General features: G+C 43.3%; 1 protein-coding gene across 3 annotated transcripts; it reads right to left on the bottom strand.

Annotated features, from left to right (window-relative positions):
- Nucleotides 1-12,095: 12,095 nt before the first annotated feature.
- Nucleotides 12,096-44,069, bottom strand: LOC147604793 (putative CoA ligase CCL12). 3 transcript variants are annotated; one of them, XM_086794939.1, is made up of 14 exons: nt 43,576-44,069; nt 35,154-35,283; nt 34,816-35,069; nt 34,505-34,709; nt 34,335-34,375; nt 34,117-34,245; nt 33,807-33,880; nt 33,505-33,725; nt 33,182-33,276; nt 32,696-32,912; nt 13,159-13,281; nt 12,952-13,050; nt 12,559-12,771; nt 12,096-12,462 (listed from the first exon to the last, which is right to left on the bottom strand). In XM_086794939.1, the coding sequence occupies exons 1-14, from the start codon at nt 43,848-43,850 to the stop codon at nt 12,349-12,351; spliced, it is 2,190 nt and encodes a 729-aa protein (XP_086651065.1). In that variant the 5' UTR covers nt 43,851-44,069; the 3' UTR covers nt 12,096-12,348. The 3 variants fall into 3 exon arrangements, with proteins under 3 accessions (XP_086651065.1, XP_086651066.1, XP_086651067.1); XM_086794940.1 differs by having other exon boundaries at nt 35,154-35,288; nt 43,576-44,067; XM_086794941.1 differs by lacking the exon at nt 43,576-44,069 and adding an exon at nt 35,430-35,544.
- Nucleotides 44,070-72,089: the final 28,020 nt, after the last annotated feature.

The raw sequence follows: 72,089 nt of genomic DNA, 5'->3' as shown, positions 1-72,089 counted from the left end.
TAGTGTGATAGCCTAATCACCCAAGCAAGACGGAGAGAAGAAGCAAGAAGGAAGCATGAGAGAACAAGTGATTAGCACTAATCACTCCCAAACCCTAACCCTAGGCACACCACACATGCTAGATTAGAGGCAAGAGAGAGGGAGAGAGAACACTCCACTTCTGTTGCACAAATGGGAGAATAATAAGAGAAATTGGCTTTTATAGTTCCAAGCCTTTTTCCACTAGGTCACCCGAGAGTAAGTGACCTCGAGGCGCCCAAAACATAGTTACAATGCTTTTCTCTATGGTTTGGCCAACTAATCAAGATTCTCTTGTCTTTCCTTCGAAGCTCTATACTTGGTAGCATCTCTAGGGCATTTCCCTCATCAAGTGACAGAAGTTACAATATATTGTGGGTGCCCACCATTACATAAGTGTGCGGACATAGTTGTCGTAGGAATGTATTAACCAATATGTGGTTAACAACAACAGGGAAGGCCACTCCTGTGGCTCAAACCTCATGCCCCTCCATTAATCCAATCTTAGCTCTCCAATCTGATAAGCCCGAGGTCAACAATTCCATTGGTTCACTGTATGTTACCTTTCCAAGGGAGTTGCATGCTGACGTATTTCAAGAAGCATGCCAATACATAGGCCATTGTGCATTCCAACTATGCCCAGAATGCTCACTACCCATTTGCAAGGACTCCATTGGGGTGACACCACATTGGAGGCAAGGTTGAGGACCCTAGACTCTCCATAAGAGAGAGTTGTCTTCTCCAAGGTGGATAAGAGTGTAAACTGGTTAAGACCCTTGTATTTATTTTCTTCTTCCCCTAATGCTTCCCTTGGTAAGATCCCATTTTGGTGAACACCCTTTCATTACATAGAATGATGGATCTTAGCGATTTTGGACGTTAAGGTTTTGTCCATTTAGGAAATCTAACTAAGTCATTACCCCACCAACATCTTGTCAACTCCATCTCATAAGGAAGTGTGCCATTCTACCCGCGATCAATTCCAGACACATATTGTCACTCAATAAGATTGGAATCTATGTAATTAACTTCTCCTGCATGGTTCTTTCTTGAGCCTATTGTTCCTTCTCGGATGTCTTGGCATGGAACCAGTTTACAACATGTAAACATGTGGTCCATGTTTACAACACTAAGTGCTTTCAATGGAATGAGATGGAATTATAGCCACCAAAACCTTCATCTTGCCACTATGAAATTGAGCCAAAGTGGATTGCTTTTGCTTCTTCCCGATGATATCCAAAGATGTCATTGTTCGAGCAAGAAAGCTACATGTGAGAACACAAAGGTAACTCATCATCATGTGAGCCTCAATACATGTATAGTAGTTCAAGAGAATGATAATATAGTACGTATCGTTTGAAGATGTCCACAAAGCCGACGTACATGGTGCTCTAGAGTGCTTATCGAGCATGAATTTCTCCAACTCCCTCTTGTCCTACATTGTGCAAACCTTAGTGTCCATGTTTACATACATATGTCCAAGTTCACGGCATGTGAACATGAGGTGTATGTTTACATCACTAGTCCATGTTTACATACATATTTCCAAGTTCACAACATGTGAACATAAGGTCCATGTTTACAACACTAGTCCATGTTTACATGTTTTAAACATCTACTTTAATGTGAGAAGAGAGAATGTGTAAACCTTATCATCAATAAGGCATTCGGGCTATCGCATTTTTCTTCTTAAATTCCTTTGTCAAAACGATTAGCCTTAACAAAGTATGTTTGTAATCTATAGATAGTGTATGTCAAAGTATGTAGTGGACTTGATCTAAAGGGGGCATTGGGCAGCGTGTGGGTTTTATGCATACATTATACGATCAAGAGTGTACTTGGATTTGAAGCAAGCTTTATCATACTTGGCACATTTGTATGCGAATACACAAATGAAAAGAATACTTGCAACTTGGTTCTTTAGATAACGTATATTAAATGAAGTATGTAGTATGTATTGGACTTTATCTAAAGTGGGCATTTTGACACTATGCGTGGGTTTTATACATGCATTAAATTTGAAGCAACCTTACCATACTGGTATGTGAATGCACAAATGCAAAGAATGCTTGCAAATATGGTTCACATGGCCTTGGTTTTTTGCATTTTGAGATGTGCAACCAGCCTTATGAAGTATGCTTCTAATCTTTAGATATTGTATGTTGAGGTATCATGTAGTATGTATTAGACTTTATCTAAAGTTTTATGCATACATTATAGCAGCAAGAATGTCTTGTTTTTTAATATTTGTGATGTATGACCAGCCCTATGAAGAGGTGGTTGTGGATGATGGGAGAGTAGCGCATCAATGTCGTGCAGATGCATATTGTGCTCATAGAAACAAGAACTTTTGGAAGAGGAAGCACATGCATCCTCAAATGGAGAACCATTTGAGGATGCATGGTATACACATGCAGGTTCCATATCTCAAAACCGGGCGTCCAAACAAAGGTGAAGAGAGGCAAAAGAGGAATGATGTTGACCTATATCTAGATCAATGACGTAGACGATTTTACATGAAGGACCATAAGCTCAGGCTTGCAAAAGAAGCAAAAGAAGAGCGATTAGAGATCAAAGTTGAGCACATGTGGGACAAAGTGGTTACCTTGGAACAAAAGGTAAAGGAACCTTCAAGAGAGGAGTACATAGAAAGGTGTGTCAAGATGGCAATGGCTATGTACGAGATTAATGCATCTCTTTGCGAGCAACAAACTGAATTAAGGATAGCTAAAGGATATGAGAAACAAGTAAGTGTTTGCAAAAGCCTTTTATTGAGTTCATAAAGATTTATTTTCTTTCTCATGGGTGTTTACATTAATCTCTAACTCATTGTGGTTGCTTTTGTAGAGCCATAAGCAGCCATGCATAAAGGATTTTAATCATGCTATTGATACTCGTATCCCGGATGCCAAAAAGGAAGACAAGTTTGAAGTCCCTATAGAAGATTTCATCATACAAGAACCAAGGCACAAAAATCTAGCCATCCAACGTGGTCCCATTGCCACAAAGGAAGGAACTCCGACTGCCCCTATATCTATATGTTCGTCCACTGGAAATACCCCACCTATTTTTGAGTGGACATTCAATGTCCATAATGGCTTTGTGGAGGTCATTCAAGTAGGGGTTAGCCCAAATAGTTAAGACAATCGTAAGCTGTCTGACGTGATCCTCAAGAGTACGACTATATATCAAAATATCTGATCAGCAAGAGTGCTCGTAATAGCTGAATTCCTTCATATTTTTAAAGCATGACAAGCCTCACTCAATCCTCTGTTTTGTGTTCAGATTGCAGTCGAAGGGATGCTTGCACTTTAATTCTACCATCTCTAAGCTCGTGGGCCACATTGGAGAAACAAATAGTTGATGGTATTGTTGCAAGTGTCGAGGCGTGCACCAAAACTTGATGTTCTACGTGCATTGACTTACTTTTATAGAGCTTCTTTAGATAATACATTTTCTTCTCCTAATGGCCTCCATGAACATCTTGTCCCAATCATTGGGTGTACATTTTCTTTCACTATGCATTTGATACGCAACCATTTGCACCTCTTTTGGAATCATGAAGAACCTAGAAATCACACGGTCAAGTGGTGAGGCTTGTTCAATCTGAAAGCACTCCTTTGATGTCGACAACTTTGCAACATGCCAACTTGTACCGATGTCAAACAAGTCAACCATGCAAGAAGCAATGACTTGTGGGTGCACCGGCAAATGATATAGATTAGCTCGTGTGCCTGACTCATGGCCCTCATGAACATTATTGCAAGGAAATGGAAACTTTGTTGCTACCATCAGAATATTCCACTGCCACCCTAAATGGACATCCCACTTTCTTTGACTTCTGCAATCGTCGTGCATCCAAACCCCTACACCTAACTTTCCTATCGTGATGGAAAATCTATTCCACTAATGTCTTTGAAGGCACCTGGTTCTTGTTAGACCGTTTCAACACTAGCCTGACTTTGTGCTCGATCAGTATGTTAACTCTTCTTGCACATGATCCCTCTCCATCACCATCATGACAGATCTTGTCCTACATCAGTCATTACATGGGGGCAAGATAGAAACAACACCAGCGGCTTGCGTGTCATGGCGCATGTGCAACCACAAGATGTGATCCAATCCTTGACATAGGCAATAGGGATGCTATGTTTTCTCACATCAATGCACCAACCCATCTTAATTGCATTCATAGTAGCTTTCGCGCACCGATGTTGTCCTACCTCTCCATGTAATGGTTTGCATGTACAATATATCCCCAATCCTCTACGCACGCAATCTTCAAGTGAGGCGTTGATTTGAGTGCTATAATGGATTGAGCACTATCATCGCTGGTTATCAGACATAGATCTTCTTTCATTTGTTTCCACCTCTTCAAATCTAGAAAGCCTTGAGCATTTGTACACTTTGAGCATCTCAAGCGTCACAGCCAATCGCCCTTGCAGGTCAAGTGCCATCAACATGTAAGTGTTCCTATCAAAGGAGAAGTATCAGGAAGAAACATAGAGGTGAGGATCTAGTAAATCTTTGAACCCTTGGCTGCCACTCCTTGGCTACCACTGCCATTAATTTGACAAGCATCTTTGAACCCTTGGCTGGCGACAGCTTGACAAGCATCTTCAACAAGCTCATCCTCATCCATGTCACCACTTAATGCAAAACCACTTGATGCATGGTCTAAAAACTCATCCATGTGCAAATCATTCACATCACCTATTTCAAATCCCCAATTTGGTTGGTCCATAACCTAGTACATTCTATCAGGAGTTGCTAATCACTTCACACCTCTTATAAGTAATCTGCCCCACTGTAGATCCCTTCCCTTTAGCCCATTAAAGGATACTTGCCCTTCTATCCAGAGGGTGCATTGCAATGTGGGTGCAAAGAAATATAGCTTGATAGCTATATTACTCTATTGCACAGTATGCAACTCTGTCCCCACATTACCTATGTTGCAAATAAAATAAATAGACATGTTGCACAAGCAGCTTGAGCCACATTACCCATGGTGCAAACAAATGGACAGAGAGAGACCTCTTGGATAGACATGTTGCACAAGCAGCCTGAGCCACATTACCCATGTTGCGAACAAATGGACAGAGAGAGACCTCTTAGATAGGGAAATGCATATATGAACTTCCATTTTAATTGCTCTGTCTCAACGTAGATTTGTTGTTGCAAAATTATAGAGAGAGAGAGAGAGAGAGAGAGAGAGAGAGAGAGAGGACCTGATTGCTTTTCCATGGGCTGCAGCGCAAGGATGTAATTTTTCTTGGAGCCCCTTGTAGCCCATTTCAGGTCCGTGTTTACACGATTGGCATGGTTTACCTGCATTGAAAGCTGCATGTGTACCCGGTAATGGAGACGGCAAGCCACATCTCTTCAATTTCAAATTGCCACAATTGTCGCATATTCCGCCTTGCCACATTAGTGCCCCATCACCCCCGCCAGAGCCATGTCGGCCTAAAAAGGCCCGGATTTATAAAAGTGGCTTGGTTTACAAAACCAGGCCATCTGACGGCTCACAGTCCCTCAACAATCATGCGCCACTTCTCCATCGTGGATCCCCTCGCTTAAGTTTGGGATGGACGTGTGTCATATAGTGTCAAGGGTACACTAGCAGGAGGTAGGGGGCATCTGCAGGCATGTGATTTTTATATTATTTTTTAAAAAAATTAACTTGGAAATGACAAGGCAAGGACGGATTAATTTGGAAAATAAGTAGGTTTTTACTCAATTTAACCTTTGCTAGGAGGGGAAGTTAGAGGGAGGGGGGGGATATTAACGCAGGGGAATTAAAATGAAGGGGGGAAAGTTTTATGTTTACAAAGGGGCCTTTGATTTTTTGAAAAGATGTGCATGCACGCAAATGCATGTACGCCGAGGTGCATGAGTGTGGGGTACATGTGCACATGAGTGACTGTGGATACACATGTTGTGTAAGGGTATGGGGTGCATGTGTGAAAGGGGGAGCGTACGTGCACTTGCCGGATGATCGGATGTGGGTGAATGCGGGTCTATGCACATGCGCAAGGGTGTGTGTATGTGTGTAAGGGTGCATGCACTTGTACAAATGGGTGCACATGCAGGTGTAAAACATGTGGGTTTAGATGCATTGAATGTGTGCACGTTTGCTTATGAGCAAAATGGTCGAGTGATACTGTGTTTGCAAGAGCATATGTGAAACAGTAGGTGTGTGTAGGTGGAGGCTCAAATATGTGTGCAAATGAGGTGCACATGAATGTGCGCGCATGTCTGCAAGGTGCAAATTGGTGTGTGTGGTGAAAATGTGTGTGCATGTGCATGCAAGTGGCTGGTTGCGGTGCACGTGCGACTGGGCGTGCATGTGCGATGTAGGTGGGTGTGCGAATTGGGGCGTCTGGTGAAAATGTGTGTGCATGTGCATGCAAGTAGCTGGTTGTGGGTGCACGTGCAACTGAGCATGCACGTGTGTGTGTAGGTGGGTGTGCACATGCAAATGTGAATGCGGGTGCACATGTGCATGTGTGTGCGGATAAATGTGAATGTATCCATGCAAATGTGCAAATCTGTGGGTACACATACATGAATGTGTGTGCACATGTAAATGTGTAAATATGTGTGTGCACATGCATGTTCGGCTATATATGCACATGTGTGCATGAAGTGCAAAGGTGTGTGCACGTGCAAATGAGAATGTGTGGTGAAAAAATGTGGCTAGGTGTGGTGCACGTGTAAATGTGCATGCATGTGCAGCGTAAATGGGTAAGAGTTTGTGCACATGCAAAGGTGAGTGTGTGTAAATGGATAAGAGTTTGTGCTCATGCAAAGGTGAATGAGTGTGCACGCAGGTGCAATGTAATTGTGTGAAGGTGTGCATACATGTGTGTGCATGTGCACATGCATGAAAATATGCATGCACGTGGTGCAAATGTGTTTTTTGATGTTTCTTGTTATGTTTTTTTGTTTTTTGTTTTTTTTTTCCATTCTCGGTGAAGGTGGTGAGTGGGGGGGACTATGTTACATATGTACACATCAGCTTTTTTGTATTTTTTATCATTCCTAGTGAAGGTAGTAACTGTACACTTGAGTGGGGGGAGGGCTATGCTACATATGTACACATGGGCTTAGGGTTTGGGCTTACCATGCGTATGCTTAATAGAAAGGGCAGAGAATCATTTGTCCATCCATGACAAAATCTTGGATGCCATTGTTGCCAGCTTTGCCAACATGCTTTATTGAGCTATGCCTTTTCAGTTCCAGCTTGCGGGTTGTTATAGCAACGTGGTGCACACATGCATTGTGGGTCATGGTGGTGATCATTTTGAGCCGTGGGGGTAGTGCCATAGAAGTATGTGCACGGTTCTTGGCACCATGGGCGGCTCTTTTCTTCGATGGGAATAGGGATGAGAAGGGAAATAGGCAAGGTGTTGCCTCTTGCTACTCGGAGTCCACGTGCTCTTATGCCTTTTTTGAAGGTGGTGTCAACAATATGAGCCGAGGTGGAAGCCATTGCTCTCCATTTCTACTTAAGCTTTGGAGTTGGGGTTAGACAAATGGCTTTGGGTCTCCATACCCATTTGGATTTGGCATTCGAGGGTGTGTTTGTAGGGGTCCGAGGAACGAATTTCTTTGATCTCGAGACCTAGATCTGGGGGTTCCCTTTGTAGAATCCTTGTGCTTCTAGAAATTTTGTTAAGATCCAATGAATGTATTGGGTACATTGAAGCCATCACTTGGATCTTTTTCTCTTGGGGTTATGTGGAAGGCAAGGTTTTTGGGACCCAAATGGACGTATTCTCTTCATAGAAGCCGTGGGCTTTTAGCAGCTTTGACGAGGATCTAGGTTTGGGTAATATCCTCTTGCTTAGGGTGCTTGCTTGGCAGATCTCCACTCATAGCCTTCCGGCCAACTAGTGGCGCTAGGTTCGTGCATGGGCATCGTACTTTCCCTGGCAAGTTAGGGTACTCTAAGGTACCCATTTCTTTGTGACCTCATTGAATGGTCGTTGAGGTTAAGATTTGGGGGCTTCGTCTTCATTGAATACCTACTCGTAAACGGAGGTTTAGAATTTCCATAATGGTTTGAGGGGGTGGTCGTCGACGACGCGGCAAGGTGAGAGTATTATAGTGTTAGAGGCTGCCTAAGAACAATTAGTGTCAACAAGTTTACATTAAAGGTCCTTAGTGCTTCTACATATTTGAAAATGATTTTAGATACCTTTTTAAAAAAAATGTGCGACAAGGCTCACGTCTACAGGTTCACTTCTCTTGGCTCATGTGTGTAGGTTCAGGCCTCCTCTAGAATTACATCTATAGGCTCATGCATCTAGGCTCACGTGTCTAGGCTCATAGTTCACGCCTCTAGACTCACATATCTAGGATCACATCTTTAGGTTCACCTGATTAGGTTCATGCCTCTAAAATCACATTTAAAGCTCACATCTGTAGGTTCAAGTTTTTTTTTTTTGGTATGAACTCGGCTCACGTACTTCCCTTTTATGAAATAAGCCTAGCTAGGATACATAAATCTAGGAACTATGCCTATGATAGTGTTGTGTGTAATTATTATACTTTAATTCTCCAATAACTGCGAAGGACAACAATTTTCCTTGGATAGAAAAATTTTCCAAAGACATGAGTAGGTATCTCCGTACGAGTCTTTATGGCAGTAATAATTGGTCTATTTAACGTAAGGTATACCTACCTCTAGACTCACGTCTCTAAGCTCACGTTTGTAGGCTTACGTGTCTAATCTCATGGCTCACGTGTCCATGCTCACATCTCACGTATTTAGGCTTACAACTCACATCTGGAGGCTCACGTTTACATGCTCACATGTCTAGACTTACATCTTTTTGTGCGGTAGATTGGGCTTAGTCCCCTACCCGAGAGCTAGTTTGGCCTAGTTTTTGGTGGTTTTTGACTTGATGAGGTGTGATTAATGGTCCTAATCCTAGTGAATGGTTGTTATGCAAGTAATTAAGTGTTCTTTGATGGATTTTCAAGCTTCTAACCAACCAAAACAATGCATGAAAATTTTATAAAAATATGTGAAATGCATGAACAAAATTAATAATCCCATTCTAATGGAGCTCAATGTTCATATGTTTTTGGAATGGATTTCACTCCTAATCACAATTGCTAAGATATTTCTTGGCTTAAAGTAATGAAATCTAAGCCTCTTGGGCTCCAATTTCATGCAAATCACCAATGAACCAAGGTTTTTCCCTTTAAATAGGTGAAACTAGAATTCCCTAATGCAATCAAACTTCAAATCAAAATTAAAAGCAAAAAACAACCACATCCAATGACTCCAAAACCGTACGTATCTTGGAGTGCAACCTCCTAATCAACACCACTGAGAGTGATATTGGGTAATCCCAATAGCTTGGGATGGATGGATAAACGAAGCTAAGCCCTAGGCTAGTCCCCCGCAACAACAATGCTAAATAAGTTCAATTCAAGAGCTTACATTAGCCTTGCCAAAGCATGTGCCATTAGGTGTCTTATCGTAGAGCCACGAATCTACAACTTTCCTATGTTGGTGCACTAGCTCATCCGTCGTGTCCTCACTCTCTCGTCTCACCAGAATGCTCCTTTGCTAAAGAGGTGAAGGGAGAGCTCTCTATGCCTAGATGGAGGCAAAAAGAGGTGGTCCTTTGTGAAGGTTCTCTCTCATAAAATGCAAGGAATGAAGGGAAAGCTAATGCAAGAAGACAACCTACAATCAAACCTGTCTAGCATGTATCTATCAAGCAAGCAAGATTCAATAGCATCCAAGCAAGCAAGAAGAGGGAAGAGGAGAAGTAAAAAATTTCAAGGGAATGATTATGTCTTGCCTATTGCCAAAAATGACTTATATACAATTGACTATTATTCACATGAGGCCAGCCAAACTAAAAAATGATCTAGCCTCTATTACTAGTCTTAAGCAACTATGTATATGGAATCTGTAGACTTTTCCTATTTTGACATTAAGCACACAAGGTAAGTCCGCTTTATATGTTCTAGCATTGTCATACAAAGGTAAGTATACGTTTGTGCGGGTAAGATGGCAAAGGGCCTTACGGTAGGTCGAGCGGGTGAAATCATGTTAACCTACGAAGTAGTTAACAAACAAGATCATAACAAGGTTGACCATAAGACAATGGACATACGATAGGTCTCATGAACAACAAATGTATTCCATGGCCACAATTGGACGAAATCTATTATCTCCAATGTAATCCCCTCTTGTGGATGGTGTTAAGTGGCCCTAAATTAAACACATGCTGCAATAACCATGCTTTATGTGGAGATAGCCAAGTAGTCTTGTTTGGTATTTCTCCACACAATCTGTCCCATTGTGGACAAACATGATAATTTGTACATAACTTGGTCTCTTTGTTCAAGTCCAGGGACGGCTCTAACCGCCCCTAACCCCGGCTCAAAAAAACCTTCGAGCCGACGCCCAATGTGGGTAAGGCAATTCCTTATCGAAAATCTGCCGGGCATAACAGAGTTTTTAGTAGGTGGCACCCATACAAGTCCTACACTACCTGGGCTCCTCACAAGGGAGTACTTGGTGGCTATCATGCTTAGGTAACTAGGTCTCCCGGGGCTATGTCTCAAGGGAGCAACGAAACCGCTTTCGACGAAGTTAATGACAAAAGCATTTCTCTGTTCAGGTCTAGGGATGGCTCCGGCCGCCCCTAACCCCGCCCCTAACCCCGGCTCAAAAAACAAAAACAAAAAAAAAACCTTCAGCTTTTGATCTCCACGTTTGCCTTGGAAGACCGGCTTCTTGTTTCAAAAAGTCGATTTTCTTCTATGAAGGAAGGTAGTGGAGGCGAGATACTAATATGGATATCACGCCCTATGAATGGTAGCTTGATACACCCACAACTGTAGAGCTTAGTGCCTCATGGTTAAGAAGACCTACTAATCAACCTATTCATTTGGCCTTAAACAAACACAATGAGACCATGGAACTCTAACTTACAAATAATGCTATGTTCAAGTGGAGGACCTAGCCTCTTGCTAGGTCCAACAAACTTAGCTCTCATTTGATATCATTGGCCAGTCTCCATTGGGGAAAAATATGTTATATGACTTCTTCCTTTGGTTTCAAATATACCTTGGGCCTTACAAACACTCACAATCCATGTGTGCTCAAATGCTCGGATGAGGACTCGTCTTTGATTGCACGTCAGAGAGCGTTACTTGTAACTCCTCTTTCATGCCATATTTCATCTCCCACCTATAATTGAAAGAGCCATAATAGTCAAACTAGCAGGTGAAGGTTACCATGTCCAATGTGGAGGCCCTGTATTAATTCTTCTTAATTATAGCTGAGTTGTAGGGTTTGTGCGGGGAAGGATCTAGGCTTACTAGATCAATAGGAGTATTAAGAGATAATCTTGTAACCGTTACAGCTTAAGGGAGAGCATAACCCTTTGTTTGTATGGTTGATCAAAGGTTATTTCGTGAAAAGTTGCTTACTAGATTGGTAAACGGATAGAAACATGGAATGCCTCAGTCAAGGCTATAAAGCATTTACTTGCAAGGCTATTGCCATCATTGCTGAAATTTGATGTTCTTTTCTGATTAACTTTTGTGATGTGCATGTACCTCATGACATGGAGATACATGTTCCTAAGTGGCAACTATCAACTATGTTGGGAAGCAAGCAAGAAAGAAAGAAACAACCCAATGTTGACTCCAAGTTCTAGATGGCATTACAATGCCGAGATCATCCAGCATCATCACTACTGGTATGAGGAGTCATTTACACTCCACTGGAAATAAGTTGCTCCATCCAACTCTGAGGATGGTTTGGTAGAGTCTAGAATGTGAAGTTTTGTGTTACACATGCTAGATGATTCCCCTCAAAACACTAAATAGGTAGGCATACTAAACTAGCAAGCTCTCTGGACATACCCATTCATCAAGCTTAGTGGCCTGGCCAGCTTTTGTGATCAACAGTTAAATAGTAAACCTTACTCTACCCATGTCTTCCATTCTGATGGAGAATTTGTATAACCATGATACTAGCTAAGTTGTGCGGATAGAAATTGACCCATATACCATTTCACATACCACCCACAACAAATGTATTTAGCATTACATCTTATGAAATTAGAATGATGAGCTAGGGTATGTATATTGGACATGTTGTGTTGACTTAGGATCTTGGAAATGCGAAACCAAAAATGTTATATGGCCTTTTTTTCCATGTCCATGTCCACAATATGCATGCACATGTCCATATCCATGTCCAGAACATACATTCCATATTCCCTTTTTGCCTTGTGTCCAGCATACTTGCATATGCCCCAGTAGTAAATCTAGAATGGTTCCACAGGACACTCATAATTTGCTTCTCAATTTTTGTGCTTCCATAACCTGGGACCTCAAGACTCTTCTCATCACTTTGTTAGTTGCCGTGCGAGGAAAGTCCGAAACAATCATCACCAAACTCACCTGTTATGGTTTCATTCAAGAAAGAAGTAAATTGTTTTAGCAGAGACTTTCTTCAAAACCTTTTCTAGTACAAGATGGATTTCCACTTGGGGTTACCTTGAAATAGGGGTTCAAGTGAGTTTGCAAAGCTTTTGTAAAAACTCCCTTCAGGTGAAGGGAAGTGATGTTTGGCCCACCGGCATCATCAATGACAGCAAACATGACCAGCTGCTCTGGCCCACCACCATAAGATGGGACTGCAACGGCAGCTGTCTCAATGATATGGTCACTGGCTTTGTTGCATACCCTCTCAATCTCAACTGCACTTGTCTGAAAATTCCCACACATGTACAAGCCATCAGTGTGAGCTAGAACCACTGCAAATTGCTATGCATTTCTCTCGCTCTACACACACACACACACACAATAAGTCTATAAATGATTTTATAGAAGGAAAGTATAGGTTGCTTAACAAGGACACAAGTAGCTACAATAGACTTAGGAGGAAACCTTAATGCCTCCAAGGTTCATAGTGTCATCACTTCGACCATGTGATTTGTAGAATCCCCCAACTGTTCGCTCAAATACATCTCCGTGTCTTCGTAATATCTGTGAACAGATCTGGAATTTAATTCCTCAAACTCTTTACTTTGGATCTTCTGATTTCACACAGTCAAAAGCAATATTCTGAAGAAGAAAAGTGTGTCCCACGCATACCATTCCCTTGTGTGTTGGCATGCCCCCGTAATATATCATGTTATGATCAGCATTCAGTAGGGTGTGTGACGCTCCCAGCATCGGCATCAAGGCAAGCTCTCCAATACAAGGTTGATCGTCTGACTTTTGAAGGAAAAAAGAAAAAAATATGTTCTTATCAATTCTCTCTCTCTTTCTCTCCCTCTCCAAATAGAACACATCAAATACCCAAAGCTCAGCAGAAGAGACCACCCTCCATGTGACACCACACCCGGACACACACTCCTTGGGAACAGAGGACCATTTTCAATCTTATACGAGTTCTGACCCCTAGTGTCTATCACCCGGACGAGGCCTTGAGACGGCTCCACAACCCTATCACACTTTTGACATATTGTGCTTAATTGTCCATCTTTCTTGGCATACCTCACAGTTTCCATCTATTTTTCATTTTGCATAGATTATAGGTGGGTGCCCTCTACATCTCCCACCACAGCACTCACACATATTGTCTCATCATTGGTTTCATGGAGTTTCAACCCCAAAGACTTTAGTAAACCTCTCTCTTGTCCTTTTTTTGTCTGGACATCCAGAGGACATTGACAGTTGTACATTGATTTGTCTCATAGGTCGAGTTCGGCCTCTAGTAGACGTTAATACAGCTTTCTTTCTCTCTCTCTCTCTCTCTCTCTCTCTCTCTCTCTCTCTCTCTCAAACAGGGAGAGACACCTACAGAGGCAGATTACAGACTTCTTTCGACTAGAGATTGAGCAGTCAGGCCAGCAGGCATTGCAGCTAACCCCAGAGTATAGCCGCACCAGAGGTACAGTGATTGATCGGGCTATAGAGCTGGGGCGGTCCAGGCGCCCCAAGATGAGAGGCCCATCTCGACACCGGCAGAGACTACAACAGAGGATCAGGACCATACTAGCACGACATGGGAGACGTCCAGTCAGAGTACTCACCATGGAGGACATTGAGGATATCCGCCATCGACCGATGAGAGACATCTTTGGATAGTGATGTATATGATGCTTACCTTTGTTGCTGGAGTTTTCCTCCCAGATGTTATCCATTAGGAGCTTCTAGTACCTTACTTTTCCTCATAGTTGTTTCAGTTTTAGTTAGTTGTTTAGTTGTTTTTAGCTTTTCTTACACAGACATTGTATCAGATCCACCAATTGTTGTAACCTTTTTGGTCTCATAGGTCATTTTGGCCTTCTGAAGACGTTAATATATCATTTCATTTCATTTCTCTCTCTCACACACACACACACATGTAGATAAGAGGCCCAACGCTGTGGGACACTTTTTCTGCATAAGATACAAAGACATTCAGACTGACTCATGAAGCGACAGAGGAGGCAAAAAAGAATAGAACCAATGTTACCCTTTGAAAAAAACAATAACTACCCAACTTATAATTGAAACCTACGAGAACCTCAATCTTCATTGATCGTTGGCTGCTAGCAGAAGGGAATGATCATGATGCTGATAGATGCTGTTTTGCTGAGAGAGAAAGAAAGAAAGAAAGGAAATTATGTTAACGTCTGCAAAAGACCAGAATGACCTATGAAACACCATAAACACCACGAAGATCTTGAGCCAAATTTGTGGTCCAATAACAGGAAAAATCCTAGTGATCAGCTAGTAGAGTTATGATGCCAAGCATCGGATACATTCACCTCAACTAAAGCTTACTAATTTTGTTTTGGATTTTGGTTTGATGTGAAAATCCTCAATAAAGGCTCTACCCTCACGAAAAACTGCCCATTTTTCTTTGGGAGCTGCTCGAACCTTGTGTAATTTTCGAGGTCGATTCCTCTGCGATGCATATCTTTGTGTCTTTGAACTGCAAAGTTAAGGTTGAGAGAAGTACACATGATCACAGGACTGGGAATCCACCCTCTCAAGGGCCCCCACCTTATAGGTGTACTTGCTTTGTTGCTTGCAAGAGAATGAGTACAAGATTGACTTACTTTCCTGTCCCACGGGGACTGAGCTTGACTGAGACTTGACGGGAGATATGGACCTGATTTGGACTGATTTCCACCACCCCTTGGCTGTGTATTTTGCTGACCTGGTTGCCCCTTGTAGAGGGCTGACTGGCCGGCCTGTTTTGCCTCTGTTTGGGCCTGATCTGGGCGCCTTCAAGCCGCTGAAAACTGCTGTGAACTGGCCACCCTGGAGCTGCTTTGCTGGCTGCCCTTCTCCTGTGCGTTATGCTGAGATGCATAGATGTTCAGTTTGGCTGCAAATCAGCACCTGGGTGATGTGTGTTATGCTCCAAATTGACACCTTCTTCACCTTGGTCCTGGCCACCCCTTTAAGTGTGTATCTTGTGTGAGTTGAATGGATGAGAGTGTCACAAGTTGCCACATGGAGTATAAGGTGGTCAAGAGATTAAGATGCTACCTGGATGAATACATGTAAAGTAAGTGGGGCTAGAGGCTATCTATATTAGACGTCTCTCATTGTATGGTTTACAACACATTGCAATAGAGATTGAGTTGGGTGTGCCTATTCTCTTGCATTAGTGTGCTAATTATAATTATGGATTTTCTTGATTATTTTGAGCCTCCTTAAGCATATGCTAATCATGTGATTAGACTAGGCTTAGTATGATTCCACATTCTTGATATGGTATCAGAGCATAGATTAGCTAAGCCTAATTGGTGTGTTTATTTAAGAGTGTTGGTTTATCATGGTTTGTATATAGAGAAGAAATTATGGCACACTCATTATCATTAGGATACAAAAAGTTCGATTCGGTACAGTACGTTCAAATACGGTCTCAGAATGCACCGCTAAATTTTGAAAATAAAAATATGGTGGAGGTATGGTCCATTTAAAAAATACTTAAAAATATAAATATATATTGTTGATGGAGAGAGAGGCTTGAGGAAGAGGAAGAGAGAGAGAGAGAGGGAGGGAGGGGCTTGAGGAAGAGGAAGAGAGGAAGAGGGAGATACTTGAGAGAGCCTAGAGGGGAGAGAGGCTTGAGCCTTGAAGGAGAGCTTGAGAGAGAGGATTGATCTTAAGCAATGAGCACTTGTGAGGATGTTGGGGGAGGGACTATTTTATAGGATGCATCACAAGCAAAGGGCCAAAGGCTAAAGCCTAAAACTATCCCAAAAAACGCCCAAGAAACAGGGAGAAAAATGGAAAAAAAAGGCCAAAAATGGCCAAAAAAAAAAACGAGAAAAAAAATGGTCGACTGGATCATCGAACCGCCACCGTACCGCCCGTAATGAACCGAACCATCCATATCAAACCAAACTGCTTGGGCGGTGCGCAAACCAGGTGCCACTGTGGAAGCCGCCCATGGAGTCTACAATGGAAATTGTAGCCATGTGAAGATTTTGGAAGTCTACATTATCAACAAGGAGTTACCAAGAAGGATTATGCATCAAGATACGATTGGTTTATTGTAATTTTGCCTCCTAAAGTTTGGTTTGGGCATGGGAGAATGCTCAATTTTGGAAGGGTTGCCACTTGATGGGAAATATGGATCCCATGGTTCTTTGCAAATTAGCAAGGAGCACAAAGAGGTGCAAGCGTGTCCAAGCAAGGGATAAGCGATTTTGGGCTGAGGATGGAGCCCATGTTTGAGCACACTAGAAAAGTGGTGCTGGTTAAATTGCTCATGGAAGATGGGCAAGTTGTGTGGAAGCCTTTGAAGGCCATCATGTTGGTTTTGCACCTTTGGTTTCTTGAAAGAAACCTATGAGAGCACCCTTAAACATGCTCCATGGTGAGCCACAGTAGCCAAAATGACAGCTATGTAAACCTCATGAAGGAGGTCTAGTAATTGAGGTAAGAAATGAGGGTAGCAGGGACAGTTAGACCTTGAGAATGCCAACCAAAAAGAAGAAAGGGTTGCATATGCAAGTGTATATATAGAAGAAGAACACTAGCACACGGGCAACATCATAAAGATCATGAAGAAGAGTTGGAGTGACAAAAGGGACTGCCACTAAGGCAGCAAACAGCAGGGCTGTCAACGATGCATACAGGAACCTGTGAAGCTCAAGAAGCAGCACAAGCCAGAGGAGCAGGCTCGCTCGATTTGCATGTATGCTGAATTGTGTGAAGATAAAGAGACAGAAAAAGAGTTTGAGAAAGGAAGTGTTTCAGACAGTGCACATTCTGGTGCTCGGGAGGTCAGGCGTAGGCGAAACCACTCTTATCCGGCTGATTATCGGGGAAGGTTGGCCTCCAGGGCGTTGCTGGAGTGCAAGACATCAATCAGGAGTGGGAGTACTTGTCTGAACATGGCCTGCCCCTCATCATTCACGACAGCAACGGCATCGACATCTTGGGGAAGGAGCGTGTGGACAGCATCAGGGGATTCCTAGACAAGCATCAGAAAAGCGATGATTTTTCCCAGCATGTCCATCTGGTGTGGTATGTCATTAGCGCAGCGGACACAAGGTTCCTCATCGATGGGGATGTCATGCAGCTGGTGAGTAGTTATGTCAGAATATGCAGCGGAAATGACAACCAAACTTGGGTAGACAAGAGCAAGTAGACTGCAGAAAATAATCAGCACAAGAAACACAGAGAGATAGGTGTGTAAACTCTTCTCTATACACAAGATCCCAAAAAACTGAATGAGAAAGTGGTGGGGGCTGAGGGGCAATATATACATCTCCATGTGAGCAGTTGGCCAGCTACAGATGGTGCCCACGACTGAGAAAATACCCCACGACTGAGAAAATACCAGTCGGCCAGCAGCCTGATGCCCACGACTGGTCAAGAGCAGTCGGCCAGCAGCCCAGATGCACACGACTGAAGAAAGTCCAGTTGGCCAGCATTGGGATGCTCCTGGCATCACCTGGCAGCCCTCCAGCCACTAGGAAAAAATGGGAAAAATAGGGAAAAAATACGGGGAGTGTGGAAAAATGATATACGGGCGGGCACACCCACAACAGAGGCCCTGGTGTATACAAATGGACAGGAGATGACTTCTAACACCCCCTCTCAGCTCCTGGCTGTGAAACCAACCCAAGGGAGCTGGAGTGCCGCCTGAGCGTAGCCTGAGGTAGAGACTTCGTGAAGAGGTCCGCCGCATTGTCCTCCGTCGAACAATAAAGTAGCAAGATGTCACCCGCCAAGATCTTCTCACGTACAAAGTGATACTGTATCTCTATATGCTTGGTCCGGGCATGGAAAACCGGATTCCGAGCAATAGCTATACAACTCTGGTTATCACACTGGATGACTGTGGGCTCCCTCTGTGGAAACCCCATCTCGCCTAGCAGCCTCCGCAGCCATACAACCTCACAAGCAGCACCACAAGCAGCCCGATACTCTGCCTCTGTCGAAGAAAGGGCAATAGTTGGCTGCTTCTTGCTGCTCCAAGAAACTGCTCCTGAGCCGAGGGAAAAAGTGTAACCTGAAGTAGATCTCCTCGTGTTTGGATCTCCTCCCCAATCTGAGTCACTCCAACCTTGGAGCTTGACTCCATTCCCTCCTGTGTAAAAGAGTCCCACATCCTTCGTACTCTGCAGATACCGCAAGATCCGCAATCCTGCGTCCAATGAGTCTTCAATGGCGTCTGCATAAACGAGCTCAATAGCCCCACGGAGAAGCTCAAGTCCAATCTGGTGTTCAGCAACCAGATCAATGAACCAACCAACTTCCGGTACTGCGAGGCATCAACTGGCTCACAAGGATCTGTAACGGTTAACTTTGTGTTCGGGTCCATTGGCGAGGTAATAGGCTTGCAGTTCTCCATCCCAAAGGCCTCAAGCAACTCATGAACATACCGCTGCTGAGAGACGAAAAACCCCCTCTGGGTCTGCCAGATCTCCAATCCCAAGAAGAAGTGGAGTAAGCCTAAGTCGGTCATCTCAAACTCCTTTGACAAGGCAGCCTTCGTCACTCCGATGTGCTCCACATGACCGCCGGTGAGAATGAGATCATCCACATAAAGGATGATAAGTGTGACCATGCCGCGTTTCCGAAAGAGATACAGGTTCGGATCTGCAACCGATCTGTGGAATCCAGTCCGAATAAAGAAGGAATCAATCTTCTGATTCCAAGCCCTGGGAGCCTGCTTAAGACCATACAAGGCCTTACGTAACCTGTAAACCATCCCTTCCGATCCTGGAACAATAAAGCCTGGAGGCTGATCAACGTACACCTCCTCCTACAGGTCACCATTAAGGAACGTAGATTTTACATCCATCTGGTACACGGGCCACCTCTGAGAAGAAGCAAGGGCAAGAACGGTCCGAATCGTGGTCATCCGCGCTGTCGGTGCAAAGGTATCCTCGTAGTCGATGCCTGGCCGCTGAGCATAACCTTTAGCCAGGAGCCTGGCTTTGTGTTTGTCCACCGACCCATCAGCCGCGTACTTGGTCTTAAAGACCCATTTGACACCAATGACTGACCGCTTCGACGGCCTCGGTACCAACTCCCAAGTGTTGTTCTTCTCGATGGCATCAAGTTCCACCTGCATGGCTTCCCTCCAAGTATCCTGTGAAAGGGCTTCCTTTACGGAAGTGGGCTCTTTATCCCGCATGATACGAGACATCAGAGCATAGTTCACCTGAAGAAGCTCCGCCGTGTTGCTTTTATCTCGGACTCGATGTGATCTTCGAGGGCCGTCCTCTGTGGTCCACTCGGAGGGTAGCTCCGTGACACCTGACTCCCGAAGGGTGTCTAACAACCATCTAGGTACTCGAACAGATCGTGGAGCCTCCTGTGTTCGCGGGGGCTCAACTCCAGCTGCGGGCTCAACCTCCTGTGATGACTGAGGTGGATCAACTGGAGTAGTATACTGGGAATCATCATCAGACTCCTCTGGATCTCCAAGAAGTGGCAGCTCCTCGACAGTGGATGCTGGAACATGCTCGTCAAAGACCACATCCCGGCTGACAACAATCTCGTTCCTCTCTGGATCATACAACCTGTATCCCTTGGAAAGAGAGTTATACCCCACAAATACCAGCTTGCGGGACTTGGAGTCAAGCTTCCCCCTCTGCTTCTTCGGAATATGTACATACGCGTCACTCCCAAAGACACGGAAGTGCGAGACATCGGGTTTCTTGCCAAAATATGCCTCAAACGGAGTCATATGGGGTACAGAAGTCGTCGGAGAGCGGTTAATGGTATGTCAGCTGTTGCCACAGCCTCACCCCAACGTGGACGAGGAAGATCACGATGCTCCAGCATGGTCCTCGCCATCTCCACCACAGTCCTGTTCTTACGTTCAACAACTCCATTCTCCGAAGGCGATCCAATATTGGCCAATTCCCTCTTGATGCCATGATCTGCACAAAACCGGAAAAATACAGTCGAGGAGAATTCACCTCCTTTGTCAGCCCTGAGAGTCTTGACCTGGAATCCAGACTCTTTCTCCACCATCACGTGCCAATCCTTGAACCGAGCAAAAGCCTGGTCCTTCTGGGAAAGGAAGTAGACCCACGTGAATCTGGTACAATCATCAACAAGCAGCATGAAGTAGAGAGATCCTCCCAAGGATGGTATCTGCTGTGGTCCACACAAGTCAGTGTGAATCAACTCCAATGGTTTCGAAGCCCGCCTGGAAGCCTGCTTCGGAAAGGATTCCCTGTGTTGCTTACCACGTATGCAAGAGCTGTAGCGTCCTTGCCTACTACCAACATCTGGCAAGCCAACCACCATCTGGTCCCGGAAGGCGCGCCTCAAAGCATCCACATTTAAGTGGCCAAAACGAAAGTGCCACAAATCTCCGACCTGAGAGCCTGTCAATGAGGAGAGTGCAGAGAGCTTGTAGATGCCATTCTCCACACCGCCTTCCCAAACAACTTTGCCTGTCTCACGGTCCCTTAGAGCAACTGAATGCTCCTCAAATTCCACCCGAAAGCCAGTCTTGCATACCTCATGCACTGACAAAAGATGAAAGCCCAGAGCAGGGACATAAAGAACACGGGAAGCATGCTTGCCCCCCTTGCCGTCGGGAATAATCTCCATCCGGCCCTCACTATGTATCGGAATAGTGGAGTTATCGCCAATAAAAATACGACCTGACTGCCGTTTCAGATCCAGGAAGAAGTCACGGGATGGAGTCATGTGCCTGGAAGCACCACTGTCGAGAATCCATTCTCGGGTATCCTTTGCGGTGAAGCCAACTGCCTCCTCCCTCGAAGATGATGAAGCATCGAAGTCCACCATCTCCAAGTGCACAAATGCCGGAGTCTTTGCAGCTGAGGCTGAGGAATCAGCACTCTTCCCTGTCCGCTTAGGACACTTCCTCCAGTAGTGGCCTTTCTCGCCACAATCATTACACGATCTTTCGGCCTTCAGCTTCTCTCGTTCTCGATCAGGCTTCTTCTCAGAAGACTTCTCTGGTGAAGCCTTCCCTTTGCCCTTGTTGGTATTACGGCCTTTCGACCGTTGGCTAGTTAAGGCCTCCGAACCTCCACCGTGAGGAGGGTTCGTGAAACGTTCCTCCTGGTCCAAGACCATTGGCACAAGCTCCTCCCAAGTAATGGTGCTGAGCCTGCCACTCGTGATCAATGAGGAATAGAAAGCGGAATACTGACCAGGCAAGTGGGAAAGTAACGTGATGGCCATATCTTCGGATGATATCTCTTTCCCAGCTTGAAGGACGTCCTGCTGAAGGGCTTGCAGCTTGTTAATGTGTTCCCGCATCGTCGAAGACTTTGCAGGGTTCATAACCCGCATCTGCACTTCCAAGGATATCCGCTTCATGGGTGACACCCTGTTGTACAAAGAAGCCAAATGCTCCCATATGCCTCTCGCCAGCGTCATGTGCTTCACATGGTTGATCACCTGTGGTGTGCAATTGAGGAATATAAACGACCGGACCCTGGCGTTGACACGGTCCCACATGTGTGCCTGTGCCTCTCGGTCCTTCCTCGTCGATAATAACTCCCCTTCCTCAGCTTCCGGCCGTGGCACCCCTATGATAATAAAATCAGCAAGATCATATGACTCCAAAACTGACTCCATCATGACCTTCCAGATGCCGTAATTGGACCCGTCCAACTGCCGATCCACTGGGAACGTGGGGAGAGTCGGAATCTTCATGTGCTTCTCAGCCATCTCTAGTAAATCTGCCATCTCGGAGAGTAACCTGAAAGGGTGGGTGGGTGGGAAAAATCTGAAAATCAGAAAATATGCAAGTGGCTGTCCAGCCCCTTTGCCCGCCTTCCTCTTGCACCTTCTCTTCCCGTTCAGCCCGGAACAGTCCACCGATCAGCAACCTGTTGCTCCCCCTCTTGCTCAGAAAAACGCCCAAGATCTCCTAGAGCCTAGGGCTCTGATACCATGTCAGAATATGCAGCGGAAATGACAACCAAACTTGGGTAGACAAGAGCAAGTAGACTGCAGAAAATAATCAGCACAAGAAACACAGAGAGATAGGTGTGTAAACTCTTCTCTATACACAAGATTCCGAAAAACTGAATGAGAAAGTGGTGGGGGCTGAGGGGCAATATATACATCTCCATGTGAGCAATCGGCCAGCTACAGATGGTGCCCACGACTGAGAAAATACCCCACGACTGAGAAAATACCAGTCGGCCAGCAGCCTGATGCCCACGACTGGTCAAGAGCAGTCGGCCAGCAGCCCAGATGCACACGACTGAAGAAAGTCCAGTTGGCCAGCATTGGGATGCTCCTGGCATCACCTGGCAGCCCTCCAGCCACTAGGAAAAAATGGGAAAAATAGGGAAAAAATACGGGGAGTGTGGAAAAATGATATACGGCGGGCACAGCCACAACAGAGGCCCTGGTGTATACAAATGGACAGGAGATGACTTCTAACAGTTATGGTATCCCCGTGCTGCTCATCATGACATTCAACGACTGGGAGAATGCTGTTAAGCAGAATGCAAACAGAGGACAGCTTAACAGATGCTCTGATGGGCAGTTGCAAGAGGATTGGCTCTTGAATGTCCACGCTCAGAGAGTGCCAATCCTTCTCTACGGGCTGCAGTTGATGCATGGCCAATGATGGAAGCAAGCTGTGACTCTGAATGTGGATAACGCAAGGATGAGAGACACAGAGAGAGAGAGAGGCAGCCTAAGCGGTGCAAATCGAGATAAGGTCTTTTCTTTTTTGTGGCTCAAAGAATACTCAATGGATAAGAACCTTAAAATTATGGTGTCAAGGGGCTCAAATTAAGCCCAGGTTCACATGCAGCTAATGAAAATGCATATAGTGGTCATGCTGTACAGGTGCCCTGCCCATGCACCGGTGCGTAAAATGGATGTAATCTCTCACCCCATTTATGAGGGTCCTCTGCCCGAGCCCAGGGAGCTCAAAATGAATGTATTTGTGGTGTGCATTGATTTTGTGCACGCAATGGGTGTTGCATGTGTTGGGTTCCTTGCCTGAACACATTGGGTATTCAAAAATGGTTAGATGGGTGCTTTTCCCAAGCTAAGTTTGTGCTCAAAAGAAATTGAGTGTCTAAGTGGCTAGTCACACGCACATGCACATGCACTAAGGTGAAATTAGGAGTTACCTAGTTTCTGTGAACACCCCGATTTAGCATCGGGGGGGAGTATTGAAAGATGACTTTGGCACAATGCCAAATTGTTGTGGGTGTTTGGTTAATTGATTGGACAATGATCAAGTGTGATTGGAGACATAACACCTTTCGCTTAAGAGGGGGTGTTGAAATCCGGTGTTGAGAAAGTTTGTGTATGAACGGACCTTAAGTGTGCAAGATATTATCTTGTGTGAGTTGGATGGATGAGAGTGCCACAAGTTGCCACATGGAGTGTAAGGTGGTCAAGAGATAAAGCAACCACATGGGTAGACACATGTAAAGCAAGTGGGGCTAGAGGCTATCTATATTAGAAGCCTCTCATTGTATGGTTTACAACACATTGCAACAGAGATTGAGTTGAATGTGCCTATTCTCCTGCATTAATGCACTTATTATCATAATGGATTTTCTTGATTATTTTGAGCCTCCTTAAGCATATATTTATCATGTGATTAGACTAGGCTTAGCACGATTCCACATTCTTGATATTTTTGTGATGCAGCATATACTTAGTTCTACGACTGCAGATGCACTGAATCCTGGAGATGTATGGTATGTTCATTCAGGTACTTCTAACCACATGACTAGTCATGGTGAGAACAGCCTTTGAATATGTAAAGTTATTCAGTCACCTTTTTGTACCATATAAATACAAGAAAACCCTGACACCAACTATCTCTCTTCTCTTCCCTTCTTGATGGCAAGTGTCTAGAATGCAGCCACACAAAAGTGAGGAGAAGAGGGAGAGATGATAATTGACAAGATGATCAACGTAAGATTAAGGGATTTGTGGGAGTACAAGATGTAGCGAAAAGCATAAATTCATTATACAAGTAGATCCTTTTTAGGAGAGACCTCATTACATATTCTAAGCATATGCTAGATGTGATGCCACCACATATACTAAATAAGATTCCACCACATATTCTAAGTATGATGCCACCACATATGCCTTTTAAGACGTTGCTCCTACACAAGAGACTTATACAAACTAGCCGTTGTTCACACACATTGGAACCGCTTTATTTAAGGCTTACATTCAGTGCTAGTATACTCAACCACCTAGCACTTGTTTATTCCCACATTAATCACTATTAATATTTAATTTCCCCCCATAGTTATAATGTGGCTAGAAGGCCCAGTCATCTTGGACTAGGTTTACTTTATCTTCTGGCTGCTGCTTCTTGTCGTCGGAGGTAGAAGAAGCGGAATTTGGAGAGTCTTCATCAGCTTTCAGCTTTGCGAGCCTCTTCCGACACTCTTCGATGTAGTGTCCTGGCTTGTGGCAGTAGTGACACTTTCCTTTCTTCTTCTTGGTGTCACCCTTTGATGAGTCCACTTTGCCTTTGTCCTTGGAGAAGTAGGCTAGGTCTCCTTTGCTTGCATCACCCCTAGATCTGTTCTTCCTTGTTTGCTCCTCTTGGAGAAGTAATCCAACCACCTCCTCGAAGGATATAGGATTGCCTCCTCCTCTCATAGAGAGGTTCAAAGAAGCATGGAAACTTTGATAGGACTTAGGTAAGGAGTTAAGAACCGCGGTGATCAATTTCTTGTTATCAACTACCTCATCTATGTTCAGCAGCTGTTCTTTAAGGTCTGTTACCTTGGTAAGATGATCTGAAATGGAATCACCTTTGTCCATAGTCAGGTTATCCAGCTCCCGCATCAGGTACATGACTCGTGCTTCATTACGGGACTGGAACATGGTCTCGAGGACCACCCAAGCAGCCCTTGTAGAGCTGCATGATCGGATGTGAGGCACAATCGAGCGCTTGACTCTAAGAGAGCGATCATGGCCATTGCTTGAGCATCACGAGCATCCCACCGTCTTTGGCCTTCACTGGGTCCAGGAGGCAGTGTTGTAATGCCTGACACAACTTGTGCCACAGTCTGAGTCGCCCTTGATGTCGAGGCGCCAAGAGTTGGTGCAACAGGACGAGACTCTTGCCCTGTGACAATCTCCCATAGCCCCTTGGCAATTAAGAGATTCTTGAGTATGAAACTCCATAACGAGTGGTTGGGACCATCAAGTCGATCTTCAGTTGTCATGAAGGCACCGAATCTAGAAAGCTCATTGAAAGTGGCTCTTTGCGACATCCTCACAATAGTACGAGATTTTCCTAAGCTGGAGAGAGAACTAGGAACAGGAAGCTCCCCCTTGATGTGACCTCTTGGAAGAATACGAGAAAAAGAGAGATACGGGAATGTGCACACAAGGCGCCGGGATATGACAAGATTGAAGGTGCGATCGTGGAAGTATACCAAAAACAGGGTGTATACTTGAATGTGTAAACATGAGACTCCGGGAGTAGTGCACAGGAACAAGAGTGCCTATGGATGCTTCCACCTTACAAAACCTCCCCTAATAAACAAGAAACCCCAAATATACAGCACGAAAGCTTTTTATTTGACAAAAAAGAAGGTACAAAAAGAAAACTCCAAACCTCTGTGAGAAAGATGCTATTGATCGCTCTCTCTCCTCTTTCCCCCAAATAGAGCAGGCTGAGCTTGGAAGTGGAGAGCAAGACCGAGATGGAGCTAGAGATGTGGCTGGATAGAGAGCTCAGACCCTCGCAGAGTAGGCCGAGGCGGTGCAGACACCAACTGGGCAGGCGGAAATGGACACAAGTGGTGGCAGGAGCTGGGTGGAGGAGGTGTAGCGGCGGGTGCAGACACCAAGCACAGGGGTGGCGGGAGGAGCCAAGCGGAGGTGGCTCGTTGGGCAGAAGCACCAACGGGACTAGCGGCTCTGGGCTGACCACCGGCGGCGGTGGTTGGCTGCGCAGTAGTGCTGCCCGGATTCTGGCGGCAGGCGGCTCTGGGGCGGCGGACACAAGCGGCACCTAGCTCTGAGACGGTGGTGGAAATTGCGTGTGGAGCTCGTCTAGCTGCAACAAAACCTTGCTTTGATACCAAATGATGGCAAGTGTCTAGAATGCAGCCACACAAAAGTGAGGAGAAAAGCTAAGGAGGGCATCACTGGAGGTTATCTCTAGCCGGATGAAGAGACACAATACAGGACAAAGAACCGTTGTTTCTTTTGTCACACTATGGGACATGAGAAGAAAGATTGCACTAAGTTTCAGTGCTGAAAAGTCTACTAAGGCATCCACTTCCACAATAGCAACCATAGCATCCCCATCCACACCTCCGCCGTCAGCCTCTAACACCATTCAGCTATTGCCCGCTTTGAATTCAGTGCCACCATGGTATTTGATGCAGGAGGGTGAGGCTAAGGGACGGACAAAGACTCTTATCCATCCCTATGGCACTGCAAGGGGACAGCAATTCATTGTCCTCTTTGACATGGGCAGTTTTGAGGATGCCATCTCTCCATAGTTGGCAAACAAGATGAGTTGTACCTTGGTTCCTTACCATTTAGATGTGGACGGGTTTACACGTGGTCTACATACACATATCTCTTATAAAGCTCAGCAGTTCGAGTTTCAAGTTCAAAAGGCAACATTCCAGCAAGATTTCATTGTCTCCCCTCTTTTAAGGTGTGACACGATCCTCAGGATACAATGGTTTAGACAGTATGCACCCATTCCTGATTGGAGGCGGGACACTTTCACTATCGTTGAAGGTTTTTCTGAGTCCATCATGATTCACGGATTGGAGCATTCTTGGAATTCCACTCATTTTCCACATTTAGGCCCAACGAGCCATAAGAAAGATAGCACAGTGTGCCTTACTATATGTCCGCTCTCAGTCTAATGCGGTTCAAACAACACCCGCAATGGAGCAACATATGGTTGGTCTTTTGTCTCAATACAGCAACATCAAGCTACGAGACGACCTCCCACCCAGTAGACCTGAGGACCACGCATAGAGTTGGTTCCTGGTTCAGAGCCTCCCAATAAGTTCCCCTAGAGCGAGCTGTAGCAACAACTATCCTAGCTATTCCGGTCTGAATTTATCTGACCTTCTTGTTCCCCATTTGCCACTCCCATTCTGTTTGTCCAAAAGAAGGATAAGACCACACGCTTATGTGTGGATTACAGGGCGCTAAATAAGCTAACAGTTAAGAATAGATTCCCCGTGCCCAGAATAGAGTACATCCTAGAATGACTCAATGATGCAAAAATTTTCTCTAAGATAGATCTTAAGAGTGGCTACCATCAGGTTTGAATCTTTGAGGCCGACATTCCAAAAACTACCTTCAAGACCGAGCGCGGCCACTATGAATTTGTGGTGATGCCCTTTGGACTCACCAATATACCAGCGACGTTCCAACAAGATTATGTCTCGGGTTTTTTGGGATCTCATTAGCAAATGCGTCTTCATCTTCCTAGATGACATTTTTATCTTCTCAGGGACTACAGAGCAGCATGAGCGAGATGTGGCACAAGTTTCGCAACTCTTGCAGGACAATGAGTTGTTTATTAATGCCAAGAAGAGTGAGTTCGGAGTACTAGAAATCCATTACCTGGGATACATCATCAATTCATCAAGTATTAGCCTCGATCCTGAAAAGGTACATGCCATTCTCAATTGGGATGTTCACACTACAATCCAGAAAATTCGCTCATTTGTAGCATAGTTGTTTTTGTATAGCATACAACACCATATCGTACGGCATACTGCACGATATGATATCATAGAGACTCGTACAGATTTTCGAGAAAAAAGTTTTCAAAGATTTTTATCAAATTTTTTTTTTTGGGATAATGGTCTTGTTTTTGCTTGTCTGTTGTGACTGTTTGAGCTTCTTCTGTACTATTCGCTCCTTTTTAAAATACTCCATATCTCGAAATTGGAAATACCTAAGTTTATAAATGTTTTTTTAAAACACCGTATTTTATCGTATAATAAGGAAAAAATATATATCATACCATATTTTCTCGTACGGTATCGTACCTGACAACTATGATTTGTGGATCTTTGTTAGGCCTCCAACACACACATGGACAAGTTTTCTCACCTTGCAGCACCTCTCACCGACTTGCTCAAGGGCGTGAAGACTCGTCACTAGAAAGTGTCCGGTCACAGATAAGGCTTTAGAGTGACAGGCAGTCCAAATGGAGTCAATTGTTCCAACAATTTGGAAAAATGATTGAATATGTCCCTGGTAAAAACAACCCTGTCTTAGTCGAAAAGGCACAATCCAAACATTGCAGGAGTTCACTCTGTTGGAAATTCAAGGCAAACACTTGGATAGCATGAAGGCACAGTATCTGGATTCAGAAGAATTCAAGACTCAAAATCCGTTGGCCCTCAGTCCAAAACTAGGCCACTACAGTATACATGATGGTTGGTTGTTTTTCAAGAACCATCTCTGTGTACTAAAAGAAAAGCGTCAATTCCTTCTCCATGATACCCATGATTCTCTTGTTGGAGGTCATAGAGGTATCAACAGTACCCTAGAGAAGTTAGAGAGGTCATTCTATTGGCCTAGAATGCGATGAGATGTGTACCAACACGTCCAATCATGTCAGATATGTCAAAAGGCAGTGAAAAGGCTGTGGTGAGGTTGATGTAGATGGCCAAAACCAGCAGCAATTAACGCTGCAAGAGAATGTGATGTAGGCAGCGAATAAGCTGTGGTGAGGCTGATGTAGGCGGCAAAAACCAGCAGCAGTCAACGCCGCAAGAGAACCTGCCCTGTAGGCGGCCAAAACCAGCAGCAGTTAACGCTGCAAGAGAACCTGCTGTAGGTGGCGACAACCGATGTGAGCCGTCTGTGTGCTGACCAATAGGAGATGGCGAGGCACACTGTGATGTGCAGTCCACGAGATATCCAGTCTGCCATGAAATGCAGATGTGAGGCGACCACGGCACAAGCAATGGAACGCTGATGTGAAGAGAAACGCAGATGCGCCGCCCAGTCCACGTAGGTTGGTGGTCATGAACACGAGAAGGGCCTCATATTTATATGAGAGTTTTAGTGGCCAGCATAGAAGTCGGCCCTTTTTGGGCTGCCTGTTTTCGGTATATTTTCACACACCCCCTCTCAGACCAACAAGGGATCATGAGAGAAGATGAGGGGAAAGAGATGGTTGTCGAAGATGAGGATTTCTGTGATTTGACCAGGGTAAAGGCATCTAGGATTAAGAAGTACTGGAAGAATGTCACAATGCAAGAGGTTTTCACATGCATGAATGCCCATTTTTGGGTTTTCATTCATAAATGCGCCCCAAACACGTAAAACAGAATGCTGTGCATAGGGAATGCAAGATGGAAAAAAATGCAATGTAGTGGGTTTTCACAAGAGCCGTGCCCTAAGTGGAGGACCAGCTCACCGTCCCGTTATCATGATTATTTGGCCTCCACCTCGTCGTCATGTAAGTGGGATTGGCTTACCTCCCCCCCATAATTGCAATTATTGGGCCCACACCTCGTCGTGTAAGTGGGTACAAACCCTAGAAGTTTTTGATTAAGAAAAGGAATTGTTTGATGAATTTAGCTAGGATTTTCTTAATTAAATAAAGAGAAAATAGAAAGGTTATTTCTCTTATGTGAGAATGTTTGTGCTTGAAATGTGGATGCAAGATTACAAGACCGGTAATATATTCTAAAATTGTTGTAAAATAAACCAAGGGACGTGTTCTCGGGAGAGGCAGATCTCCCTCTCAATGAGCGAAGGGTGATGGTGATGGACCGATGCCAATCCGATTGCGAAGACGCTCAAGAATGGGGCGGTTGACAGACTTCGTAAGGATGTCTGCTTGGTGGTCTGCCGTAGAAATGTACTCGAGCCGGAATCTGGATGGTACCAAGCTCAACCTGTTCCCTGTTAAAGTGAAAATGGACACCCACATGCTTGGTACGGTTAGAAAAAATAGGGTTGCCAGCAAGGGCAATCGCACTCTGACTGTCGACGAAGATGGTAGAGGTGGTGTCGATGGAGACGCGCATGTCATAAAGAAGTTGACGAGGATACATAACCTCAGTGGTGGCATCATAGAGGGCCCGATATTCGGCCTCTGCTGAAGAACCTGCAACAATGTCCTACTTTTTGCTAGACCAAGAGAAAGGGGCAGATCCGAGGGAGAACAAATAACCACCATGAGAACGTCGGGAATCGAGGTCACCAGCCAAGTCGGAGTCCGTGTAACCGTGCAAGGAGATCCCGTGACTGTAGTGAAGTCCATACAAATAGCTAATCCTCCAGAATCAAGGGTAGACGATCCATGGTGTGTACTTTCTAGGTCTTCGATCCCTTTGCTCACGATCGCTCTGATACCATGTGAGGGCAAAAGAGACCAAAGGACCAAATATATGAAAGATCAGAGTAAAACACACAGCATGCAATGGTGATGTGAATATAAAAGATGAAGTCCAGTACATGAGCTCTATGTGAGACTCCGAATAAGCACAGAGAGCTGCTGTCCCATAAAACGCAGTTAACAGAGCTGGAGTGACCCTGATGAAAGCACTGATACAAGCCTGATATAAGACTGATGTGAGCCTGAAGTAAGGTTGCTGAAAAAACATTGATGTCAGCCCAAGGCAAACGCTGAAGACAGCCTGATGAAGACGATCAGTCCAGCAGTAGAAAACGTTGTAGGAGAACCTGATGTAGGCGGTGAAAAGACTGTGGTGAGGCTGATGTAGACGGCCAAAACCAGTAACAGTTAACGCTGCAAGAGAACGTGATGTAGGCAGCGAATAAGCTGTGGTGAGGCTGATGTAGGCGGCGAATAAGCTGTGGTGAGGCTGATGTAGGCGGCAAAAACCAGCAGCAGTTAACGCTGCGAGAGAACCTGCTCTGTAGGCGGCCAAAACCAACAGCAATTAACGTTGCAAGAGAACCTGCTGTAGGTGGCGACAAGCGATGTGAGCCCTCTGTGTGCTGCCCAGCAGGAGATGGCGAGGCACACTGTGATGTGCAGTCCACGACATATCCAGCCTGCGATTAAACGCAAATGTGAGGCGATCAGGGCACAAGCGATGGAACGCTGATGTGAAGAGAAACGTAGATGTGCCCAGTCCACGTAGGTTGGTGGTCATGAACACGAGAAGGGCCTCATATTTATATGAGAGTTTTAGTGGCCAGCATAGAAGTCGGTCCTAATTTGGGCTGCCTGTTTTGGGTTTATTTTCACACATTCACGACATCAGTTATGGACTTCGTAGGCTCTCTTCTCGCCTCAGCTGGATCTAGAAACACAGTGTATGACAATTGTGGACAGATTTAGTAAGTTCTGCATACTCTTTCCATGCAAGCAGACAACCACAACCGAGGACATAGCTCGCTCGTTCATTCGGTTTTGGTATCCCATTGGTGGTTTGCCATGGACAATCACATCAGACAGCGATTCTAAGTTCACGCCCCATTTTTGGAGAGCATTGTTTGATAATTTTAAAACTAAGTTACAATTGTCCAGTGCATTCCATCCACAAACACATAGCCAAACAAAAATATACAATCAATTGGCCTTTGACGTTCTCAAATCATACTACCATGACTAGCAGTCGAAATGGGAACAATATCCTCCATTGGTTCAGGCAATCCTGAATGATACTCACTCATCGAGTATTGGCCGAACGCTGTATGAGGTAGCATTTGGTTACCGGTTCTCATCTCTTTGACGAGACAAGTATCACCGTCTCTAGAGGCCAATAAGCCAACCAAAACATTTTTGGAAAGATGTCAACTTTAAGGAAGGGGATTGGGTATATCTCCACTCGTGAAACAACAACTAAAGCAAGTGGGCAAGCATTGTCCCAAGCTTTGATTCCGAAGTTTCGGCCCATTTTCCAACATTCAGAAGTTAAGTGATGTCTCTTTAAAGTTAAAGTTGCCGGAAAGTTGGGACTATGCACAAACACACACGCATGTATTGTATAAACAAGCCTCTTCTGAAAAAAGGCATTACAATAAATGTTATGGATAACCCTAGAGGCTGGTCTAAGATGGCTAGAAAGGTTGACTGCTGAGCCATTATCCACAACACTCACTTTTTGGGACTTAGCTTGCTTGTGGTGCAAAATGTAGTAAAATAACCATAAGTGTCTATATGTACGATATGAAAACAAACCACCTTCTAAATGCAATCATTGAAATTTAGTGCTGCTGGGATTTGAAAGAGCTATGAACTTACATATGGATGACCTTGTTCATTTAGGATAACAAAAGAGGTGGTCATACTGGGGGTGCTGAAGGCACTCAGAGCTTGTGGCTGCAACATGCATCCGTGAAGAAATGCTGATGCCAGCTCAGTACCACCACAAGCTTCCATTACTGGCTTGTAGAATCCCCTTGCACTTAGCCACAAGTCATCATCAACATTTGATGCTTCACCTGTAGACGAGAAGAACCTGAAGCAGACACCATAAAGATATGTCATGGTTCTCATGATAAGGTGAGCATGGTGTGTTTGTCTGTGGGGACTGCTACCTACATGTTAATAAGGGCTAGTTGGGAGGATGAGTGTGAAGAGCTGCTGCATGTGAAAGGGGGCTTATGAAGGGTGTATGTGAATGTAAGGAGCCTTGAGATAACCTAGAACATGTCAATTACAAGGAATCTAGAAAGATGTCCCACAGCACAATATAATGGCAAACATGTACTCCATAAGGTTCGTCACCTTATTTTTGACCAATCCAGTCCATCCATGCAGCTGGTTTTCCTCCAAGTTTTTACAATGGTTGGCACAGTACCTAAGATTGTAGCACCAGAATCCTACCAAAAGAAAAGGTATAGTTATATTTATGCAAGAAGAGACAATGGCATCCCCTATAAACCAAGCATAATTTGGAGATAGATACACAACCTTCCCACCCATGTGATGGGCAACGAGTGGATGGACAAGATTGCCAATGCATCCCCAATCTACAGCCTGCATGGGGCCTGCTGATGGGAAGGGGTTGGTTGTGTAATAAAAATCAAACTACAAAATGTGATGCCTGCCTGTACAAATTCGCCAAACCCTCGATGAAGTGGCGATCCATTATAGACACCAATTGTTGCTCCGTTCAACAAGCATGCATACAGCAACATCGGTCCCACCATCCATCCAAGGTTTGTTGGCCATATAAACACGTCTCCAACTTTTACGTCTAGATGTGCCCAAGCCTCTGCCCCAAGTCTTATAGGCTGTAGGTGCGAGTATGGCACAGCTTTTGGTTCCCCTTCATAATAGTAGAAAGTTGCTTATAAATACTTCAATGTCTAGTCAAGTTGTGAATTGATGTGGTTGCAGCAATACTCACCTGAAGTGCCTGATGAAAACAAAATGTTTGTATGTGATTCTATTGGTGACTGCATAGCCTGATATTCCGATGGTCTGCCATGAATTTATTTCAACAAGTTAGGGAAATTTACAAAAATCAAGATCCTTGGCCATTATTCTATGTAGATCTTGATACCTTTCAAGGCAACCCGCTTTGCCATGAAGGCTTGGCAGGTGAAGGCATCCAAGAATTTGAGGAGGAGAGGCCTCTCCCTAGTCATGTGTTCCACAGTACTAGCAGACATGGCATAAATGGAGACATCAAAAAATAGGTAAAGGTAGTTACATACCTGCTCAGATGGTCTGCTGAAATTAAAAATGCACTCCATGAGATATCACCAGGCCTTAGGGTCACCTTGAAGCTATTTTCAAGGGCAGGTAGCACAATAGCCATCGGAGACTTGGCCTCCACAACTCGACTGCCAGAGAAACCGAGAAGAAGAAATCAGATCTTTCTTGGCACTTATAACAAGATCGAAAAAGGAAAGTGCTCATCCTTCACACATACCTGTAGAGGGGAAGTGTTTTCCCGCCTCTTAGAATAACATCCTGAACACAAGCCCTTGTCACACATTACCACATTACTACAGATACCCTAACATCACATGATTAAGTAATGATGACTGCCATGAGGTTACACCATATCCAAACTCATAAATTGAGTCCTCATTTTTTTACCTGTGTGAAGATAGCCTTTGCCTTTGACACTCTTAGGCGTGTGGCTATCTCTTGAGAAGCAAAGCTGTCAGCAATAGCAGCCACGACATAGCCTGCCAATATGATTGCAAGGTATATGACAATACTGTTGGTGTTCATAGGCATGTCTATGGCAATGGCATCTCCCTTCTCAAATCCTAGTGCATCGAGTGCATTTGCAATGCGACTGCTCCAAAGATGATCTTAATTAGAACAATAACTCGTAAACAGGCAGAAAACCAGGTAATTGAAAGTCACAATGTTTCAGTAGTCAGATGGCAGTACTGGCTTACTTGACAGTTGCACGAAGTTCGACATATGTCATGCTATGTAAAGAGGTTTGGCCTTCGGTCCTCCATACGATTGCCTTGCTGAGGTCTGTCTTCCCCCGACTTAGTTTAGACAAGAGACAGCATTCTGCAGCATTCAAGACAGCTCCTGGAAGCCATGTACCACCCGGTCGTAATTCATCTGGAGCACTAAATATGCATTTGGGTTGCACATAGAAGTGGAGGCTGAGCTCATTCAAAACAAGAGGCCAATAAATCTGTAAATGCATCCCTACACATGTTATCAGTTCAGAAAAATGTCACATAACATGCAAATAAGCTATAGCCAATAGCAAACTCACTTCTGGGTGGTCTGCTGAAAATTTCTGAAATGCCACGTAGCTCTCAATGGGACTATAATAGGAAGGTCCTAAAAGCTCCTTCCCTTTGGCCTCCATCAACTGCCCAAGATTGGTTTCTCGTGCTGATTCCCTGCTCTATCAAAAACCAAGCACCTTGATCAATGCGGAAAACTCCATACTTGCACCTGAGTGAGTATTGACATGTGATTTAATCTTCAAGAACATGCCATTTGCTATCAAAACTAGCCAAGAAAAGAAATAAAGAAAGAGGCTTACAAAAAAATCCTCGCAAAAAGCTGGCATGGCCTATGAAATGGGAAGTGGGTAACTGTAATAAGCAGAAGCTTCGGAGAAGAATCGGTAACTTCAATACTCAGAATTCAGCACTCTTTTCGCGACGGAAATTAACGCACAAACTGAAAGGAGATGTGCAGAAAATAGAGAGAGAGAGGGAGAGATGGAGAGGACACAGTATTGGGTCCCAATTACCCTCTGTAGGGCCCCCACCACGGATGGTGTATTTGCTTTATTAGAATGATGAGAAATCTGAAAGAAAATACAGCAATCTTGGACCTTTTCTTGGCTGGGAATACCCTGCCCTTGACCTGAATCCTTCACCCCTTAGCTTAGCACCCTCTTGGCTTTGTCTAGCCTCTTATGCTTGAGCTCTTGGTGGAGAATCAGATGAATGAATGGGATTGTGGGCTCTCCCTTATATAGTACTCCTACTGCAGCAGTCGGCCAGCACAAAGCCAGGCGGCCAGCATTTAATGTCCCACGACTGTGAATATTCAGCAATAAATGCTGAATAAAATCCCATAAAATGCTGTGTTTTTCCCTATCAAGTTGAAAGGTGATGCCCCTGCTTCCAGAGGGCTGGGCACAGCTTTTGCCCACAATCCAAGGGCTGGGCAGCCTGTATGGGCTGCCCCATACTTGCCCCACAGCCATGTTAAGGCTGTAATCTCCTGGAATCTGCCTTATTCTTGCCCTAGGGTTGTCCTACAGCCCCTCCATGGCTGGTGGGTTCAGCCTGGGCCTTCCTGGCCCTCATGGGGGTGGTTCTACACCATTCCCATGCCCACACTAAGATCCGGGCTGGCCCCTTGTCCTAAACACTAACTACTCAGTGATCTGGCATCTGGTACCATACCAGATACACAGAATCACTGACATCATTCTAGAGCGAGACTCACAGCGCGGACTGGCACTGTTTCATGAGCAGGACAATGCACACCTGACCTTAGACTCATGTGCAGGGCAATGCACACCTGACCTCGGACGACTGAGATGGATCCCTGGCTGACTCGTCCCGAACTGGGCTTACATGGGACCAGTTCACCATCTCAGGTCCTGCACCTTCTGTACAGAAATGTCTACGTGGCATCCAAGTGCGGGATGCACGTGACATCCCCTTCTGCTTAACTTGACGGAAGTTGCATAGCCTCCAAATAATCCGTCGATAACACCGGATAGTCTTCGAAAAACTCTTTGTCGAGCCATACCGCTTCATGAGTTCCTCGGTCCTAAAACTTCATGAGGAACTGTCGTAGTCTTCGGCCCGAGCCATGCTTGAAACGGTGCAGAAGGATCTGCTCTGGAACCATAACTTCTGCTTCATCAACAATGTCTGGTTCCGCTTTATCTTTGACCTCTGAAGGGGTTGGACCTGCATATGGCTTTAACAACCTGACATGAAATACATCGTGCATAGTCCAACTCGGAGGTAGCATTAACTGCATAGACACCTCATTAATCTTTTTCCAGATGAGAAAAGGTCCGAAGCTCCTGAAAGACAACTTTGGGCATCACTTGTCCACCTGTTTCAGTCTTTGCTTCATAATCCGAAGATAAACCCAATTTCCTTCCAAAAACTTCATATCCCTTCGGTCTTTATTGGCCTGTCGAGTGTAGGCCTCTTGCGCTTTAGCCAATCTGTCTTTTACTGACTCTTAGATCTCCTGGTAAGACTCCGTCACTCTGTTTGCCTCCGGTACTGAAGACGAAGTTCTGGTTAACAACGACTGGAAAGGTCTTCCACGCGTTGCCTCATATGGAGTCCTGCCAATAGCTGAAGAAAAAGAGTCATTCAAAACAGCTTGAACTAAAGACAAATACGATTCCCACTTACCTTGCTGATCGTGGACATAACACTTCAGCACATCAAAGGCCAACTGGTTGTATATCTCTGTCTGGCCATCTGTCTATGGGTGGAATACACTGGAAAAATTCAACTTAGTATCAAAATTATCAAACAATGCCCTCCAAAAATGACTGGTAAACTTGGCATCTCGGTCTGACACTATGGTTCTAGGAATCCCGCCAATCGGGTACCAATGCCGAATGAGCAACTGGGCAACATTCTCAGCGGTCACATTGGCCCTGCAAGGAATAAGCATAACAAATTTGCTAAACCTATCAACAATAGTTAAGCACTGCGTATTACGCTTACTCGGACTGGGAGGTAGATTTGTGACAAAGTCCATCGAAATGTCCTGGAAAGGACCCTCAGGAATTGGCAAGGGTTGTAACCCTATCTTCTTTCCACGAGGAGCTTTCACCTTTTGACAAATGTCACAGCGTTGTACATATGTAAACACATCACGCCTCATCTTTGGCCAATAGTATTGCCGTTCCAATTTCTCCAGAGTCGAAATCATGCTCCTATGACCACCTGTAATGGTGTCATGGGGCATCATGGAGAAGAGCTGCCCTGAATGACTTCATGACACAGTCGGCCTTTGTAGAAAAGCCAACCATCGCGTATCAGAAAGTGGCATGGTCCTGTGGCATCCGATGCCTGTTCCCACTATGTACCGAATTCCTCGCAATCCGCGTACGTGTGCTTCATGTCCTCTAGTCCTTTACCAACAAGATCAAGTCTAGTGGTCTGAATCGTAGACACTTGTCCCTTCCTGCTCAAAGCGTCAGCCACACTGGATTGGCCTTTCCTGGAAGGTACTCAATCATACCACCGAACTGCTGGAATATCTGACTCCAACGGTGTTGTCGATCACTCCACTGTTCACTTGGTATCGTCTGAATCCAGCACAATGCTTGATGGTCAGTGCGAACCTCGAAGTCACGGCCATACAGGAAATGTTTCCAATGTTTCAAGGCCTGTATCACTGCTAGGAGTTCATGATCATAGACTGATTTGTTCTTCTCGGTGGGCAGTAACCTACGAGACATGTAAGCTACTGGATGACCATTTTGTTGTAATACACCTCCAATTGCGATGTTACTCGCATCGGTGATCACCTGAAATGGGTCGTCCCACGAGGCAAGTGCTAAACAAGGCGCTTTTGACAAAGCCACCTTGAGGTTCTGGAATGCCTCCAACGCTCGTGGAGTCATTCGAATCTTTTGCCTTCTTGTCTTGCAGATTGGTGAGATCTGCCGAGAGGTCAGAAAACTTGTCGATGTGGGTGGAATATGCCTGGCATATACCCACAAATGATCTAATGTCATAGGCTGTCTGAGGTACTTCCCAGTTGACAATCTCGGCCACTTTAGCCGGATGAAGTCGAATGCCTTCAGCACTAATTACATATCCCAAGTAATGCACCTGGGGGAACAGATAAAATTCTGACTTCTTTTCATTGATGTAGAGCTCGTTGCTTTCCAGCAACTTAAGGACTTTCTCCACATCAATGTCATGCTGCTCAACCGTAGCTGAAAATATGAGTATGTCGTCCAGAAATATGAACACACACTTTCCAATCAAATCCCGAAAAACACGCATCATCATGCGGTTAAATGTAGCTGGGGCGTTCGTCAAGCCAAATGGCATGACCACAAATTCATAGTGGGCCCGTTCCGTATGGAAGGTTGTCTTAGGGATGTTCCCTCCACAATCCGCACCTAGTGGTACCCACTCTTTAAATCCAGTTTCGAGAACACCTTTGCTCCATTCAGCCTCTCGAGAATATAGTCAATTCAAGGCATCGGGAATCTGCTCTTGATAGTCAGCTTGTTGAGTGCACGATAATCGACACACAAATGGGAAGACCCATCCTTTTTCTTGACAAATAAGAGCGGCGCTGCAAATGGTGACACGCTGGGGCGGATGAAGCCAAATTGCAACAATTCTTGGAGTTGGCGGTCCAACTCCGATTCCATTGCCTTAGAAAGGCGATACGGAAACTTGCTCGGGGGTTCCGAGCCTGGGAGGAGGTCTATTTTGTGGTCCTCCGGTTTAGACAGGGGGAGCTGGGGAGGGAGGCTGTCCCGAAGAAAAATCTTCTGGAACTTTTCGTGGAGAACCGAGTACTTCTCGGAAGCACTCGCCACCATCTGGGCTATTGGATGTAAATCATCGCACATTGTGCGCCTTTCCTGACTGCTCGCTTAGCCTGCAAGTGGCTTATGAGCGGAAAGTTCGGAATTCCTGGCTCACACTTAATGGTCACTGGGGCGTTTGACACATTCCGATTGATCTGGAACGTGTGCTTGTCCCACTTGACATCAGGGAGAAACTTGTGAAACCACTGAATACCCAAAATTATGTCTGCTCCTACAAGAGGGGCAACCATAAAGTCACGCACAAACTCTATGCCTTGAATCACTAACTTAGCACCTAGAGCTTCATACTTGACGCTCGTTGTCATGCCTGTGCTAAAACCCTCAACCTGTTTGTCCACCGAAGTCAGATCGAAACGGGCACGCCTAGCTGCCTGTTCCGTGACCACATCCTCCGTGATGCCGTTGTCAAACAAGACGACTCTCTGGCCACCTATGTAGCCAAAGGACTTGAGCAATTCGCTGCGCTCATACTCCTGGTCATGGGCGCCCTTCTGCTTATCTTCGAGCTCTCGGCTAATAATTGCTCCAACTGAAGCACTGAGGTTTGAAGAACTAGGGATAGCTGCTGGGGTTTGTGTGGGATTTGAGCTCACCACAGAAGCTGTGGAGGCGGCGGCGGCGGGGCGGGCTTTGGAGGCTTCTTAGGACAATCCCGAGAAGTATGTCCTTTTGTATGACAAAAGAAACATCTACCCTCCTTGTACTGAGAAAGCTCCTCAGCACTCAACTTGCCACCTGTCTTGCCTGCCTCCGCTTTCTGGTCTGGAGTAAGCTTTGACGCATTGTTCGAGTTCTAGGAGCCAGATGCTCCCGGGCTCTGTCCTGGGGAAGACCCCGTCTGGTTCTGGCTTTTGCCCCCCGAGGCGGTAGCCCTGGGAGAAGCCGGCTGGGAAGTCTTGGGCTTGCCACCATTATGTTTTATTTCTGCACTCTGCGCAAGCAAGAGTGCGTCCTCAAAGGTGGTTGGCCTAAACATACGCACCTCCCATTGGATTTGCGTGTCCAGGCCATACAAAAGCTGCCCTTTCTTGTCCGTATCACATAAGCCTAATTGTAGACATAAAGTCGAAATTCTATTGGTAAATTGAAGAACTGGTTGCGCGTTCTGACGCGCTCCCCTGAACTCGTTTTCGAGTCGCTCAAGATAGTGGGGCGGTAGAAACCGCTGCTTAAGGTCGCGGACAAACTCGTCCCACACATAAGCTGCCATACTTGCTTTGGTGTAGGCATGAGCCCACTGAGTCCACCAAGGAATGGCCTCACCTTCCAAGTACCAACTGGCTAAGATCACTCTGTCAGTATCAGTTTTCCTAACTGCGGCAAAGTAAGCTTCAAATTGATGTAACCATGAATAAAGAGTTGTGGGATCGAGTTTACCATTATACTTACTAAAGTTCATTTTCTCGGAAAAATGATTCGAGCGCGCCACCGGTGTCAATTTGGCGTCCAAGGCTCTGAGGTAACGCTCGTGTTTCACGCATCGCATGGCTTCGTCTACTTGTTGTCGGATCTCCAATGCACGCGTCTGCAACTCAAGCAAAGAGCTTGGCTGCGGCTGTGACCCTGCGAGAGGGTCCCTGTGTCGAGGATATGGTATCTAGGATACGGAAGGAGAGGGAGGAGGAGATGGAAAACGCGACGCTGGAGAGCGGGTACGCTCCTCCAGAGCCAAGATTTGCGCCTTCTGCTCATCCAACTTGGCTGTTTGTTCTGCGATTGCTCACATTATCTGCTGGAACATGTCTGTGACACTCAAGCCTGGTGCCCTAGCTGGGCTGCTTGGTGCACTCTGGTCCCATGGTTCTTGGTCTCTCTCGTCGTCGAAGCTCGCCATAGCAGGAAAATGCAATTCCTTTCCGGAACGCAATCTGACCATCTACTATTTGTGTGGGAGACTTTCGGAGGCTTCCGGAGGCTAAAAACCAACCGTCCTTCGAGGGACAGGAGTCACTCCGAAAGGGGTAGTCCACCGGCGTCTAGAAACCAACCACACGAGCGAGGAAAAATTCTGGTTTCTTTGCTGAATCTTTGTACTTGAAGTAGGCTCTGATACCATTGTAATAAGCGGAAGCTTCGGAGAAGATTCGGTAACTTCAATACTCAGAATTCAGCACTCTTTTCGCGACGGAAATTAATTCACAAACTGAAAGGAGATGTGCAGAAAATAGAGAGAGAGAGGGAGAGATGGAGAGGACACAGTATTGGGTCCCAATTACCCTCTGTAGGGCCCCCACCACGGATGGTGTATTTGCTTTATTAGTATGAGAAATCTGAAAGAAAATACAGCAATCTTGGACCTTTTCTTGGCTGGGAATACCCTGCCCTTGACCTGAATCCTTCACCCCTTAGCTTAGCACCCTCTTGGCTTTGTCTAGCCTCTTATGCTTGAGCTCTTGGTGGAGAATCAGATGAATGAATGGGATTGTGGGCTCTCCGTTATATAGTACTCCTACTGCAGCAGTCAGCTAGCACAAAGCCAAGCGGCCAGCATTTAATGTTCCACGACTGTGAATATTCAGCAATAAATACTGAATAAAATCCCATAAAATGCTACGTTTTTCCATATCAAGCTGAAAGGTGATACGCCTGCTTCCAAAGGGCTGGGCACAGCTTTTGCCCACAATCCAAGGGCTGGGTAGCCTGTAGGGGCTGCCCCATACTTGGGCTGTAATCTCCTGGAATCTGCCTTATTCTTGCCCTAGGGCTGTCCTACAGCCCCTCCATGGCTGGTGGGTTCAGCCTGGGCCTTCCTGGCCCTCATGGGGGTGGTTCTACACCATTCCCATGCCCACACTAAGATCAGGGGTAGCCCTATGGGCTGGCCCCTTGTCCTAAACACTAACTACTCAGTGATCTGGCATCCGGTACCATACCAGATACACAGAATCACTGACATCATTCTAGAGGGAGACTTACAGCGCGGACTGGCACTGTTTCATGTGCAGGACAGTGCACACCTAACCTTAGACTCATGTGCAGGACAATGCACACCTGACCTCGGACGACTGAGATGGATCACTGGCTGACTCGTCCCGAACTGGGCTCACATGGGACTAGTTCACCATCCCAGGTCCTGCACCTTCTGTACAGAGATGTCTACGTGGCATCCAAGTGCGGGATGCATGTGACAGTAACTTACAGAAAGCTGAACCCTAAATCACTATGATCGACCCCAGCCCTGTGGGTCAATGGACAAGAAGGATGGTTGAATAATGGTCAACCATGACCCTTGGCCCCATATGTTCACAGACAGACAGAATGGGAGGATACTTTTTTACAATACATGTGGATGTGACATTATATGGAATGAGCAGTAACTTACCAAGAGCCAAGCCTGCAGCATTATGATTGACCCCAGGCTTGTGAGCGTCTGGACAACAGGATGGGAGGGTGACTGTTGACCCTAACCAAGAACCAAGCCTGAAGCATTTTGATTGACCCTAGGCTTGTGAGCGTCCGGACAACAGGATGGGAGGGTGACTGTTGACCCTAACCAAGAACCAAGCTTGGAGCATTTTGATTGACCCCAGGCTTGTGAGCATCCGGACAAGAGGATGTGAGGGTAACTGTTGACCCTAACCCTCGAACCACATGTACACACAAGCAGGATGCAAAGTTGCTTATGAATGATCCCCTGTCGTGTCAGTGTGTGGACAAGAAGGATGGGAGGGTGTCCACCCTAATCCTCGACCCACGGACAAGCAAGATGGGAGGATGCTTTTGTATAATATATGTAGTAGGTAGACAATTTTGCACATCTTAAAACTATATGGAATGGGAGATGGTGTAAGGAACAGTTAAGTTGCAAGGGTTGCTGTCAACCCGACTCTCCACATGTGTAAGGACAAGCAAGATGGGAGGATGCTTGTGTATAATACATGTGGTGAGTATGCGACTACACATCTGTAACACTATATGGAATAGGATGCTCACGTGTACACGTCATGGGTATGTGACCACACAGGTATAGCACTCACTATATGGAATCAGAGGTGAGTAACTTACTGAGAGCCGAACCAGCAGCACAGTGGGATCCATGGACAAGTGGGACATGTTGTGATGACAGTGTGACTGCATATTTTTGATATACATGGGGATAGGGAAGTGGGTTTCTTACTGGGAGGGAAACCAAGCTAGAGGGGGTCCCATCCTCTCATTGTCCCAGTCCTTGTAGATGGAGTTGTACATGAGCCGATGGAGTGCATGTGGTTGCTTGGGGTTGAGCAGCTCTTTGGAGACAAGGCGCCATGTGGCGGAAGCACACTGGCCAATTTCTGCAAGAGCTTGCCTGAGCTGCCTGTAGAAGACCTCAGCCTCCAGGGGGGTGAGCCCAATGTGAAGCAGGTCCTCAAGGGTGAGGCTTTGAACGCTTATTTGCTCAGAATTCGACATCTTCTGAGGCTATAGGCTGGGATCACTGTCTGTCTTGGATCGGGTGAGGTGCTGTGTTCTGCTGATGATGTGATAATGGGGGAGGATAGTAGAGCTTATTGTCTGCAGCTATGGTGGTGAGGGTGGGCTCGGTAGAGCCAGTCAACAACATGCTGCGCTGGGTTGGTGCAGTTTTCCAAACAATCTTTCGTATCCTTTCTGCTCACGGAGGTGACCCACGAGCTTCTTATGCCCTTTTTCTTTTTACCTTGAATAATTAATTGGATTACTATTACTACTAATAAATTTATTTTTTAAATTCTCTAACCATTAATTTAAACTCGACACCTAATTACATAAAATATTGAAAGTTTAACCTACAAAATTTAGAAAACCAAGCTCCATGGAAAAACCTAGTTCAAGTAAATCTTTTTAAAATAATATAATGAAGCCTCTATTATTTTTTTAGTAGCTCTAGGTTTTAAAATTTTATTCCAATCTCTAAATCAAAATACACATTCACTTAAGTAATTAATCCTAAAATTTATTTGAAGCAATTCAAATATAAAGATAAGAGACCAATTAACCATACTTGCTTAATTTAATCAACCAAAACACACATTAAAGTTCCAACCTACTTGCTTTCAGAAAAAAGCCCAACAAAAAAGTCATGACAAAATTTTGTGGTAAAATCAAACTTATTCATCATCCAGTGTATGCATTAAAGGGTTGACAAACAGAGTGAAAAATACATCACATTTGGATGAGTTTTGTTCATAAGTGAATATTGCCCTCTTTGACAAGAACAAACGCAAGAAATATAGATTTAAAAAATACATCACATTTGGATGAGAATTTTGTTCACAAGTGAGTACTCCCCTCTTTGACAAGAACAAATACAAGAAATTCATAGGTCTTTGTGGGGTACATGGTGAGGAATTTAGTGGCTTTATCACTTTAGATGGAAGTCAAGGAGTTTGGATGTGTTAGTTATTGTAAATGCTCAAGGCTCACTACACTAATGAAAGATGTTGCGAGCCAAAACACAACAAAGTTGATGCTATTTTAAGGGAGATCAATTCATCAAAGAAGAGAGCGAGGAAGATTGAGAGAAGTTATAGCAAGAAAAGAGCAGTAAACCAGTCTTTGTAAAAGATTTTGTCATTCTTTTAACTCTTTTTTGTATCCTCTCTCTTGGAGTCTTAACAACATAGGTGCTCTATGCTATCTTTGTATAAGATTTTGTCATTCTTTTAACTCTTTTTTTGTATCCTCTCTCTCAAAGTCTCAAAAACATAGGAGCTCTACGCAGGTTTCAAGTATTTGGACCCCCACTTAGCTAAAAAATAGAAAATTTTCATAAGAAAATATTAATCAAAATCTATAAACAAGTTACAAATAATATGGTATTTCTGGCATCAACTCAGCTACATAATTCTACCTGTAAAAACTCAAGTAGTAGGGTACACAATAACAGTAACAATTGTCATGAGAATGGAAGAGTTAGAAAATCATGGCATCGGCCCTCCTCCTTCACGTAGTGTGAGCTTCACAAAAACTTATGATGCTTAGCATGTAGAAGGGCGATCAATGCCCCAAATTGCCCTTCCATAATTCCATCATTTCCCAAATTGCCAAAAACCTATGGAAGGGCGATCAATTCCCCAAATTGCCCTTCCATAATTCCATAATTTCCATGAGAATGTAGAGTAGTTCTTAATACCCCCAATCTTGTAAAGAAATACACTAAGCGGAACTAAATCACAAGACAAAGAACTTGAAGCAAGAGATATGGAGAACTACTATTGTAAATAGAAGGCGTCCACCCACATATGCACTCCGACAAGGAGCTTTGATGGTGATTTAGGTAGACTCTAGATAGAAGGATATCATGCACATACAAGGGTCCACTACTGCAGCAAAGATAGACCTCAATGTGACATGCGGACTACAAAACTAGTCTATTTATAGTATCCATGGTTAGCCATATCGTAGATTGGCCAATATTGGCCACCTTATGGTTGGATCGAACCGACCACATCACCAGACTGGAACCATGTTAGATTACAACAAAGACCTCTACAATCTGTGTGCTGTTTCCAGACCCATCTGAGGTAGTATGGGCACTTAGAACGGGCCCCGACCATGAAGATCTCCTTTTAATATACATCTAATTAGCATAAGTTGTCTCTTAACCATTCGGCCACATATATAGCCAACATCGAGTGCCTAAAATGGGGATTGGCGGGTACACAATGGCTCCTCATATAGGGGGGCTTACAAAATAGAGCAGCTCGTCTGTCACCCACACAGTGATAGTGACGAGGGAGCATTAATTTCCAACATCCCCCTCTCAATGTCTACCCTTCGTTGGACTACCTTAGGTGAGCATTGATTTCCAACACCCCCCCCCTCAATGTCTGTCCTTAGGTGAACTTCCACTTCAATGAAGATGTCACTTCTCCAACAAGTCTCTTCTAAGAGCCTTTCGAAGATATCTGCATAATTCTTTGTTGTCCATCAACTTGCACATAAAGTGATATTATATCTCATTGTGCTTTGCGAGCATAAAACACTAGGTTCATGCGAGCGTAAAACATTAGGTTCTTCGCAATTATCATGCAACTTAGTTGGCTGCTCCTGAGCCACATGTATGATGTCCCCCAAAATTCTCCTCAACCAGTTTGCTTCACATGAAGCAAAGCATGATGCATTGTATGTAGCCTCTGTTGTAGAAGAAAGTGCCACTATAGGTTGCTTCTTATTAATCTAGGAGGTAACTTAAGACCCACGTAAGAAACAATAAACAAGAACTGACTTCTTACTATCACAATGTGCTTGCCCAATCTGAGTCACAAAATCTAATTAGGTTTTGCTCGAGGTGTAGGTGATGTCGTATCTAAGTGTACCAAAAATGTATTTCAACACCAATATCCATGCCTTTCTCTTGGGGCTAATTTGAGAACATGACTTCAATACACCAACTGCAAAACTGGTGTCGGTCGTGTATTGCACAAGAAGATCAAACTCCCCACCAACTTCTTTGCCATCTACACAAGAAAAACCATATGTTTTTCACATTGTGTGATTATATAATGATGGGGAAAAGAAAGATTGCACTCATAATGGAGTACCACATGCACTCAAGGGAGTACCACCATAGCCATAGAAGCGTGGAGCTCCAAGAAGTATGATTTCATTAGTAAAAGTGTGTTATGCCCCTAGTTACAATATTCACTTATATACTTGCCCACCTTTTCACACTCATTAATGTTGGGCCTCCATATTGCCCGGCCATATCTATGCCTATGGGCTCTCTTTGAGTCTAATTCCAAGCCCCTTCATTTTTACAAACCACCCCCACCCAAAGGTTTCGTCCTCGAAACCATGTATGGAGCAATGTATGGGCTGTTGGGAATCTTCTTGACTTCTCTCATAAATGTGGAAGTACATTTGTTGCAACTCCAAAAGTGCCTCATACAAAAGAACTCCACATAGAGCTGTCCACTTATTTGATGTACATATGGATTGCTCTCTATGATATCCATAAGCCACGGAGTCTTGTTGAGCATTGATTGATGAGTGGTGAAGTACACCAATGGCCCTGGATGTCCACACAGTAAATTTGCAGCAATGACACCTTTCATTCCATAATCCCATTCCATGCATGTAGCTGTCCAAAGACACCATACAGCTGTACTTATTTCATGAAGACTCAAGCATAAGGTAATAGGTGACCCACACCAAGTCCCCATCAATAAAGTTGACTTCCAAAAATGCCCGATTCAAAAGGAAACCCATCCACTTTAAATGGCAATGCATAGTATCCACCCGGGTCATATGGAAATCCATCTGCTTTAAATGGCAATGCATAGTATCCACTCGGGTCATGTGGAAATCCATCCGCTTTAAGTGGCAATGCATGATGTCCACCTGGATCATATGGAAATGAATCCACATCAAGCATCTTTTCATGTATAGCAGGATTAAATGGGTAAAAAACATCATGGTTGGAAGTGTCATCACCAACCAATGATCCGCCCCCATCAAAGTCCACCCATGAATCACTTCTAGAAACCAAAGCATCATCATCATCATTACCCAAAGCATTTTCCTCATAAATGTCTTCATAAAGATCACAATCAACCACATTATTGGTTTCATCCACACCATCATTTTGTGAATCCACATCATGTGCCACATCTTCATGGTTGGCAACCCCACAAATCCCTCATGCAATGCAACACCATGAAGAGCTTCGTAAGAGTTGTCTCCTTCATCAAGAAGAGTCTCGTTGCATTCATCTTTATCCATACAATTCTCCCCAAGAAGAGATAGTACATTTTGATGATTGATGATGATTTTTGTATCACAATTCTTTCCTCATTCAATAATTTTTGACACATGTGAATAGGTCCTACTTAATCACATGAAATTCATGGCATGAAAAACTTATTCACAATGTGGAAAAGTCCTTAGTTTTGAAGTGTAAGATGGTACCTTTTAATGATTGATAATGGTTTTTGTATCAGAAATATTTCCTTATTCAATAAATTTTGAAAAATTCATGGACATGAATATGTTCTACTTAATCACATGGCATGACAAACATCTAGTTTTTCATAATGTGAATATATCCTACTTAATCTGTAATGAAGGGGGCTTGGAATTAGACTCAAAGAGAGCTCATGGGCATAGATATGGCCACGCAATATGGAGGCCCAACATTAATGAGTGTGAAAAGGTGGGCAAGTATATAAGTGAATATTGTAACTAGGGGCATAACACACTTTTACTAATGAAATCATACTTCTTGGATCTCCATGCTTCTATGGCTATGGTGGTACTCCCTTGAGTGCATGTGGTACTCCATCATGAGTGTATGTGGTTCTCCATTATGAGTGCAATCTTTCTTTCTTTCTTTCTTTTCCGCATCATTACAGTGGTATCAGAGCCTTGTCTTTGATAGAAGATTTTTGAAAATTTTTAAAATTTTTGCATTTTCTTGATTTTCTTGGAGTTTCTTGGAAATTTTCTTGATTTTGATTGATTTCTTGATCAAGAAATGGGGCATGGGGAGTGTGGAATGCTGGAATTCTTTTGGATTTTTGATTTGATTAATGTTTTGGGGGGCTATGGGTCACTATGGACAAAAAATTGAGGCAACCGCTCCAAAATTTGAGGGACAGGACCAAATTAGGGAAAATTTAAACTAATCATGATTAAGGCCTTAATCCAACACATTTTTGATCTTTCCCACATTCTTGATTCTGAAGGAAATTAGGATTGCATCTTCTTGCCATTGAGCAACATTGACTTAGGGTTTTGAAGGAGTATTTCTTGATCTTTCAAATGACATCTTAATTAGGAGTTTTTACGCTTTTCTTCCATGGAAGCTTGCAGCCTGTTAGCCCACGATTCTCAGAGCATTAGCATCCGTTTCGCGCCATTTCTACTATCGTGTAGCAAGTTTAAGCTCTAGCTTGGCAACAAGGATGCAAAAAGTACTGCGATTTTACTACGTTTCAAGAAGAACGCTGCCGTGAGGAAATACTCATTTCAAGAAGTGATTTACATGACTTTGATTATTCTCTTCAAGTCTTCAAGCCTTCTCAAGCCTTCAACTCTTCAAATCTTCAACAACTATGCAAGGAGTAAGATTTTGCTTATGCTTTTGAACACCATTGATGGAAGCATTGCATGATGGCATTTTTAGCTTTTGGTCACTATGGCTTCAAGCTTTTTGAAAACCTCTCTTCAAGCTATTTGAAACCATAGATTGAAGTCTTTGATTATCCATGCTTCAAACACTTGCATGCTAATTGCAATGGTGAAATGCTCATGACATGTGGAAGCTTTTGCATGGCCATGACATCTACCATTGAAAGGATTTTTTGGATGCATCATACGAGTCCTTGATTTGCTTAAGCATTAAGCAAACATCACTCCTTTGGTGTTCATTGAACCAAGTGGAGTCTACTTTCCATATGATTGATTGATTGGTTCATTGATGAGGGCCATGGAGTAAAGGCAAAAGGGGTTGAAGTGATGCAAATCAGTGAGTTATGCTTGTGAATCACATGATTTTGGATGTTGTTTTTGTGGTGATTGATGTGACGGAGCCACTTGGATAAATGGGAAAAGCATGAGTACATGCTCTTTGTAATGATGAAATGAAATGAAATAGCATGAGTTATGCTAAAAACATTGTAAGTACTACTATCTTATCCTTTTGAAGTTACATCTACATACACTTCACTTGTATCCCACTTCAATTCATAGTATCTAGTATGCTTGTAAGGGTACCTCGGGCATTAGAGGAGAGGCTTGGGGGGAGCATGGCATGAACTCTCTTTGTCTCGTGAGTGCTTTTGGTAAAGCGGCAAGGAGGGGGATTAGGTACTTGGATGTGAAGACTTGACCCCAACTTGTGCCTCGAATCGGACTACGTACGAGGGTGGGAAGGCTTGGCCGAGAGATCGACAAGCATAAAGCTCTTCTTCGACACATAATCGACTATAGTGCAAGCATGCCGAGGCTATGGAAGCCAATGGTCACTTGATTGGGCATGCCATGGATCTTTGTTAATGGTCGAAGCATAAGGGTTACATGAGCAAGCATATGCTTTTGATGATGTATAGAGGTGTAATAGGAACTCACGACGATGAAATCTAAATCTTTGCATTGATGCGTGTATGGCTTATTCACATCTTGCTATCTAGAAATTACAGGAAAGTGTCTTGTCCACTTCAACCTCATAATGTGCTAAAGTCCCACATAATCATAGTCCATGTTTTTCTCTTTGTAAAGCTACCATCATCCAAAATTTAATGTATAATAGCCCTTCCATCCCTACTCAAATCAAGAGGTAAACCAAGAGATGGCACAAAAATTCATTTACATTGATTCTCCTTATCTTGATTCCACTTGTAGGGTTCTCATAAGAGTGGCTCCTAATAGAGTGCATGGATAGAAGTGAACTGCTTGTAGATTGCCCAATAAAAGATAATTTTGGCTCGTGGTGGGAAAGTCCCACCAACACAAAGATCTCATCTAGGATGGCAAAAATTTTGTGATTTTTCGGCACTCTGCAGTGGGTAAAGAAGTGCAATTCAGTCCCAATCTGCTCAAGATCTCTCAAGGGTCTTTGGAAGTCTTAAAAGGGTGCCTTAAGGCGGTTCTAACTAGGCATCAAGTGGTTGATTTGGACACCATCTCAAGGTACAAAGTGGATGGTTTTGTAAGGCTGAAAACCCTAATCAGTCAAAAACAGGGCGGACTGAATTGAAGGTGTTTACATAGCTTAAGAACACTACTAAAGAGCTTCCCAAAATGAGCCATCAAGTTCCCGATTCCGTGACCGTTTGGATGGTCAAACCCTCATAGTTAACTTTCAGCCTAAAAGTCAAAACAAAGAGGTATAGGGGTGTTCGAAGTGGCAATCCAAGGTGATAGAAGTGTTCCTCTCATCGAGACGAACGTGATAAGCCTTTCTTTTAATTCTGACATTGGTAGCACCAAAAACCCTAATTTGGTACCATGGGTGACCGTGAACAAGAGGGAATGCTATTACATGAGTGGTCACATGGTGAATGAGGGCATAGGGCACACAAGTGGAAGTGCACAAGTTTCTTTGGAGCATATTACTTTGGATATGCTAAAGCTTACTATCACCGAAGCTATGAAGGATGCACAAAGGGATATTTGCTTCCAAAACAGTGAGCTTTTGAGGCAAAACAGTGAGCATATGCGGCAAGCAATGTTCTCATGGAGCAAATGTTTAATGCTATGAATGAGGACTTCAAGAAGCTTGGTGATGGGATAAATGAAGTGCAAAGGTGTGTGGAGAAAATTGACAATTCTCTTGATAGGACAAGAGGCTGGTCACAACCACAAAGGTCATTTCCAAATTCATCATCTTGTGGGCTTAGTCGGCATGGAAATGTTGAAATTGAGGTGGGAACTTCCAATGGGAACACTCAAATTATGAAGACAGCACTTCAAGAGAACCCAAAAGATGTTTCTCATGTTAAATCACCATTGTCAAAGCCCTATGGAAAGGAAGAAAAGCATAGGCAAGATTTGATGGAGTCAAAACAAAAGGAAATAGCCATAATTTCCAATGAAGATGACAAAGATAGGTATGCCGGTTGTATGATGAGGTCATACACTCCAAGTTACCAAAGTCCTTGACAAAGGATGAATTTGTGGATCGTATGATTTCTACTCCTATTGGAAGCTTATGGTTCAAGCAGGGTGAATCATCTATAGAAGCTTTGCTCTCTTTTGATGGGGAAGGAGTCACTTGTATACAGCTCAAGGAATCATTTATAGAAGCTTTGCTCTCTTTTTGATGGGGAAGGAGTCACTTGTATACAGCTCAAGGAATGGATTCGCAATTGGGATGCCTACTTTTGTGCATTTCCATGCAATGAGGGGGACAAAGTGAAGCAAGTGACATGCAAATTTGGAGGCAAAGCTAGACAATGGTGGCTGCAAGTAATGCATGAGTACAAGTAGGATTGGGTGAATCTAGCCTATGAAGTGCTACAAAACTTTGTGACTACTCAATCAAGAGCAATGGAGCTTTAGGGAAAAATTTTCTCAAAAATTATTGAATAAGGAAAGAATTGTGATATAAAAACTATCATTAATCATCAAAAGGTACCATCTTACACCTCAAAGCTAATGACTTTTTTCACGTTGTGTAGGTTTTCATGCCATGAATAACTATTTCATGCCATGAATAACTATTTCACATGTGAAAAATGAGGGAGTTTCTCAAGTCATAAAAAACTTTATGTCTTCATTTCATTAATTTAAGTGCGTGGAGTCCTGGAAAAGTGAAGGTGAAGGAGCTGGAGAGTGTTAGAGAGGAGAAGAGATCTCTAATTGTTTAGTTAGAGGAGAAGACAAAGCTTTATGAGGCTCATATGGTTGAGATTTCTTGCTTAAAGAAGAAGTTGGACACACCTATCATTATACCTACCTCTATCTTAGCCACATCCTCAAATGCCCAAGAGTTGGTTGCATTGTTACAGAGTTTAAATTCTTTACACAACTGAGGATACGGGGAGACTCGAAAGTTCGAGCAAATTATTTAAAGGTTTCACAAGGTGCAAGTGGTAAATATGTGCACAAGGAACACCTTAATTTGATTAATTTATTTAAAGGTTATACAAGTTGCATGTGGTGGTGATGAGCAGTGTGAGTGTGTAGCACGCAGAGGATCCTACCTTGTGTCGACTGAATTATTATTTCGTATGGTTATTTTATGATAGTGCGCCATGATTTTGATGTAATATTTTTGTGTTAATGGGTGCGGACATTTAAACTGTAAGTGCATGTGAACATGAGTTTGATGTAATATTTTATCCACCCCTTGTGTTAATGGGTGTGGACATTTAAATTGTAAGTGCATGTGAACAAGGTTTATGGTGGAAGGCATATAGGTCTGAATAGGATAGGTGCCTGGCCAATTTTGTAAAAGGAAAGCCCAATCTTATACGTGCACTCTATTATTGGCTCAAGGGCTAAATTTTGAAACATGATTAAAAATACCCATGTCATGGAGAGAGAGCCCCATGAATGGGAAGATTTAACCCAATCTTGTGTCGTATGCTTATGGTTTTTCTATCTCTCTTGGTTTTAATTATCTTTCATATGCTATGGTAATTGGTAGTTGAAAGGTATTGGATTAAATTATAATAATTTGTACTTGGAGAAAAGATCCGTTTTAGTGGTATCATAGCTTTGGTAAAACAAGTACAAAGGACATCTCTTTAAGGTTTTAAATTAAAAAAAACATATTTTTGTAGCAATTCCAAAAATTCAAGGTATGCCTATTCCCTTGTAGACTTTGATTTGATTGATTTCAAAAGAGTATGTAAATAGCTTAAAAGCATTAGGCCTCTATCATACCTCCACGGTGAGGAGCATGTGTCCTTTTCAAAGGATTTGTGTAAAAGAGGAAGAAAGCTAAAAACCTTTGGGTAAAGGAGTTGAAGGGTTTATGTGACTTTTGTGGTCTATTGGATGGAGAACAAGATCAAAGGATTGCAATTCATGTCGCCTTTACTCTCAAAATCACCTCTTTGAAGCTAAAAGAAAAATTAAATTTTCCAACTTTTAACCTCTCCATGATCTGACTGTATGGATTTTCCCAACTTTTAACCTCTCCATGATCTAACCGTATGGATTTTCTCAACTTTTAACTTCTTTCAGTGGGGCGAGCGGCAACGGGCCTTTTCCTTTTTTGCTATTCTTTTTTTTTCTCACTGCTCCACGCTCACAGAGCCACACCAATCATCGACGACCAAAAAGATCTTGGTCCGTTGGGCCTTTTCAAATGGGGGGAAGGTGCCCACGCAATGGGCGGGTAAGGCCACCCACAAGGGCTACTCCTTTATTTTTGTTTATTTTTTCCTTTGCGCTGGACGCCAACGCCACATACCTTCCTCTCTCTCTCTCTCTCTCTCTCTCTCTCTCTCTCTCTCTCTCTCTCTCTCTCTCTCTCTCTCTCTCTCTCTCTCTCGCCATCACATCTGTCTTCTCTCTTTTTTGACCTACCATGGGCAAGGCCTTAGTGATTGGTTCCTTTTTTTGGGCTAAGGAAAAAAATCATGAGAAGTAGTGGGCCGTTTAAAAGTTTTGTTCATCATGCTTTTTTTTAAATCATGGCTTTTTGTGGGTGGTTTATTGGCCTTTCTTTTTCTATTGGCTGAAAGGATCATGAAGATTAGGTTTCATTATTTAATTTAGCAAAAAATGCGCTCTATTTTTTCGAGCCCAACAGCTGCTTATTATTCAATTAGCAAAAAATGCGTGCTGCTTAGGAAAATAAGCAAAAAGTGCTCTCTCTTTTTAGAGGCTTTATAAAGGATGCTAAGATTAGGTTTTGAGGCTTTACAAAGCTTCTTCGTCCATCGCCGTGCGCCCCTCCACCCACACTTGGGTCCCGCCCCCTTGTGCCTCTCTGTGTGATGTGATTCATCATCCATCGGTCGTGCGCCCCTCCACCCACACTTGGGCTCATGCCCCTCCACCCACCTCTTGTGTCTCCCTGTGATGTGAATCAGGAAAGCTTCATGGGCACACGTCTCATCCTGGACTCCTCTTCGAAAGCAAGGCAATAACTAATCCATCAGTTAGCTTTTCTCTCAACTTGCATCTTGATTTCAAGTGCTTGAGCCTAGAAACATAATCTCGCATGGACTCATTTTCCTTTTACTTGATATTGTGGAGCTGAGCCACATTACTCCACATGTCACCACTTCGAACAAAGCTCAATATGAACACATTCTTAAGCCGAGTGAAGTTGACTTTATCCTCTAGCTTTAAGGTTTGAAACCATTGGTGAGCCTTCCCTTCTAAGGTCAGAAAAAAAGCATGTATCATGGTTACATCACTCACTAGCCCACAAGTTTCACAGGTAGACTCAAAGACCTCTGTATGTTGAATCGGATCCCCATCTCCCAAGAGGCTGATGCTGATTATTGAGGCATTCATGCCGATGACGCTTTGATTTGTTAAGCTCCATGGGCCTTGATGCTGACGCATCCATGTTAGGGGGGCGTCTGAATTAATTCACTACTCCTACTCATTTCGGAGAAATTGAGAGAGAGAGAGAGAGAGAGAGAGAGAGAGAGAGAGAGAGAGAGAGAGAGAGAGAGAGAGAGAGAGAGAGAGAGAGAGAGAGCACAGAGTTGACATGTCCGTGTTAGGGGTAGGCTGATGCTGAGGCCTTGATGCTTGTGATGCTTTTAAACTGCTTCACTCATTTCGTGCAAACTGAGAGAGAGAGAGAGAGAGAGAGTGTGTGCAGAGTTTCAATAGCTATGTGCTTGCATGCTTATGCATCCGTGTTGCTAAGGCCTTGGTGCCTACTATGACACTTTTAATTTGGTACCTATGATGCTATTAATTCACTGTTGCTACTCATTTCCCACAAACTTCGAGAGAGAGAGAGAAAGAGAGAGAGAGAGAGAGAGAGAGAGAGAGAGAGAGAGAGCAGAGCAGAGCAGAGTTTATTAGATTGATTTTTTTTGAAGATTTTTAGCTGTACAAAGCCATCAATATCATGCATAAATTACGAAATGACGAATAATATGAGACACATATAAAGTATATTTCAGGAGTGCCTAGCAATTTTCTTTTTAAAAAAGGATATATATTAAATGTCAAATTGAAAACACAATTTTATGTAAAATAGCAATGAATCTCTAAGGTTTTTTTTAAAATAGAAAATTTGAAAACACAGCACCCAGCAAACGGGCGCTCTCTACTGCTCTTGCAGCGCCCATCACACGGGTGCTCTCTTCTTCTCTTTAATGCATAGCACACGGGTGCTCTCTTCTTCTCTTTAATGCATAGCACACAAGTGCTCTCTTCTTATCTTGTAGTGTCCATCACATGGGCACTCCTTGCCAACCAAATTTTTTTGAATATCTTTCTAGATATTTCATGCAAAAATATCTCTTGGATCATTGTCCATCACCTTCACTCTCAGAGCAAACCAGTTTTTATTAATTTTCCAATGTAATGTTGCTTTTTATTCTGGTGTAATGTTTTTTTTTGGTGCAAAAGAAGTCTCTTGAATGAGACCGTAGGTGTGAGTAAACGTAGAGAGTGGGCACAGATTTTCGTGGTCGGCTGATTTAATTAGCAAATGTGTGATTTTATCTATGATTTCTGAAGTCGATTTGTAAATCTGAGGGTAAGGATCATTATTATTAATATTATCTCTTTTATTTTATGAAGAAATTAAAGCACATGTGCCCAACTACTATATAAAGAAGTGTCTCATGCTTAATGGTATTTTGCCTGGTCTAACAAGCATGGAGCTCTCAAACATATATGACAATGGTAAATTTACTTAGTCTTTGAACATATTTCAATCTTAGACTATTATGTGAAAAAGCTTAGCTTTATTTATTTATTTATTTAGATAACAGTTTTGCCACGTCTTTTTCCAAAGCTATTGAGCAGGATGAACAGGGTGTGCATTCTCCCTCGACATTATTAGCTTTAAAATGATGTCTAAAGTCTGATTGTGTGTCCTTGGAAGATCCCCATCTTTCTTGTCCACAAATCGAAGGAATTTTTTGTAAAAGCTCTCAGGAAGAGAGAGGTCAATAGTCTAAGCGCATAAAGTAGATAGGGAATTGTTTTGCTGACAAAGGAAAGAAAGGTAAAACCTCTTTCTCCTCAATCTCACATAATCCTTATAAAACCTAATGATGATTTATACTTTGTGTTGCAGTGTGCAAAGATAATGAGGAGTTAAGCAAAGAAAAGTTGATCTCAATTGTTCCTCACACCTCTTCCCAATCTTCTCTATCTCTTCCATTTCTTAGTACCTCACAAATTACCAATATAGCAGCCTTCATTTTGATTTTGAGGGTAGGGTAATGAATGTTTATGATACATTTAAGGCAAGGAAAGATTATAAGAAGTACTTAAAAGCAGATCTCGTTGATAGGGAGGGCTTTAACTCAAAGTTTCCATTGAATACGTGTCTTTTCAATGCACTTCACTTTATGGTCCAGTCATCAACATTGTGTCTTGAAGAGTTCAAAAGCCTTGTGGTCCAATGGTTGTCTCAAGCTTATGTGGAGAAAGATTTGACTGTTTTTTCAACCCTCTCTTCTTTGTTACATTGCGAAATAATGGAAATTTGTCCATTTTTATTGTCTCAAATTCATTCACTTGTGCCCACGATGACAAATTCTTTGGCTTTAGTAATGAGTGTCTTGGAAGTCTTTGCATGTAATTTTAAAGTAAGCTTGCACATAGTCTTATACTTTTCTATGCACATAGTGAGCCAAAGTTGATCAATCTGGGTTTTAAAAAAAAACAAAAGCACCGAAAATGCACCGCTCGATACTTCTTCAATTGCATGAAAAAATTTATAGCTTTGTTGGAGTGAAAGAAAATAAAGCTAAACGAAAACGAATTCTATGGTCAAAGGAAGAAGAAGACCTGCTTGTATGTTTGATCATTGCCAACATTGAAGAGACTGTAAATGCGATATCTAACATTTTCTTGGAAATGTCTCCCTCTTCATTGCATAGCTTAAGCTCTATTGCAAATAAAGTTTACAAGCTAAAGGTAAAGCTACCTCAACCTGTTTGCCATGGAAATGAAGCATTCCCTTAAAACCTATTTACAAGCCATGCAAGATACAACCTCACATAAATGTGCTTCTTCTTTGCGCCTCGTGTTTGCCAAACAACTTTGGTATACACCCTTCAGTTCTATGTTGGTCCAAATCACAACAAATGGTCACTCTAGCAAAGACTCATTGAGAATTTTTTGTGTAAAGAGCTTGAAGAAGAATACGATCTCCTCTTTTGCTTCACTTGCAACTCAAGGCTTCAATACGTCTATTGAAAGTGTCAAAAACTTGAATCAAATCGAGGCGCATTTGATATCGATTAGAATACCTTTTGTGCAGATTCGTGAGCTCACACACAACGGGAAACTTGGCTTGCATGGCATAATAGTCAATGTGATGGTCGATCTAGAGAGAGTTCAATGTGTCCTTCCACATTATCTTGAGTTTGAAGCATCCATATTGGTTGGAATAAAGAGAAAGTTTGAAGCATCCATATTTGTTAAAGAGAAAGTTCTCCTACAATCATTTGTACTTGACTGGCTCTGTTCGCCCTCTAAGAACAATGTCAGCCTTGAATGCATTACTCCCTACACCTCTTTATTGTGCGAACAACGTTTCCCTCAACAATAATTGGTTGGCACACATGAGAGCCCTTCAATGAAGCCTTGAAAATAATGAACTTCACAATGATGAATACATTGATGGACAAGATGACGAGCCCTTTTCTGATTACCTTGTCCATGCACTCTACTCTTCACATCAAGTGGTAGACATGAATGACTTAATGATTCACATTGCGCCATGTGAAGGCTTTCCATCTTTGATTCTATTCAAGGATACACATTGTGAAGAACTATTCTTCCCAAAATTGTTCTTTGGCCAAGAAAGAAAATACCATCAGTACGCAATGAAAAACTACCAGAGCTGACAGTAAAATGGGAGTTGACGCATAGTGATAGATGGTTTGCTTTAAACATTGAAAATTTATTCTTCAAAACTATGAAAACCATGGTCAACAAAGTGCTATCATTAATTTGGATTTGACTACGCAAAAGGTAAATTGAAAGGTTCTAGCCTCTAGCAAGAGATGTCATTTGTGACACCAATATAGAGCAAATTATAGCCTCTAAGATAGGCTATAGAGACTTTGAGACATTGCACACTTCTCTCCTAACTTTAAAGAGAAGCTCAAGAAAAATCTTTTTGCGATGATTCGACAACTAGGCCCTCCCACTTTCTTTGTGACTTTTTCTACAACAGAGAGACTATTATGGAGAGATTTGATTGATTGTCTGCAAGCTTTGAACCCAATCAAGAAAGCACTTGATGAGACAGTTGGTGCATACGAGCAACGACTCATTTAATCTGATCCCATTACATGTGCACGTTACTATGTCCATCGCTTCGAAGCAATGAAAAAACTCTTGGCATCTGAAGAAACCATTATAGGCAGACTCTAAGATTACTTCTTTGTCTCACAGAATTCCAAAGCAGGGGAAGCCAACATGATCATGGCTTGCTATGGATTGAAAATGCTCCAATTTTGGATAAGGACACAGACCAAACAATTGCACTTTTTGTTGACAAATATATAAGCACAAACTCTGATGACCTCCCAGAGAAGCTTCGTGAGGAGGCACGAACTCATCATCATACCAAAACATGCACGAAAACTAGAAAGACATGCAGATTTGGCTTACCTAGGATTCCTATGGGATCGATAATCTTGCTATGGCCGTTCCCAACAACTTCAAACAATTCATAATTTCCAAGAACAACAAGACAAAGTCTTAAGCTAGCCTTAAAGAATGCAACACCCTGCCAAGATTCATTCACAAATTGGTTGCAACGCTTGCAAATAGCTGAACCAAAATACCTTTCCTACATTTGCAGCACAATAAGCATGCCAACAGTTTTTTTTTCCAACGAAGGCCGTAAGACATAAACACAAATAATTTCAACAAGAATCTATCCGAACTATGGTTTGCCAACACAAACATTCAATTTGTTCTCAATGCGCATGGTGCAGCAAGCTATTACACTTCATATATGACAAAAGTAGACACCACATTGACTAGAACCATCAAGCAAGAATTCGAATGGTGTGTTGAAAACAATGCTAGCATTGTTGAGTGACTTTGCAAAATCGGCACTGTAACCTTAAACACACAGTAGCTCAGCTCGCAACAAGTTCTGTATGTGGCCTTGTCACTGCCTCTCAGCACTTCTTCTAGGCAATGTATCTTTGTTAACACGGCCTTGATAGAGGAACGCACATTGTTGCTAAAACAACGACGATCCCTAGAATGCTTGCTAAAGGACATCATTGAAATATTTTTCCCAGACTCAATTCAAAAGTACACTAGATGACCTGCACATCTCTCCAACATATGCCTTGTAGATTTCCTGGCACCCTTTGACACAATCGAAAGAACACACAAAATACGAAAGAAACCAAGAATAGTGCAGTACATAAACTAAAACAAGGAAAGAGACCATGAGATCACTACCGAGAACAATGCTTGCTTTTCTTGCCATTTCAAAATAATGAGCTCTCAAGCTTGGATGGTTATGGGTCTTAGCATGATGTCTACACCTCAAATGTTGACACTATTCTCAGCAACATGCAAAAGTATAACAAGCCATCAACAATACAAGATGAGAATGAATGTAGTAAGTCTTGCTCAAAAGCATTGAGCTCAAATTCTAAACACCAATGATGTCATGCTCCCAAAGAGGCTGGAACCAACAAAATCCCTCAATCTTTTCTTGACAGGTTGAGCAGGCACAGGAAAGACATTCACACTATTGCTCATTGTACAAAGGTCTTTTACGACATTACACTAAGTCCATTCAGGACGATGCTGAGTCCCCACCAACAGCCCTGCTTATGGCCTACATGGGAAAGGCTGCATTCAACATAGGTAGAACAACAATCCATTCAGCATTGCAGTTACCATTACTAAAAAATACACCTGCAAGTCTATCCACCGAGAAACTAGATATCTTATCCACACATTACAAGAATCTCAAACTAGTTATATTTGATGAGATTTCCCTCATTGGGTCTAGAACTCTCAGCCTTGCTGATAGTCGATTGCGTTGTATCAAACACATGCATGATAAACCATTTGGTGGTGTTGATGTCATTATGTGTGGTGATATTTTCCAAGCAAGTCATGTTCATGATTCGTGGATCTTCAAGCCACAATCACAATTGCTAGAAGCAATCGCACCCACATATTGGCAAACAACACCAAGGTTCTATGTGCTAAAAACCACTATGAGACAACGTGATCCAACCTTCATAAAAATTCTCAATAGAATAAGAACGGGCACTCATACAGACATTGACTTACATTACCTAAATGCCACATTTTGCAGAGCACCTCCTCTACAAAATGATATAGGCCACCTCTTCTACACCAATGACGACAAAAATAAGCTTAATGACAAAGTGTATCATCAAAATTTAGGAGAGCCTCATCTCCTTCTGGCAATTGACATACGACACCAAACATGTAGTAGAAAAGTACGAATACCACATGAGCCTCAAGCAACTGATGGACTCCACCAAGTCCTCCAATTGAAGCCAAATATGACCATTGAGTTATGTGCCGAAAACCATGACATTATAGATAGGCTTGTGAATGGTTCATAGGGAAAGTTCATGAGCTCAAATTTGCAAGCTTCACCCCCACTTGTTTGGATCAAGTTCTCCTTTCAACAAATAGGACAAACAGCAAGATACGAGTCAGGCCACTTATACACACATGCAATACCCCGTACATGGACACCATTGCCTATGGTTGCAAAATAATTCCAAATAGATAAAAATGCTTTGAATACAATCACAAGAAAGCAATTCCCAATACAACCTGCATCAGCAACAAGGATGATACATAGGTCTCAAGGGCTCATGATGAAAAGCTTGGTATTTAGTCCAAAAAAACTTCGTGGCCATGGATTGGTATATAGAGCTCTCTCAAGAATCAAAGAGCCAAACAACTTATTCTTGTTAGAACCCATACAAGACACACACATAAAGATTGATGAGAGCGTCCGACTAGAGACAACATTTGCAAGCTGAAAGAAGATGGGAATGCTTCTAGAATCAGTTGGACCTTTGCAAAGACTCGCACACAATCATCCAATCCTTAAACACAGTCTCCTTAAGACAACACAAAGACAACATACTTTGTGACAAATTGTTGATGTCGTCACACATTCTATGCTTCCAAGAAATAAGATTGCATGTAGGTGAAATAATCAAGCTTGGAATTTCAAAGAGCCAAACAACTTATTCTTGTTAGAACCCATACAAGACACAAACATAGAGATTGATGAGAGCGTCCGACTAGAGACAACATTTGCAAGCTAAAAGAAGATGGGAATGCTTCCAGAATCAGTTGAACCTTTGCAAAGACTCGCACACAATCATCCAATCCTTAAACACAGTCTCCTTAAGACAACATACTTTGCGATGAATTGTTGATGTCGTCACACATTCTATGCTTCCAAGAAATAAGATTGCACGTAGGTGAAATAATCAAGCTTGGAATTTCAATGTCATCACCTCAATCGCGATGGCCACGGTCTTGCAATTTTTTACGATCCAATTTTTGAAAGTGCAATCATCCCATAGCCAAGAACAAGACAACATTGTGGCACTTTCTACTCATTTCATTGACCAGACCAACAAACACTTCCAAATAGCAATACTTTCACAACACCAAATTGTCCTCATCAGTGATTTCAACATTGATGCACTAAAGCAAACAAAAACATATGCATCTCTCATATCTAGCCTTCGTTGAGATCATATAGTAATTGCTCTTTGCCACATTTTTTGCCTATTTGTGGAACATTGGCAAAACTGTTATAATAAGTTGGATAAATCTAATTGTTGCCACAAAAGTAGGATCAGGTATCTACCTCCATCTGTAGTACAATTCCTTAAGGTGGTTCCTCATGGCATGTATATCTGTGAAGGTTGACGGGTGGAAACAAGGGTAGTTAGAGATACAGTGGGGATTCTTGCCTTGTTTAGCTTTGAAGACTTTCCTAGTCCACCATCGAGGGTATGGCATGAAGCAAGGATTGACATGAAGGTTCCTTGGTGAATTATAATAGGCATAGGCATAGTGATCCAGTTTGCAGGTACTTTTATCTCCATTCTAGTTGAGTGCCTTCCCATCCTGTTGGCCTTTCACTATACCTTGGAGGGAGTGTATAACCACCTCTATCCTCTATGGGACAGTCATGTTTCCATATGTCAAAAGAATATTCTATTAAGAAAGCAACCACCTGTACATTAAGAAGATCCACCAGGTGAGGGTTCTTGGATTGTGTGTGTTATTTTATGGGCTCCCATAGGTCTCTGGCTTTCCATCTATGTAATTTTACATGCTTTTCCATGTCACCCCTAGGAGGATAGGATGAATAAGGCCTCTTTTTTATCATTTCTGCCATGGGTGTTTTGACACCTATAGTAGGATCATAAGGGCAGTGAGGATCAAAGGTTGTTACCTGCATGAGTGCCTCAAATCCCTCCTTGATTACTTCCAAATATGTTTCCTTTGGAAATGCTTAAACATCTTATGCTTTGAAAAATGTTCAGTCATAGTTTCAGGAGCTATGGATGCTGTGTGGTAGATATTGTACTTGGGCCGCTCTTCATCTTCTGAATTTTTAGTAAGATCTGGAAAATCCCGTGTTGATTCAGTTTGTTCATGGGTGGGTACTTGTGATGTCTCTTCCCACAAAGCTGTATCATCTCGAATCCATGCATTATTCTCCTCGTGTTGTAGACCCTCATGTTTGTTGCACTATCTTCAATACTCCAGAATCCGAAACTATAGGCACGTCCCCCATGTTATTCCTCTCCACAAGGCAATGATAAGTAAATTCTGTAAGCCTTTGTGCATTTGCTTGAGACTCCTACCTGAGTTCCCATAGTTGGTTGTATTGCGAGTGTAGATGTTGGAAATCTTGTAAAGGTAGGTCAAGATCTCCCACATGACTAAGTATTGTAGCTTAGCTTCATTACTGGTACCTTTACTTTGGCCTTTAAAACCTTTCGATGGTGACAATTGTGGTTGATTATTCACTTGGAATGCCTGGACATATGGGTATGTCAATTTGTTTAAAGCTTTGCTCGGCCCGTCTTCTTCCTCTAGGTTAGGTGGCTTGCCATTGAAGTGTTGTTTAATATCAGCTTCCCATTGAATGATTTCAGTGTCATCAATGGAGGGATTGATGTGAGGCAAATAAAATTCTAAAGAATTTCCATGTTGAGGTTTTCCAAATGAAATGTAATGATTTTTAATAACTTCCATATGACCAAGGGGTGATAAAGATTGCTTTGCCTAGCCTGTAAATATAAGGAGTAGTCCCTAGCCTCATAAGGTCCAAAAAGTTTCATCATCCAAGTAAGGCTTTGGTCTATGTAGTCTACATATGTTTGGGATTCAAAGGTTAAGTTCTCTAGTAGACCCACTTCCATAAGTTCCCCTTCCTCATAAAAATCTTGAGAATTGAGAAGCACCCTAACCCATGCCCATAAATTGATTACTATAGGATGCAATGGGGCATAGAAAAGATCACTAGGGCTTTGTAGACTAATGTCTCCATGAAGAATGGCCATTACAAATGTAGGGGCATTTTGATGGGACATCTTTTGAAAACCCCACTGCACTACCTCACTTGTCAAAGTAACCTCAAAATCTATGTCTTTTACAGTCATAGACAGTAAAAGGGTAGAGGTGAATTTTTTTGGGGGGTTTTGCTGGAGTTCATAGGGAAATAACTAATGTAGCTAGAGCATAGGCATGGTTAGAGAGATAGTGGCAAGAAATGTACGTGCCCCTTATTCTACTGAATAAATCTCCTCCTCTTCATGTTGATTTTGTTGCTGGAGAGTAGACTCCAGTTCCCTGGCTTTGTCCATAGCTTCAGCATGATACTTTGAGCAATATTCTTGTGCCTTGTGTAGCTGCTGCTGTGCTGGAATAAGCTATCCTTTTCTACCTTATGCTTGAGTTTGAGCCTAACTTCTTCTTCATTCTATTTTTGAAGCTATTGTACTAGGATTTCCTTGGCTTCTTGTAGTCTATGCACCAAGTCACTACATTGTTCTATTAGTTCTTTTACCTTAGCTAACCATCCATTACTTTATTGTCATTGGGGTGTAAGTGATTATCCCCAGATGAACTCCAAGAAGCTCTGCGAGACTGTGTAGAATGCGGATAGCTCTCTCCAAACTCTCCTAGCGTAAGCTTGCTTGGACGATCCCCTCACAACTCCAAATCCACGGTGGTGCACTCTAATAACCTGCAAAGCACACTTTCACTCTCTCTCACACACACACTAGCAAGAGATAAGAACACAAGAAGCACAAGAGCTCTTGATCGAACAAAGGAAGTGTGTATTCTCATTCCTTACATTGTTATTTATACAAAACTTATAAGTGACCGGGCACCCAAACATGGGGGGCAGCCATTGTACAAAAATGAGAACTATGTGTCTCTACACCTACTAGTGTACATGTGTATGTGATGCCGGAATTAAACTTAGCTCGGACATCCCCCCTTGTTTACATCATGATGTGCTCATCTAAGCGAGAAAATGTTACATGAAGTGCTAAAAAATCAGCTCGGGCAGTTCAAAAATTACAAGTGACCCTTTTGAAATAACTTGACGAATGACGACCACTTGCTTTGCTTAGACCACCTTTAAAAAATATGTTGGTGAGCCCACCTAAGCCAATTGTTCTGTTAGTTCTTTTACCTTATTGTCGTTGGGGTGTAAGGGATTACCCGAATGAACTTTAAGAAGCTCTCTGACTGTGTAGAATGCAGCTAGATCTCTCCAAACTCTCTTAAAGGGCATCAATCTCTAGTGTAAGCTTGCTTGGACGATCCCCCCACAACTCCAAAGCCATGGTTGTGCACTCCAATAACCTACAAGCACACTCTCACACACTCTCTCTCACACACTAGTAAGAGATAAGAACACAAGAAGCACAAGAGCACTAAAAACTGCACAAAGGAGATGTGTGTTCTCATTCCTTACATTGTTATTTATACAAAACTTATAAGTGGCCATTGTATAAAAATGAGAACTATGTGTCTCTACACCTACTAGTGTACATGTGTATGTGATGCCGACATCACACTTAGCTTGGACATCCCTTGTTTACATTGTGATGTGCTCATTTGAGTGGGAAAATCCGTAAAATGTTACATGAAGTGCCAAAAAACCTGCTCGAGCGGTTCAAAAATTACAAATAACTTGATGAATGGCAAACCACTTGATTTGAATAGATGGCCTTTGAAAAATATGTTGGTGGGCCCGCTTAAGCCAATTGCCCAGTTAATCACCGCCATTGGAAATGCGGTGAAAGAGACCAACAAGCCCTTCTCTATTTGGGTAACAAACTTTGTACCACGGGAAGGATTACTAGGTGGCTATTAATCCTCATGGAATTTTGCTTCTCTATTACTGTGAGGAAAGGATCATCACATGTGCTTCCAGATCATCTATCAGAGTAACCAATGGTGAACCTCCTATAGGTATTGACGACGACTTACCTAATGTATGTCTATTTCCAATAGACATAGTTCTTGAATGGAGATTTGACATTGTGAACTTTTTAACAAATGGACTACCAATGAACCTTGAACTATGTAAAGGACAAGCAAGATGATTGGTAAAGTCGGTAAGCAGCATATCAACTAATTATGGGACAATTATATCGGTTAGGCAAGGACGGAGTTCTTCGAAAATGCGTGCTTGAGTCAAACTATGTAGTTGTCCTTGAAGAAGCTCATAAACGGACTATGCGGTGGACATTTTACCGCAGAAACCACTGCATGTATGTCTATTTCCAATAGACATAGTTCCTGAATGGAGATTTGACATTGTGAACTTTTTAACAAATGGACTACCAATGAACCTTGAACTATGTAAAGGACAAGCAAGATGATTGGTAAAGTCGGTAAGCAGCATATCAACTAATTATGGGACAATTATATCGGTTAGGCAAGGACGGAGTTCTTCGAAAATGCGTGCTTGAGTCAAACTATGTAGTTGTCCTTGAAGAAGCTCATAAACGGACTAGGCGGTGGACATTTTACCGCAGAAACCACTGCATGAAAAGTACTTTAATTAGGCCTATGGTGGCCTGGTGATTCCTTAGAATCTGTCATCAAGAGGTGGGAAGAATGCTAGAGACTTATTATAACTCATAACAAGGATCCTATGCCCTTGACTATATTCTACTCTCTACAGTCTTCTAGAAGTGGGGGATGGACTTTGTTGGACCTATCAGTCTTGCTGTAAAATTATCTCGGGCAAGGTACATTATAGTGGCAACATGCTATTTTTTGAAATGGGCAGAGGCCCGTGCCACTGTGAAAGCTGACACTCAAAGTACTACCAAATTTTTGTACAAAAATATCATAACTTGATATGGCTGACCACCACTAGAACTTGTAAGTGATAGAGGAACTCATTTCATCAATGGGCTGATCACTTTTCTCCTGACTGAGTTCATGGTGGTTTATAAAAAACCTTTGCCATACTATCCTCAAGCAAATGGGCAAGCAGAAAGTACTAACAAGACTTTATGCACCATATTGACCAAAATAGTAAATGAACGAAGAAACAATTGTGGGAACAAAATCTTCCTACTGCTCTTTGGGCCTATAGAATGGCATATATGACTGGAATGACTCCCTTTCATATGGTGTATGGGTTGGAGGTGGTTATGTCTAGGTAATATATTGTTCCCTCTTTAAGAGTGGCAATTTCAAAAAAACTTGAGGGAAATGAGATATCCAAGAGGTTGTTTCAATTAAACATCTTGACGAGACTAGACTTCGTGCAGCCTATGGATTAGATGTTAAAAAAAAACTTTGAATAAAGAAATGGTTTGACAACCACTTGAGTAAAAAACACTTCAAGGAAGGTGACTTAGTACTGATGTAGGCGGTCAAACAAAACAAATGGAATGTTACATGCCCATCTTTAATAATAATATATGCCCATGAATTTATGGTCTTTTTGTGGTGTAAAAATCAACAATTTTAATAAATGGGCTATTTCCACTTAGAATCTTATAATTCTGAGTCCAAATTAGGAATCTGCACCCAATTTTACCCTAATATAGGATTTTACAACATCCAAAGCAGACACCGATATGTGACGCGTCCGTCAGTTTTCGGCCAGCTAAAAACGGTCGTTTCGGCCATTTTTCGTGACGCGTCGCGGGATTTCTATCCGGAGGGACATGGTGCCGAGCCTATACGTAAATTTTTAGTTAAAATATGGTAAACTTAAACCTTAATAAATGCACGACCGAGTGTCCGATCATCACCCCTACGACTAGGGAGACACCCCGAACATTTTTGTTGATTTTTTTTTTCACACCGTCGGGCGCTCTCGCACATATCGAGGTTGGAGCCCCAAATTAGGGATCCCCGCACCAAAAAGATGTTGTACAGACACCGGACACCCATAGAATGCCCGTGCAAGGACCAAAGGCCGACCACCCTAATGTACGGTCCACACAAACCACCACATGGATGCCCATGCTGCCTCTGACTCGGAAGGCACATGTGTACCATAGCTTTTTCCCACGCAGAGGCACCATTCCTTTCCTCAGGCCCATGCAAGACACACGTCGGTGTACTCTCACCATACACCATCCTTTGTACCCAAGCTTTGCTCTTCGTTTCCCTGCACCCATACCTGTACCCGCAACCTATATAAACTCCCCCCAGTACCTCATGGTCGAGGTAACCCAACACCATGTTCTGCCCGTGCTGCCTGACACTCTACACAGTGGCCATACCTGACACTCTGTGCACTCCACCCCTCTTCTAGCAAGCCATTTTTTTCCCATCTCCAAGTAAGCCCTCTGCAAAATATTTTTTTACCTCCTCTCACCCTTGAGGGTAGAGTGTCCTTAGATGCTCTCCCGCCACCCCCCCCCCCCGTGGGTGTGAATAGACTTAAGGGAGGACTCCCCCTTCTCTCCCTCTAGCTGCAACCTTCTCCCCTTGCAAATTCAATTTAAGGACACCTTCCCCCCCCATTAGCTGGATGACTTTAGTAAGGGTTTTTAGGCTCTTAGAGGTGGTTCACACTTAGAAGTCTTTTGCTCATAACTTAAGCAAACGAGCTACTTCGATTTGTGATCCGAATGAAGCATTGGATTTGTGATGTTACAGGCTACAAAAGGCGGGTAGAATGGCTCCTTAATCATGAAAGCGCCAAAATATCGTCTTGAGAGACGCGCACAACGAGTCTAGAGAGGTTGCTCCAGATGCCACCACATCTCTCCCCTTGGTAGCCCCACAAGGAATTGATGACCAGGTTAGCTTGGTCATCGTTTATAAGGAGATTTTTTTAATATTTAATGTTAACTTTAAGAAATTAAGAAAGAAGATGCCACTTTTCTTTATGCCAAAATTTCTGTAAAATTGTTGTTTTCTCAAGAAAAGTGATGAAATTTGTCATATTCTATAGTTTAGTTTATAAATTATTATCTTGATTGAGTTAAGAAGTATAGGTATATCTTCTCCCTACCTCGACGTTAACCCCATTTTCATGCTTGTGTAGTCGGGCGGCGGTGAGTCGACCCAAGGTATCCCTCATACCATTGGGAGAATGAGATTTTGCTAATGGAGGCGAATATTGTGATGCTGCCTAGTTCTGCAGGCCCAGGCTAGTGCGGTGAATAAGTCCTCCCTAGCATGTAGACATCCCTCTTATGGGCGGGAGGATCAAGTGATGGAGCCTGAGAGGGCGACATGCTGGCTTGAGTCTGGAGGCTGTGAAGGAATGATATCTCTTGCCATCTCATGAATCCATCAAGATGAATGAATTTTTTGTTTAACCTTGGAAGAATACTCTTCTAAATTCATCACTCTTCGGAAGTTTACCCCGGCCATGACGACTTCCCAGCAGCAAGTGGCTCATTTCTGCCAAGGCTTGAATGAACCCTTGGATTCCCGCCTCGAAGAAATGAGGCCAAACACATTGCAAGATGCTCTTATACGAGCAAAGCCTCTTGTGAAAGATCCAAAGTCTAGTAAAGCTAAGCCTCAGAAGAGATCTTACCCTGAAGCAAACCCTAAAGATCAATCTTACAAGAAGCCCTAGCGGAATGCTCCCTACTACAACCGAGGGAGGCAAACCACCAACTCTTTTGTTCCCCGCTGGTATGCCCCTTCTTCTAGAGAGGCCCCTCTCTGTTTTGAGTGCAATGAGCCGGGACACTTTAGGGCCAACTGTCCCAAGTTAGCATCATCTTTGCCTCAAAGTGGTAGATCAAATCTAGGCCATGGAACCCTCATCCACCAAGGTGCAAGAGGTGGTGGACGTGGCAAAGGCTGTGGAGCAGTTGCTTGCACCGCCTGTGCTATAAGCGAAGAACCGACTCTGGTGATAGCTGAAGAAGAACGTGCCACCATCCATGCGGCGGTAGAACATCAAGGTCCAGATCAACAATTTGGTGTTATTCAAACCCTAGCCACTCATCACCCCATGGTAAGCCATTCTAGCTTTTGATTGATTGTGGTAGTACCCATTCATTTCTTTCTCCAAGGTGTCTACAAAAATTAAACTTGGGTCAAAACCAGCTAGAAGAATGGTTGTAGAACTAGCTAGTGGTGGGAAGGAAGTAGTGTCTCAACATTCTGTAGGAAACCTTGACTTTGAATTGGGTAGTGAGCAAACTCATGGTCATTTTAGAGTCCTCCATTGGGAATTTATGATGGGATCCTTGGAATGGACTGGTTAATTGCAAACAATGCTAGTATTCACTGTAACAAGGGGAGTATTCACTGTAACCAGGGGAGTATCACTTTTAAAAATGAGCATGGCCAAGTAGTATCAGTTCAGGGAAAGACAGGTAAACCTAAGTCTAGGGTAGTCAAGGCAAAGCATCTTCTCAAGGGAGCACTTTAGGGGACAACAAGTTTTCCTAATTAAGCTCAACAAAGCTACTAACCACCTAGTTAAGAAACAGAACCCTCTTGGCTCCAAGAATTCTTTGACATCTTTTCGGACGAGCTCACGGGGCTACCGCCTCCTCGAGAAGTCGATCATAAAATTGAGGTGATCCCTGGTGCTCAATTTGTCTCAAAAACACCCTATAAAATGTCTCTTCCTGAAGCCATTAAACTTAAGGAGTAACTTTCCCAACTCATTGAGCAAGGATTTGTACATCCCAGTAGCTCTCCTTGGGGAGCACCCGTTCTTTTCAAAAAGAAAAGGACGACACTCTTCGTCTCTGTACAGTAATATTATTGGGGGTTAAATCAAGTCACCATAAAAATTAAGTATCCTATCCCTCGCATCGACGAGCTTCTTAACAGGCTTCATGGGACCAAAGTTTTCTCAAAAATAGACCTAAGGTCTGGTTACTACCAGAGCAGAGTCAAGGAAGCAGATATACCCAAAATAGCTTTCAATACCCATTATGGCCCACTATGAGTTTACTGTAATGTCATTCGGATTAACTAAGCTTATGATGGTTATGTGGCACATCATTATGCTTATATGGAAAAAGTTGTGTAGGTTGTAGAACCCACATGTTTTGATGAGGATATTAGAAATGTGTGTTGGGAGAAAGCTATGGATGAGGAGATGGATGCATTGTATGGAAATGAGACTTGGGATTTGGTGCCATTGCCTAAAGGCAAGAAATCTATTGGTGTTGTAAGTGGGTGTATAAGGTGAAACATAACAGTGATGGTAGCATAAGTAGGTACAAGGCTAGATTGGTAGCCAAAGGATATGCGCAGACACATGGGATTGATTATGAGGAGACATTTTCCACGGTTGCAAAGATGGCAACTGTGAGAGCAGACACATGGGATTGATTATGATGAGGAGACATTTGCCCTGTTTTGCAAAGATGGCGATTGTGAGAGTTGTGATTGCAGCGGCTGTAGCTAAAGGTTGGTTTTTACATCAGATGGATGTAAAAAATGCGTTCTTGCATGGTGACTTGCAAGAAGACGTGTATATGGATTAGCCACCTGGTTTTGAGGATACAGGTCACCCCCGAAGTATGTATGTAAGCTTCATAAGGATTTATATGGGCTGAAGCAAGCTCCACAAGCATGGCATGA

Source organism: Cibotium barometz, chromosome 61, assembly GCF_041138505.1.
Source record: "Cibotium barometz isolate CiBa-2024 chromosome 61, ASM4113850v1, whole genome shotgun sequence".
NCBI classification, from domain to species: Eukaryota; Viridiplantae; Streptophyta; class Polypodiopsida; order Cyatheales; family Cibotiaceae; genus Cibotium; species Cibotium barometz.
Note: the sequence above shows the minus strand (reverse complement) of the source record. Positions and strands in the feature narration are given on the sequence as shown.

Excerpts from the sequence above, each read along its gene's own strand:
- LOC147604793 (XM_086794939.1), bottom strand. The coding sequence starts at position 43,850 with ATGTCGAATTCTGAGCAAATAAGCGTTCAAAGCCTCACCCTTGAGGAC. Across the intron at positions 35,284-43,575 it reads CTAGCTTGGTTTCCCTCCCA|GGAATCAGCACGAGAAACCA; the intron begins GTAAGAAACCCA and ends TTGATAGAGCAG. Across the intron at positions 33,726-33,806 it reads GTTTTCATCAGGCACTTCAG|GGGAACCAAAAGCTGTGCCA; the intron begins GTGAGTATTGCT and ends ACTATTATGAAG.